This window comes from Hippoglossus hippoglossus, chromosome 21 (assembly GCF_009819705.1).
Source record: "Hippoglossus hippoglossus isolate fHipHip1 chromosome 21, fHipHip1.pri, whole genome shotgun sequence".
NCBI lineage: Eukaryota > Metazoa > Chordata > Actinopteri > Pleuronectiformes > Pleuronectidae > Hippoglossus > Hippoglossus hippoglossus.
In genome coordinates, this window is record NC_047171.1 from 6,690,517 (window position 1) to 6,762,605 (window position 72,089).

Genomic DNA, 72,089 nt, shown 5'->3' on the forward strand with positions numbered 1-72,089 from the left:
ATAAGTGAGTCAGGACACTCAGCCGGGTTTCTCTCTGCACGCAAGCAGCAACTGGTGACAGAGGGATGTGAGCGGCGCTGGTCTGGGTATGTGTTCAGCTTGCCCGAAGAAAGTTATTACTATAATAACTTAAAGTATTTCAACGATGGTTCTTTTTTTGAAGGGTTTTCCAATCCAATCCAATCTTGAATACATCCTTCACAGGATTTATGTTCTTTAGATATATTAGCTGAGGTTTTAAAGACCTTTATATTTTTGATATTTGCAACAATTGACATGTGCGACCCAGTATTTACCTGTATCATATTATATATTACTTTTAAATATTTTAGCTCATAACCACATACATATGGAAAACAATTTAATTTCAAATTTGCAAAGCATAGGATTTTTGGAGTTTATACACATATACAGTAGCCTATGAAATGTATCTAATATACTATACACTGTATATGTGTATAAAGTAACGTAAGTAATGCCATCTTTCTCTTGGTCTGAGCTTGGAGGATACACATTTGGAACAGAAAGCATCCATTAATCAGAGTTTATTAGTCAGCGAAGGCCAAAATGAACTGTGGCGTTGCATTGTCTCAGAGATTTTCAAAGTGTGAGGTGTTCCTTCCCAGTGGGTTATGGGGAAGGCAAGGAGGGAGACTGGTGAGGCACAGATGAGGTGTGAGGCCATTTGCGCAACTTGCTTTGGAATCAATTACTTTGTCTCAGTCACAACTTACTCATGACACAAACATTTTTATAGACACTGGATTTAATTTTCCCTGGAAACTATCATGAATCAACGTGTAAAAACTTGATTTAGTCATAGACATAACGGTATCGTTCTGACTAAACAACTTACCTGAGAATCAGCACATTGTCAAGTCATTGTTCGCCAGTGAATGAATTCCAGATGAATTCAAAGGAAGCCAATTCACCACAAAACAAACAGGAAGCGGTTCTCTTACCAAATCCACTGGTTTCATGTATTTTATTATTCATCACATTAAAGCCCCTTTTTCAATATTATGGTCTTTCTTTAATTGTCTTACAAATATTAAGTTATCCACAAAAATAAAATAACTTAGATAATAACCATATTAAAACATAAAAAAATACGAACATACATTACATTTAAGACATGAAAAAAGAAAATGCATATAATAGATATTTTTCCCAGAGTTTTTCCTGGACACAGTTCTGTATGTGCAAACTACTTATCAGAATCAAAATAATCTGTTGCACTGGAAGCATCATCACCCCCCCCCCCCCCTCTGCTTATAACACTTAAAACATATCTGCTTGAAATAAATTACACCGTCTGATAAGGAGCCTCACTCAAAAATAAAAAATATGATCTTCAACATGTGCACAGGCAGAAATCCTTATCAACCTAATCTTAATTATATACCTTTAAAGTTGATGACAAAACATCTCCGTCGTGCACGTTGAAGAAATGTGAAGGAGGTGAGTGTAGATATAATACAGGGAGCTTTCAGTGTCACACACACACAGCACATTGCACAGTGCGAGGAGCTGAACGCCTGTTCACGTGCACTCAGTTTCCCGAGGCACTTTTAATGTATTGTACATATTTTTGTGCAGCATCAATATGTTTTTTTATTTACAATGCCGTTCAGATCGTGCTCAAGATGAAAGCTGTATGTGTTGAATTAATTGTCTTCTGTGCACTCGGTGTACTCTTGACAGGCCTCTTACGTTAGATACCACACACAGACACACACACACTACACATGGTGCATTTTGGATACATGTCAATGCAGGACAATGTGTTTTAAGGAGGTCTGGAAAACAAATGTATGAGCTTGGGTCACAAAAGGTTGATTGTTAGATGGATTCTCATAGTGTAGAGGAATATAGTGCTTGTTTTTACTCTGTTGAAAGTGAATTTTATGCAAACATCTTCCATATATAGAAAAGGAAATTCTTTCAGATGTCATGGTCTGACATGAGGAGTCCCAGGGGGCGAGTTTCACATCAGTTTTTCATCATTGCTGTAATGCCCTCCTTTCCAGAGTGGCCATCAATTATTATTAAAGTTTTGCTCTTTCAATGCAATCTTCTAATTTATGAATACTGACATTCACACTAAACAGTCCAGTTTTCCCTGGGAATTGAATTTCTCATTTCTCCCTTTTTTCTACCAAACTGCGTGGATGTATTTATTGGAGGTTTATGACTGATACACACCTGAGCCAGACAAACCCCCTGATGTCATCTATATAACATGATATCTGCTATAAAACACAGAAAAAGTAACTGCCCCTTGAACAAGGCACTAAATCCTTAAGTGCTCCAATTGTGTTGTGCTGTGTGACAAATCCCGTGCATTGTGAATCCTTGTGTGTGTAAAGCTCTATGTTTGTCCCTGTATGTTGTTGATGGAGACAGCAAATGCTAAATGTTAATGCTGTAAGTTATTATATAGACAATGGAGGGACTACTGTTTGAGTTGTGATGTGGTTGAAAACCCTTTTAGATGCCCTCCCCCATTTTTAAACTTTCACGTGCTGCAGACATCAGCCGTTCCACCTTAAATATCTCTGGCGCTATGAAGCAATATTATTTTCTTTCTGCATGCAATCTACCGCTTACGCTCGACTTCCTCTCTGCCCACCTGGATCGCACGCAGCTGAATGTCAGTCAACATTAAGAGTTTGTTGTTTTTCAGGGCTCAGATCTCATGTCCCGGACTTTTCAGATACTCATCTGATATAATTGTGTCCCTTTGTCTCAAGAGGAAGGCAGTAAACGTCCAAGCTCTCTGAGATGTGGCAGCTTTACACATACCCTGCATGTGCACAACCCACACGCACGTCTATCTTTCTGCTGGCTCAACTGCTTCACATGCACTGTCCTCGCTCTTCTGGAAAACAGCAGTCCACCGCGAAAAAGGAACGGGGGTACAAATATTACAGTCATATTCCCCTTTCAAATGAAAAGTCTCGGTTTTAAAATGTCTCTTTGTCCTTGTTTTCTTTATGTAGTCTTTTTTGACGTGTATTTCTTCATTTGCAGACACTGACCCACTCTGTTATCCTGCACTCTTCGCAGACCACGTAGCAGCACCAGTGAAACTTGCAGTTGCAGCGTTCGCTCCGCGTCTGCTGCAGGATATTGTGTCCTCTGCCGCAGCACAGACTCTCGCAGTTGTCCATGCCGGGACTGGTCTTGTTGCAGATCCGGCCCTGCGTGCCGGTCGAGTCCGACCCCAGGTCCCGCTCGCAGAAGTCCGGCGACTTCTCAAAGTAGACCAGCTCGTTGACGCTCGGCCGCCGCCGATGTGTGTGGTGGTGGTGATGGTGGTTGTTCTGATGATGGTGGTGGTTGTGGTGGTTGTGGTGGCTGTGATGGTTATGGTGGTTGTTGTGGTTGTTGTGGTGGGAGTGGTCGAGCTGCCCCGTGTTCCGGTTGTGCGCTTTGATAAGTGTGGCGACGTGGAAGCGCTCTTTGAGGATTGAGCCCACCACACGGAACTCCGGGGTGACTTGCCAGCAGGTCTTTAGCTGGCAGCTGCCCGACGTGCCGTGGCACTTGCATTTCCTTCTCATGTGGTCAAGCACCACCTGCGAAAATCAGAGACGGATACAGACAAAAAAGAAAGAGTGGGATGAAGCGAGGGAAGGAGCAGAGGCGAGGGAGTCAAAGGAGGAAGGGGGGGGGGAAGAAAATGAGAAGGATTAATAACTTTCTTGATCACTGGTTGCATTTGAAGTTTAATATATACAAGTGCCGTGTGTTGCAGAGTGCATCTCATATTTCATACAGTGAATACTGGCTTTACTTTTAACTTTTTTTTTTTCATTTGCTTGTTCTTATAAGCAAGCGACTGCTCCACTGTGAACTGAGAGACACACAATGCCCTGAAGAAATTGGTCCCACATTTCAAAAGCCAGGTGGTCCGACTCAGAGCCAGTTTGTCAAACACACTGATATCAAATAACACAGATGGATGCAGGTATTACCCAAACAGAAGTGATTGTCATTATTCATATTTTGGCAGCAGGGAACGACCCCCGAGCTTGACCCACATGTAATGGCACATTAGGCATCGGAGCATTGCAGTATTTACATACTTTAAATATTATGGTTTAATGCTGGATGGAACGATATGGAAAATCCACATTGTATTGTTTTAGTTTATATTCAAGGACATGAAAGAATGAATGAAAGACATTTCTACACACAAGTTGGGCTTGTACTTCTAAATGTTCACTGTCGACACTGATATAAGAAAAAACTACACCACGCACACTAAAATTCTTATAGAGGGCATTTTAAACGTTTTTTTTTTTACAGTACATTTGGATGCATAAACAAGCACAGACACAAAGTATCCTGCTAGAGCACGACCAACACTGCAGGACCTCCCCACCCTCCGTCTGTGGCACACACACACACACACACACACACACACACACACACACACACACACACATAAACACTGGTACATCCCACATCGCATAAATCCTGTCCTGTAATGTTCCTCAAGGCTCTGCATGTGTGTACACATGTACATGTGTTTGTGCCTGTTTATCAGTCATCACCCGTTCTAAACTTTAGGATTCAATTACCTACAGGAACCTAAGGCCACCCAGATCACTGACAGATGCTGATGCCACTGCTGCAGCCCCTATCAACACGTACACACACACAAACCCTCTGACATACAGGCACATACACATGCAGCACTCATACACAGTTAAACACATGACAATGATGCTTATATCCATGGACACACACAAAATATGACCCACGCACTTATTCTAATTCAAAACTAGTTCAGTGCCCGCTCTAAACCTGCCTGTTCAGAATGGGCTGTTGGCTTGGCCTGTGGTAAGGCTGCAGCTTCCTCTCTGAAACCGTAAAAGTGACCTGCGGTAATAAAGCCGTGACAAATAAAGGCCGACAGCAAGAGTCGTTCCTCAGAACTGTAAAGCTGCACCCTGTTCACCTGTTTATTCAGAGTTAATTAGTATTGAATGTATCCCGTGTCCAGATTGCACCAAATTTGTCACGGCACTTCCTTGGGCCCTAAAGAATACACATGCCTAGCGTGGAGCCGATAAGATGAGCAGCTCTTGAGATATGCCAGCCACATACAGACAGACAGGGATTTAAGAATTTTCTCGAGGAGGGTTTTTTTTTTTAGGGTATGTGGCTGTATAGATTTGTAAAGATGAAAAACAACCAGAGACTAAATAGATCTGTCATGAAACTGCAGCACTTTCAATTTGGATTAATGTAAAAATGGTATTCTTCACTTCCAGTATCCTTGTACCGACTCCACCTGTCAAACAGGGGAACTGTATCGTTTCCTTTAACTAGTGGAATGAATGAGCGTAAAGGTGGATGAGTCAACGAAGGTGTGATAAATTGACTCATCTGTTTGGAATGAACAAGTGAAGAGCACAGCAGAAGAAGAAGAAAAACCCTCCTGTTTGCCACGGAGCCAAAGATAACAAGGATCAGGGATAGTTTACAAGAAATAAAACATTAAAGTTTAATACAAAAATCCAGTTACTGTTGCATCCATCTAGAGCTGTAAAACGAAATACTGTGTAGTGATTAGTGTAAATATTGTTCTCTTACATATTTAGACACGTATTTGTACGTATATACATTTATGTTTGGACATATGTTTATGTGCACTTATGACAATTTAATGTTAGAAACTGTTGCTGCAGATTTAAATCAACATTTTTTCAGTCATCACTGCATGTTTTGTTCATAATGTGTGTACAGGGAACAGAAAGTGAATAAAAAGTATGCATTTTGTAAAAAAACAAACATGGTTCCTGTGTAATTGCGTTGAAAAAGAAAGTTTAAAGAAACTGTGACCGGTGGTGAGGAGATAGCTACTACAGAGGCAGTAAGACTTTATAGTAAACAACACGATAATAGCTCAAACAGCACTTGCACTGGGTTCAGATTGCAGCGTTCGGCTCAGTTTTACATAAAGGCAGAGGCAACCCCAGAATCACAAACGCACTGGCCTTAAACACACAGCGGAGTCTGTAATCATAAAATGCTCTAACCTAAACCTTAAGGAGACAAACTGACCTAAGAGTCATAATTGCATCCACATTGCTACTGTGTGACGGTACTTTCACAACAGGATCAAGGTTTCAAACGGGAGTAAAACAACAGAAAACAGCTAAAAAGCGGTATTTCTAATGACAGATGTGTCATTGTAGGGTACGAATAATAAAATTAAAAGAGAGGCAGCGTGTCTCAAACTGTTTTAACAATGTTCTTTGCAAACTCCCTCAAAACGATTGCTTTCCAGTCGTACAGCACATCTGGCTTCCATACCTAATGTTCAGAAAGCACCATAATTTAATTCAACATTTGCTAAATCCCTCCTCAAAACATCAGTTGTCCAGTCTCAGTTTGGCAACCACAGATAGGCATAGGTTTGGATTTCTCCATCCACGTGCCAGCAATGTGTAGAGGGCTGGAGTGCCATCAAAGCTCGACCTTTAAAGAGTTTGGGGGGGATGGAGTCTTAGTTTTTGCATAAATAAAACTACAGAAAAAGTACAAAATCTGTCAAATCTTACATTAGCTTACGTAGCTATGACGTAGCAATGATTTCAGGAAGGTAGAATTAATAGTTGCTGGACAGGAATGAAAATACAGCCATTGTTTCTACTAATTGAGTTTGAGTCTATGTAAGAATATGTGTCACTTTATGTGTTAAGTGCAAACTAGCTGTACAAGTCCAGGATGCTTTAGGGGGCTTGGCTAAACGAAACCTTTCCCACAAGTTTATGTGTCGCTATAAAATGAAAATGCTGCATCCTAGACGTTTGATTTCTTCTGTCAGACCCAGACAATTGGGTTTACAGCTTGTTGTTGCTCAACATTAGTCAAACCGGTTAACCGCTGACAAGGCACAGCAGTTAACATTAGAATGAACGTTTGACACATCTGCCAAAATTCACCATCACGGAAATACTGGGCACAGCTCGGTGGCCAGGTTCTAAAACTTCGACAAAAGTACTCAACTCCAAGTGAAGTGTAGTTCTCGTGTGTGTGTGTGTGTGTGTGTGTTTGTGTCAAATCTTCGTCTGATGTGCAGTTGAAAATCAAACAGGTATAATCCAGACCCTTAACTGGTAATAGGAAATAGGGAAGCTGTCTGCTCTTGCTATATTAGAAGTGGTCTGTCAGTATGATATGTGAAGGGCTGATCCACCTGACAAAGGAGCCAGTTAAGAACATTTTGTGCATGTTCGAGCCTGACCGATATGGACTTTTGGGGCTGATGCCGATATGAGGTAGTTTAAAAAAAATTCCATTCCACCAAATCTCATTGATTTGCAGCTCAGTGGCTGCCTCGGTCAGGGGCCCCAATGCCGCTGATGCAGGCCTCATTTTAGCTCCTTTTGCTCAGCCTTTCACACTCGGGGCCACAGTGTAATAATATCTGTCTGAATTGCCATTGGCACCACTGTAGCTCTGAATTGGTTCATCACATATCTTGTGCAGCAGATCCTTCTCTGTTATGCTTGACAATCCTCTTCCTCCAGTGCTCCTCTCTTTTGTGGGGTCCCACAGACATAATACTGATTTCAATCGTTATGTGAACTGGAGTAGACTGTATGTACGGTAACAATACCCTCGTACCACTGATTCGTTATCTTATCATGTCTATTATGTCTTGCCTTAATTAAACGTGCTGTCCAGTTATTCCCTGCAGTTGAAATAATTCAAATCAGAAACAGCTCTAATAACAGCACTGACTCGTTTAGTCTGGATGTCATCTGTTACTTTTATCCGTCTCTGTTTTCCTTTCTTTTCACAATTACTTTTAACTGTTATTTCAGGTATTGTTTTATTTGTTGTCTTTGAATTTTCTTTATTCGTCTCTAAGGATATAAGACTTCCAGACGACCTTTCAATGGTATTTCCCCGAACTCAGGCTGGATAAATAATCACATGAAAGGATTGTGATTTTCCGCTTTCTTCCTGCTCCTTCACATCAGTACCTAAGGCTATGGGGCGTGTAATAAAGACAAGAGAGAGAGAGAGAAAAGACAGAAAAATACCGTGTGTCTGTCTCTTAGTTTTTTTACGATTACTGACTTGACGACTGTGGAGAAAAGGAAGCAAACTGACGCATTGTGATTTATTGCTGCCCTCTTGTAGATGTTGAGATTTAGCCTTAAGGACGTGGGGGGGGGGGGGGGGGGGGGGGGGGGGTGTATTGTGAAAAAAAGGTGTGGAGGGGGGGAGAGGAAAGGAAAGGAGAGAGGAAACACGGATGACAGGAGGAGGAGATGATCTTTGGATTATCTCTTTGCGGCCTCTCCAACACTTGATACTACAAAAGCTGTGTGTGTGTGTGTGTGTGTGTGTGTGTTATCACAAATCACATGTACGTCTAGCCTGTTCTCCTTCAGTCATCATGTCCTGCTGCTATGAATCTGGATGTGATCGCAATCAGCATGTAACCTGCCATCGTCTGAGATTTCTGTGACAATGAATATACAGACGGGTCCTGGTTTTACACAACATGAGCCACCAGCTATAAAAAGCTTGCGTGAAAAGAACACCTTGTGCAACACACTTTCTTTGAGCTGCGCTGTTATTATGTGGAGAATCAATTGGGGCCTGGAGTCCCCCCTTTGAGAAGAGTAAAATAGGTCACTGTGTTAAACAGTAAGTATTTGTTTTAAAAACATGCGTAACTGGATATAAAGATGGAAACCTGCTAATAGTGGCAATTCCGTTGACTTATGACGCCATGGCGCACGCCGCATGTACACAACAGTGATCTAAATGCTTCAAAGTCAACGGTGGACCACAGCTAGGGACCAACATCTGGCGAGTTTTAATGAGTGAGACAGAGGCGTCCATAAAACAACCCCAGACAGAGATCAAATAGGACATGTTGGTGGCAGATTAGGTCTGCAGGCTACATAATACAGTAGACTGGGGGGGGGGAGGGAAATACAACATGTCGAGTGGAGCAGAGCAGACTACCGTGCAGTGGAGAGGAGGTTTGAAGTAAACTAAAGTTTAGATAAAGGTACTAGAGTTGTTCCACCAGCCAGTAGAACCAGAAAAGTTGCAGTTGTGTGTATTTGACAACAGGAACAACTGTATCCTCACTTATGGTCCTAATCTTTACGACCTCTGCCAAGGAGGTTATGTTTTTGTCTGCATCTGTCTGTCAGTTTGCAGCTATACACAAAAACTACTGGATGGATTACCAGAAAACTTGGTGGAAGGAGGCAGCACGGGTCAGGGAAGAACCCATTAAAGCTGGTGCCGATTCAAATCAGGGGAGATCCAGGCATTTTCTATACCTTTTTATAAAAATGCGATATAGGTAGAATTTCTTTATCATTTTCGTAGATTTCTCGGGAGAATAATTCCTGGATATCGATGAGAAAAATGATGCTTGCAGTTGGTGCAGGTCCCAATACAAATCTGGATCCAGCGAATTTCAATGTGGTTTCATAAGAGGAATGTTGGGCCTCGGTGGAGGTTGTTGTTTGTTTTTTTTACATCTCATTGTGAAGCCACTGCTTGACAGGTTGTTATTTTTGTGATTAAAACAAATGTTTCTTTTCCTCTTTTAAATGTTCACTACGTCTGTTGGGGTTCTTGCACACGTTTAATCCGTTTAGCAATACTCGGTTACAACAGTCATTTGTTCTTAAACATACAAACTCAACGAGGTGGTTTTTTCATTTGTTGCATGCAAGTGGTGGGTTCAGCTCCGTCATAATGAACGCTGTGACGCAGGACTACAGTTACCAGTTAGACCTGATGGGGCGCTTTATTCTGTCATCCTGACCAAATATTGAAATTTGGCTGAGTCACTACTGAGTCTGTGGTAATGAAGGAGTCAATGATGACTTACAGCATTTTCTTTTTTTGGAGAGGGAAAGTCCTGTGGCACGACATAAACAACGGAGAGAAGAAACAGCCAGCGAGGGATTGATGTGCCTGCGAGACGTTTTATGAGGAATCCAACAGCACATAAAAAAAGGGTATTTCATTGTTCTCCCTGCTGTGAAATGTATGATCCCACCCTCGGTTGATCACATGCAAGATGCGGAGGCTGTAATAGTTTGTTAGTTAATGTAAAATACTTTCCTATTGGTCTCAGTGTAATCCACATTAATGTTTTGCAGTATGCGACGTAAGTAAACACGTTTACACGCTCTCCAGAGGCACAGGAGTCGAGCAACTTGACTTCCAGCCTCGTTGCACCACAACTTGTGCCGTATTGTCGGATTTGTTTGGTTAATTGAATTTAATCGCGGGCCAATCCCTGTGTCATCACCTCTTTTGGGAAAATCCTAATCTGGTGTCTGTGTGTCCCGCAGTCGACCCTTTCCCGCTGAAGAGCGGCCCGCTCGACTGCGTGCTGCCTCGTGTTCGCCAGTTCAAAGACAATCTGCTAAAGGGCCTTTAAAGCCGAGCAGAAAGCCAGGGCGATATCAAAGCACACAAACAAATCCCACAGCCGCACATTAAGCCCAGACATCACTTTAAACAAATCAAACGCCTCGCTTCAAAGGAACAATTACGCGTACACAGACAAATACACACACGCGCACATGCAAACACAATGACATGTAATTACTGAGTAAATGCATAACTGGGGTATACAGGGAGACGCATTAGAATGTGAGTGTGCATGTGTGCAGTATTTACTCACTGTTAATGTCCACAGCTCTCATTTAGAGACTGTAATAAAATGTTATTACCAGCATAAGCACTTCCACCTGCTGCTTTTACTGTGAAACATTTGCCTCCGTGTACGTTTGCGAGAGTGTGTGTGAGTAAAAGAGAAAGAGTTGTAGAGATAGAGAGAGTGTGTGTGTGTGTGCACATGTTGGTGCGCGTGCTGTGTGTGGTGGGTCACATCAAATGCTCGGCCTCTGTACTGTCAGGACTCAGGAATGCCGCGCACACCACTGATGATATAAACTGGCCTCTGAGGAACGCTGCACTAACCCTGCACTAATATGTTGCTATTTTTTGATCAAACACACTTTGCTTTTTCGTGTGGGTTATGAGTCAATGAACGAACGTGAATGGGATCTCCAGAGCAGTTTATCACCGCTTAAGGGTTAAATTAGACATAAAAGGATCTGCAGGGGTCCCACTATTGCCAGTTTGGATCAAGCTTAGAGGGGGGGGTGGCACTCAAATCCAGTATGGTTTGACTAAAAACTTGTAAAGTATGTTCAGTGGTCTGGTGGAGCCATATTGTGCCTTAAAACGCAGAGTATAAGTTGCCTCAACTGTCTGGAAACATCAGGTGGGAGTGGCAGAGGTGCTTTATCAGCTGCTGCAGTCTAGAGGCTTATACATCAGAGATTAGGAACAACTAGCTACCATCATATCAAACCGCACTGGATCATCAGCTCATTGTTGGAGTAGGAGCAGTAAGAGGTTTGTACCTGGATGTCAGTCGCCGAAAGCAGTATTTCCATTTCCATGTTGTGTTGTCCGCCACCTGATTTAACAATGCAGGTCCACTGCAGCCCACTATACTGCAGCACCTTCACTTAATCCCATATTTGTGGTAATCCAATCATATCTGAAGGATTCACTTTGAGTCCATTTTCTGTTGCACTGTAAAACACATCATGTTTTGAATGACAGACGCTCTCATTGCGGTTTCATTGTATCTTTGAAGTGTCGGATCACCTCACATTTCCTGCTGTACAACTTCCCCATTGTGATGATAATCAAGAGTCAAGTGCCATCACGAACAAATCCCTTGGAAGTGATTTGGATAGACTCGAGGCAAACGTCTCCAATGTGCAGATGATTACCCGTAGGTCTATTAAACAGTTGAGTTGAACCGTATGTTTCCTTCCTGATGCGTGCCACACCGTCTCTTTTTACTCCCCTGAAGTTAGACCCTGATGGTAAATTGAAATTACGCTTGCCAGCCAGCACTGTCGCCACTTGCCTAATAAACAGACAGGATTGAACAGAACCTCAGCGTGGCTTGCATGGCTCGGAGCTGCGCAACTAGAACACAAGCAGCCGTGCCAAAGCATTTGCTTTGAGGTGTGCTCTCTAAACGATTGAGAAAAACGCTCAGAAGAAAAAAATAAGAAAAAAAAAACTTGGCTGAGAAGTTTACTGCCTCGGTGGAGTGTCTCCATGTGATGAGCTCGACACTTTAAACATGAAGTCAAGCCTTTAAAACTCTGCTTTATGAACTGCTGCACAGCAGTGCGTTTGGGTTCACTGCAACAACACGTTGGAAAGTGGCATTTTGCATCCTCTCGGAAAAACCAGTGCAGATATTGGATTACTTGATTTATGGACATCATCAAGTCATATCAAAATAAATGTATTTTTCCTGTTCACTCAAATTAATCTTATTTTGCGTGTAAACAAGCAGCCTGAGCTTTACATATGCTGATGATGCCGCTGACACTATGTGTAAATAAACCTCCCCTCATCATAAAGGTCTTGTGGCTCCTCAGAATACAGTATTATTTCTGTAATCAGCCCCGCTGGAGAGAGGAGTCGGTGGAGGCCTGAGCAGGCGAGGGGGAGCGAGGGAAGGAAGGGCGAATCTCTTTCTACTTTCCGCCGCGGCGTTTGAAGTCTAAAATCTTTTGCAGGGTTTTAAACATCTGTTTCCAAACTGCCAGCAGCCACTAATTAGGGCTAAAAACAAGACGGGACGTCGTGAGAACCCTGGGGTGGGCATGAGGCGACATGCACGCCCCGCGAAAGAAAAAAAAAAGCCCCACCACATTCCTCTAGCCTAAAGACTACTTCGCTGAAAAAAAAAGGGGGGTGGGGGGCGTAGGGGGCTGGAGGGGAGGAGCAGGGTGGTGGGAGGTTTGGGGGAGAAGAGACACGGGAAGGGCCGGCATTATTTTTTAGGCCGCCACCTGTCAGTGTGTTTTCTGTTTGATTGTGTGGGCCGTGTGTGTGTGTGTGTAGGTGTGTGTGTGTGTGTGTGTGTGTGTGTGTGTGTGTGTGTGTGTGTGTGTGTGTGTTGCGTGGTCTTAAAGGAGCTTTGTTGTGGCTGTCTCTACTATTTGAAGTCCTCAAGGTGCCTGGTATTTTACAGCAACTCCACAATGACTCATAGTGAGTTTTCTTTCTTTCTCTTCCTCCTTTTCCTCGGTCCTTCCTTGCCACTCTCTCTCTCTCTTCTCTTCCTCTCTCCATCTATATCTCGTCTCTATCGCTCTGTACATTACACTCGTTGGTGGTGATGATCTCCAACCTTTGGTGAGATGTAACAAGTCCCTAAGACCCCTCATGCAGGTCCAAACGCTCTCACAGCCCCTGATTTCATGGCCTTAAACCCCATGAAACACGTCCATTAAGCTCATTTTGTCATTTAAAAATAGCACAGGGGGTTGGACCTTTCTCACCATTACAGCTGAGTGTTTGAAGAGCCCCCCCCCCCCCCCCGTGTAACAGAGACATAGAACCAGATGTATCAGATAAGCGAGCAGGTCAAACACTGTAGCTTTGAACCCTACCGGGGTCATCCGGGGTCGTCAGGCTTGTGTCAGAATGCGAGAGGTAAAGGATCACTGGGTGTCGTTTCGCCTCTGCTGGTTAGAACCAGCAACTCTGCCAAGAACAAGGTATCGGCTCTTTGATGTTGATGACTCGGAGTCAAAGTTTCTTTCTGTTGTTTGATGGATGCCTCTGCTCGCTTGGCTGGAAACAGGCCGTCTGGCACAGTGAAGGCAAAATTTATTGTGAGGAACCTGAGAGCCAATATTTAGCCCTTCTAAATATCATTCTGCAAAAGATCAAACTGTAAATTAAAATGAAGCTGAGTGGTGCCAGTTATAGTTTGTTTTCTTAGAGCGACTGCTGTACTTCTTAAAGTCTGAACGGCCTGATTACATGTTCGGATTTTTGAACGATTTTCTCTGGGGCACTTCACCTGCCAAAAGACTGTCGCTGGCTTGGTTTCATAAGCTTGTTTATGATATATAAACTTAATTAATATCAATATTGATTAATTAGATTTGTGTCTGAAAGTTAACCTCCTCTAGCTATCTATCGGATTTTTTTTAGTTCCTATAGTCACGTTGCCAACTGACTTCTGAAACTGTAATTATTGAATAAGATGTCTGCATCACATCATATCATTTAATGACTGGTGTATGTTGCTAGTAAAATGAGTCACTTAAAATCGGGCTAAATGACAAATTGGTATCTGTGTCATTGTTCCATTCAACAAACAGTGATTGATCTATGACCATCATTTTAACAGCTATTTATAGTCCCTTCCAGTTTCTTTATATGTGAAACCCAGGAATTAGCCTCAGACTTTCCAGCCCACACCTACTCACAGGACGAGCGATTTCTGCATCCCATCCAATGGCCTTGCAACTGTATATACTTCTGCAAATAGGCACGCTGACAGGGAAAAGAAAAAGCAGGATCACATTTGGGATGTTATGAATGTACGAGTGTATTTGTGATTATTGGGGCGCATGCGGCCTCAGGATTTTGACAGAGTAAAGACAACATACACGAGGCCTCACTGTGATCCTGCATGTGATCGAGTTTCATAATCATACCGACCCCAGCCACACTAAAAGAGACAAATTAGTCACTTTCCTTGGCTCGTGAACTAATCACTGCTGATGTCATATCGGCTCCGAACCAAAGTTTACTCCCCACGTCCACATCAGTGATTGGGATTTATGTGAGCGGCTCTACCAGCGCAGCTCCTGCAGGGAGGCCGGCGGCTCTTGAGCTCATCTGACGCACCCCGCATTTGTGTTGTGTCTCCATAATCAAGGAAACCAGAAGTAAACTGATCGAGAGATACAGGCCCAAATTACTCCGAAGGAAACGGGGAACAATGAGCAAGTTACGGTCGCTTCTCCTCCGCTCCACCACGAAGCTGGACATCGTCAAGGACTATCACCGTCATGGACATCTTTCTGTTGCGTTGCTCGAGGCAAAAGACGTTTGGAACTATTTAGTGAAAAGAGGTTTAGACTACACAGAGACAAATATCGAATGTTTATAAAAAAATATAGGAGCCTTTAAGTATTTTAGCCTGGCATTAATAACATAAGCAGCCTTGATGTAAAATACAATTCTCTGTATGTTTTATTATCATAGGGGTGAGAGTGAAATCACCCTGTTTGACATCCTGGCTCATCTGACACTGATTGACACAACACAGCCAGCGCATCTTAACAAAACAATGTTAGTCTAAAGTGACAACTTCCTGTCAGAGGACGACTTATTTGACAGTGTCCTTCTGAGGGATGGAGACTTTACAGGAGTTTCCCTGAAGACACAACCAATCGAGAAATTCATATGTAACGTGCTAAAGAATACAACACAACATATACAACATAACTATCGTGCTAAACTTAATTCCTCTCAAATTCAGCTTAGATCCTATTAATTGTTTCCCCTGTCATTGTTAATGAAGACGCAGATAGTGGGAGGGGATAGTTCTTAGGGCTTCTGAAAGATGACATGCCAGCACCGACTGAATAAATCTGATAATAATTAAAAACATTTGTTGTAGTAGTAAAAAACATTTAAGCCCCCCCCATCCACCGAGCCAAAGCTTCCTTTCAGATTCCAAAATGAATGTTTTCAAAATATCACTCAAACACTCACCCATAACATTTTCACATCACACTGTGAAATATCAAGTGGAGTGGAAAGTATAAAGTTACTCCAGACATAATGTGTGTATTAAAGTAATCCCCGAGGCAAGACTAACACATACGAGAAGAATCAGACTGGAAATTCCCCCAGTGGCCACCTTCACCGATACACTATCTGTGTTCTGCACTGGGAGACTGTAAACTGAACTGTACAGTAACCTCAACTCCCTCTGTGTGTGTGTGTGTGTGTGTGTGTGTGTGTGTGTGTGTGTGTGTGTGTGTGTGTGTGTGTGTGTGTGTGTGTGTGTGTATTCATGGTCTCTCTGTTCTCTCTCTCCCATTTATTTCCTCTCAACGCAACCGGTCAAGGCCCCTATGAGTCCAGCTCTTTCAGAGGCAGTGTCTGAGGTTACATCCATACGACAAAGTTTTTGTTTGAAAACGCATCAACTCTGCTGGCGTCTTTTAGAGCTGCTAAAACAGAGACGTGTGCACTGCTGGGTCTTCTCGATCACAACGTAGCCATAGCAGATTCGTCAGGCTCCTATCACATGCCCCCCCTTTCCAGAGGAAAACAACCAGAATCAGCCTCGGCTACCAATGTAGAGCGCAACATGGATAATCAACTGCAAGTGTTGCTGACCCTGTTGTCTCTAAAGTCTGCATTTTACAATGATGCAAGTGTAGAAGATGAGCTGTTATCCGAGCAGTCTGCGACAATTCCCATGTCCACCGGCACACGCATGACCAGTGTACATGAGTGGTCATGTGATAAGTGTTTTCAGGCGTGTTTGTCTTGACATTCTGTATGTGATGAACGAAAAACTGAAAATTGTCACTCTTTTTGATAGTTTTCAATTTAAAAAAGTCAAAACTGAAGCAACAGAAACCTGGAGCCCAAACACCAGCTGTTCAGAAGTTATAACACAACCCATCCTTGGTGTCACAGGATTTTGCTAATGGTTCTCAGAGTGGTTTGACTCTCTCACTCACTGGTTATGCCAATAAACGACTAAATGACAAGTAATCATTTAAGTTAGACGATTACAGGATCCGTCCCTCTCACTATAAACTGTACTACTTTCTCTGAAACACGTCATCTCAACCCAAGCACCATGTTTTTGCATGACATGGGGTTCCATCGTTTGAGTAAAATGCACTGGATGTGTAATATTAAGTATAATATTAAATATTAACCAAGCATGTATCCGCGCAGCAGTTAGATAACCTGCATGCCGAACATTCCAGTATAGACACTGGTCCCTGAGGTAAAGAAATCCCAGGGAAAGCATTAAAATGCAGGATCTCAACATGTAGAAACAGTCATACTAACAAACAGACTCACCTGTCTCCCAACTCTATTATTGTGCAGCCTCATCCGGGCATGGATGTCTTTGTTGGTCTCCCGAGCATCCAGGAAGTCACGCGAGAACTTCTCCCCGAATTCCACATCGGGGCTGCAGCCGCCCCACTCCCAGGAGTCCTGGGGTCCCGGCAGGTCGGCGGGGAAGTGCTCCATGACGCCGTGCACCATACCCTTCCCACGGTGGATGGCCTCCAGCTGCAAGCGGTGCAGTTTGATACGAAAGGCTTCCTCGTCGCCGCGGCGCTTCTCATCGCAGCCGCATGCCTTCAGCTTGCCCATGGAGCAGGCGTTGGCCACAGCGTGCACCACACCCGCTGCTGCGATTGCGTACGCAAAGGCGCTCTCTCTAAAGCCTGTAGGCGAGGGTGGAGACGATAGTGGTGTTAATATAGAGCTGGACGCTGAGGTTGAAGTGTCACAATCAGGAAAGTTTAAGAAAAGAAACGGTCATAACACGGCTTTGATGACTGAAGTTACTGTCTCTGAACTGACACAGGGCTTCACAGCTATGCCAAAAATGACATATGAGGACTGACTGATTGGCTTGAGGACCGTGTCAGTATTTGGGAATGTGCCTCGCCGCTTTTAAGAAGCCGCCGTGGAAGCGTCCAGAGTGCTATGAGATGGAGCTTGTGCAAAATGTTAAAAACCTTTTCGATAACCTGCAGGCAGAACATACCAGTGCGTGTGTGTCATGAACCTGTCAGGTGAAATGAGAAGATTACCAGGTAAAAGCATGATGGAGGGAGACGTCTGCAGAGGACTCGGACTGTGGTGCTGTTTGCATGTTTTTCAGCTGTGGTCGATTCTTCTATTTTAAACCCAAATAGAATCCGAAGAGCAACAGAACTATTTAAATTTCCTCGTTAAAGTTGAGTTGTAAAATGTGCCGAATAACTTTAAGATGTGAAGTGACTTTCCCATCCATAAAAGTCGCTTTAACAGCAGCTAAGCGTGCGAGATGAAGGAATCTCTTCATTTTTCTGTTTGCAACTTTGCATGTTTAGTCGATACATGCTCAGTAAAGCTGTCGTAAAAGAGTTAAGGATGCACACAGGCATTTATTTGCACACCCTAAGTCCCCGGATAATTGTGTCAGTCTAATCCGATTTGACTGTTTTTATTTGTCAATTAGTTCATTCTTTTAAACAATGCTTTATTAAACTGCCAGACTTTTGAACGGGGTTTGGCGAGATGGTCAGGGTTACAGGGACATTCACGGAACAAGCACCACGTTAGCCCTGTAAGCTAACGTGTGCTAACAACAGATCTGCAATGTGCAACAAAAGCCAGATGTTATATGCCATATCATATTAGTTGCTGTGAGCTGCAGAAGGCAGAAGATAATGCATCGTCGTAAAATCCTTAATGCACGATGCTCCTGCGATGTAAAAATCTAAAAAGTACACAAATGTTAGTGGCCAATTACTTGCCAACACCCAGAAGTTCAGTGCACATTCTAATGTTGCGCAGGAAAAGCTGCAGCGTCAAGTGTCTAGACTGTCAACATGACGAAGGCGAAATTAGCGTGTGCCAGGTATCAGGTTTCCATCACTGCCAATTGGAGCCAGAACCAATTAAAACCTGTATCGTTGACACAGGTTTTAATCGACCTGGGAGTTAAAACGGATTCTCTCCATTCATCGCAGATAAAAGCTTGATGTCAGTGGGTGTTAGAGGGATTATTGACCAGTGGACAAGGGGCTTCAGACTCATCCTGAATCTAGGTCCACAGACGGCAGCCCTGATATCAACAGTGCATATGTCCAATCTCATAAAACCAAGTGAAACATCTGAGACAGTATGAGAGACTGAGACTGTATCTGTGGAGCAGCTGAAAATGAACAAATCCTCATCGCTCCCATCAGACGACTCACATTCTCTTACTAAACTCAACCCTGTCTCCTTCTGTCTGTGCCACTGCTTCTATACAAGACCTTTATGTGTGAAACTCTGCACTGCATTAACCATCATAGGCCTGGAACCACATTGAATGCATTTCGAGCCTCTGTCAAACTCCCCTAATCCATGGGTGGATTCAGGGATCCCTGGCAGAGACTTGGGATCAAATGAATGAGTTTTTTCCTTTTGTTTGTTTTTGTCATATCAATATCTTGCAATGACCCATGGACCTGTACTTTACTGTATTTTACATGCACGTGTTTAGCTCAGACAGACTGAATTACGCCGCACTGAAGCGTTTGCCTTCTAATCACTTCAGACTGGCTCAGCCTGCAAGAGGTGGTTAAATGACTGTGTGCGTGTAATAACTCTATATGATGTGGGACAGCTGTTGCCTTTACAGCGAAACACATCTTTTTCTTGCTTGAGAAAGTCGTACTTACATGCGGCACATGTAATGAGCAACTCCACCGCAACCCATCTGTAATTCAGAAGACCAATGTTGCAGATCTCCTCTCTTACACACACATAGTGTAAAAACACTGACACATGCACCCTATCCACATATTTCTATTATTAAATAAAATCAATGAATCTGAATATCGAAGGATGAACACCAGCATTTGCTCTCGTAGCCTCTGCCGTGTTTGTTGTTGGAGATATTAACTGCCTGCGGGCAAGGCACCCTCAGGTTCTATAAAAGAAGCCCCACTGGGCCGTCACTTACTGGTGTAGAAAACAGTGAAGATTATACTGGAAACTTGTAAAGAAGACATGAAAAGAAACCACTTAGGGTTTTATAGCACAAGGCTTGAAGGGGAAATGATTCAGGCTGGCTGCTGGAGTCAAATAAAAAGCCAATAACTGGAACTGCCCCATTTTTTTTAGCAATGTTTGATGTCACTTCATTATTTATATATTCAAGTAAACGTGATGCTAGTTTGTTTCTCTGTGAGATATGATGTAACATTTCACGCATTTGCATTCGTGTTGGAATTGTTTGCTTTTGTGACACTGGAAAAAACTTTCAGAGGCTGAAGAATCACTATGTGAAACAGACAATTATCCACAGACCAACTGTCTGTAGTTCCCCAAAGCAACTCATATTCATCAGAAGTTGTACGTGTCACTTTGACTATAAAGCTTGTGTCACTCCATTATCCTACAGTATGAGGGTCAGAAGACAAAGTTTAGAATTTACCAAACGTATTGTCACTTTCTTAGTGATCACTGCCATGCTCGGCTTGACCTTTCTCAAAAGAAAGCTGCATTCCTGGTGCAGAACTTGTGCCCTTTGAAGCAAAACTACAGCAAGTCCACATTCAAACTGACTTTTGTCCAGGAGTGAAAGGAAAACTTAAAGGAGGAAGGAATCTGTCTACGAATGACTTTCTTGTCTTAAGTTGTACATGTATAATCTGTGCAGGATGAAAAAGTAAGAAGTAAGCAGATCAGATGAAGGCTGACATTATACTGTGAGTCACGTTTCAACAACCTGCCTTCAAAAAGTCATAAGCCAATTATAATCATTGACATGCTTTCAACGTTTAAAGGACCGGTGTGCATAATGTTTAGTGGCCCCTAGTGGTGAGACTGCAGATTGCAATCAACTGAATACCCCCTCCTCGCACCCCTCCCTTCAAAGCGTGTTGGAGAATCTGCAGCAAACACCACTTTTTGGTTTGTCCATTCGGGGCTTCTGTAGAAAGATGGAAGAGGACCTGCTTCTAGTGTAGATTTAAAGGACTTAGTTGGAAATAGCAAAAAACACACGTCAGCTATTAATTTAAGTTGATTATATGCCAATAAAAGCATAATTGAAACATTACATTCAATTTCTACCAATACATCCTTTAAATCCAGGAGCAACATTTATATTGAGTCCTGTTTCTACCAACCTGACAAATATGAAATCATCAAAATAGCTTCATGCTGCATTTAAAAAGCAGGGAGACAGCGAGGCTACCTTAAAATACCGGAGTCGAGGTAAACTGTAAAGTCCTGAGATAAATCTGCTAACTCTATAACACAGAAGTAACAATTTGATACGGTGTCATTATATAAAAAAAGAGTTATTATTGCAGCTTGAATGTTCAACTTCTGATTATATGTTTGGTTTGATACAAGAAAAAAAAATGCACATACACAATCTCTGAGATTGCACCGACTACATATATAATTTGACTCACTCACGCCCACTCTGCCCCTCTCTCCCCCCCCCCCCTACCAACTTGACTTACACAAGGAGGGGGAAGAGAGAGGGATGGCACTTAGGCACATCCTCATACTTAGAAAGCCTGTTTTAGCTCCAGCCCCGCTCCGAGCCGGGCTCCCCGACTCAGGCCCCCGGAAGACTGGGAACAAATCAATCTAACAAATAATTCACCGGCTGCGCCACGCCCGGCTGAACTGATGGCAGAGGAAGTGGCAAAATGAATTAAAGATTCAAAGGAAACTGTCACTTTGTGTTACGGAAACCGACTAAACAGGTTTCTGCTTTTGCCTCGAGAGTTGGGAAAGTGCTGAGAGCAAATTCACAAGCACTTGCACTGGCAAGGGAAGTAAAAGCATTAGGAGCAGCCCGGCGAGGGAGGAAACAGACACAGACACAGAAGGAGAGGGAGATTCTCCTATTTCTGTCTATCCATGTCTCGCCTGACGTCCTCTTTAGCCCAGTTTTTTATGCAAGCTAAACGCGAACGAACAGAGGCCCATAAATTTTATTACAGACCATCAGCTGAGAGATCCGTGGCAGCGCCAGAGAGGATCCAAGCAGCTTCTGATGTAGAAACATTTGACACCAAAACAAACACTGAAACGTGAAGCACTTGATAGCCCCCTCAGTTTCCCAAGGATTATTCAGGTGTAGACACGGCTCCGCTGGCTTTTTAAAAAACAGCAGATACATATTTCTGATAGCAGATGATCCGTCCAGCAGAAACAGAAGCTTTGCTATTCATACTCCGTGTGAGACAGGATTGTTTATTTTCTCTATGGGCAGTTGCACCAGAAAACTTGCACTGATCACCACAATTCCGCCTAATCCACAACTGTAAATACGTCTCAATTAAAGCGCTGCCAGTAGCTGCACGCCGTAATGGCTGCAGCATGTTTACTCGCATCCATTTTTCAGCTTCTGTGGAGCGGAATGTATCAACATGTAACAGATGAATCATCCGATTTAAAGAGGTTGTTTATGTCAGTGGTTTGGAGTTTCTGCACCCGGGGCAAACCAGGGATGCCAGACAACCAGCAACTGCCTCTGCTAATAATGACAAACAGCCTCTCAATGAGTCAGTGAGGAGTGAAAGTTACGGAGGTGTGTAAGCTCATTGCGTTGTTAAGAGTTTTTTTCTTTCGTTCTTTGATAACCTTCTGTGGTGGTAAAGATTGAGGGAGATAAAACTAGAGTTTAATGATTACACCGCACGCAGATTAAGGAGAAGATACATTAATGGAAACACCCCTCGAGGACAAAGCCGATCAATTTAATGAGTTTGTGTTTTTTAGGATTGAGGGATCTATAAACATTTCATTAAGAGTTTAACTTTTTGAAAGTTGTTAGTACACATTTTATAACAAATATTGAAAACCTGTACTGACAGTTTGCTATTATAAATTATCAAAGCAATGGCCGAGCTAAATTAAATGTAGCTGAGTGATAATCTCAATAATTTCTCAGAAAATATTTAAAAGTTTTGCTTTAGAAGTCTTATAATAATAAATTTTTAATATTTTCTCCCTCCTCATTGTGCAACTCAACTCAAGATTCAAACTACAACCTCCTCAGTGTGTCGTTCGTCTACCCAGGTGCTCAGGCCACTAAGAAATTGATGCCCTTTTCCAGTCAATAACCTGGGACGAGTCCGTCCGAAAGGCTTCCCATCTTTAAAGATCCTCTTTCATCCTTTGTGGCTGACTTGCAAAGCTCCGATCACTACAAAGCCTCAGAGGAAACCGATCTGTGGGAGGGTTTGGTAATCTGTAGGTGACTAACTGCTTTTGAAGTTACCTGCTCCTTTGTACGGGTTTGTTGAGGAGACACAGCGCGGTGGTTAGACTGTACACACCGGCCTGCTGGTCACTACACATAACCTGACCACGTGGAGGAGCTTATTGTTGTGAGACAGCATTGAAGAGTTGTCAGTTCAGGGTAAAATTATCTCTTTTTAAAGCCATGTTTAAAGAATAACGGTATAATATCAATATCCTTTTGTTTAGGACGTGTATCTTTGTGGTGGCTTATCTTTCTAAGCCTTTCCTTTCAGGGTGTTCTATTAAAGTATGTTTTAGAATAACAACCACAGCCTATTTGAAGACCAAACTTTTGATCTTAATAGTTTTTTTCAGCAGGTAGCCTGTGGTGACAGCTCCCTTCACGACCTCTAAGACAAATATACATTTTCTGTATTTATTTATTTGTAACTTTTAGAACTTGGAAAGTTTCGTTACCGCAACTTTTCATGACCGGGATGTAAAATGCCCACAAAACAAAATACACGAATTGAACTGAAATGACACATGAGTGTATTCTGTGCTGTGTTTTGTATGGTGACCATGTAGCTGACCTCTTTTAAAGACTATGCTGTCGTAGGGTATTTTGTTCCGAGTTTCCAGACTGGAGCAGTTCCAGCGGTGCCCTCTGAACTGGTGCTGGCACTCGTGGATGGCGATCTGGATTCCCTGGATCGCTGAGGCCGTCACGTCTGGGTTGCGCATGCACACGTCCAGTTGGCGCCGCGTCAGACCCGGGAGTGTCAGACACACCGTGTTGGCGTTCAGGATTGGGTCAATGTTGGGGAGCTTCAGGCCCAGGATTTCATTGGAGTCTACCCTGCATGGAGCACACAGGTCTGGTTATTGACAAGACAAAGATACAACTTCCTTTTATCACTGTTCAGTCCCCTTTTGCTGCTAACACGAGTCCAGTTAGAACTGGTAAAATTTCCGTTCACGCTCCATGGGCGTCACAGCGACACTCAGTTCCCACAGTACCAGACAGGCGCCCGGACTTGATGATCCCCAAGTGCAGTTGATTGCTGTAAAAACCTCAACAATACACGTGATGTGGGTTAACACTTGTAAAACCATCTCCAGATGCTGACGGAAGGGGAAATGCACTATTTGTTGTTCTTTGCTTTTGAGACGGATTCACTTTTACGATCGTGTAAAACTGTTGCCAAAATAACAGTGGATGAAAAAAAAAACAATGGCTCTTACATCCTGAGGCTGAGTTTACAGGAGAGTTGTCTTATTTGAGGGTTTCTGACGTTGTAAAGGCACAATTAAATGTGAATTTAAACATATAAGATGAACCATGAATGTTTGCTTTTAGTAGTAATTCCAGGGCCAATAACGGTCATAGTGTACAAGCGTTCATCACAGATCTTTTTCTAGTGTTTATATTATATACTGTTCCTATTTTTATATTTTTATTTTGTTATATTTATGCTTAGGCACAAACAGCAAATTCCTTGTAAGTGTAAACCTACTTGGCAATAAATAAAAGAAATTCAGATTTTGATTCTAATTCAGTTTTGTCTCCTGGCCATGACTTTGATATTAGCTTGACTGAGCATGATAAGAGTTACAAAGCAGAATAAGAGAGTTGTGATTGGGAACGATCTAAAGTTACTCTAAGTTCTTGTAACAGTTTTACCTGCAGCAAATTATCCGCCTCACAAAATCTTCTGAGTAACTTTTACAGCTGTTAGATGTGTGTGTGTGTGTGTGTGTGTCTTTCCTCAGCTGTCTCCTGCCCCTGCTGCAGATCAATCATGTGAAACACAGTAATTCAGCAGGCAGCAGTCAAAGCCCCTTTTCTTCTTCACAGAGAAACAGTAAGAGCAGTAACAAGGAAAACACAGGCTGCTCTGATGATGGCTTCAGAGCTGAGAGGTGCACAGCTTTTCTTTTTCATTGTCATTACACAGTAAAACACAGGTTGCGTGTCCCAGTGGTTGTGTGACTGGGAAACACACAGGCTCACATGCAGGCGTGGAGCGTGCATGCACGCGGCTGCGGGCAAACACACATCTGTATGCACACCCTGCACACCCACACGCAAATACCCAGGTGTGAGGAGGCGTGTGCAGTAACACAAACACAAAATACACACACAGCTGCAGCACATTTGCATGACAACTTCTACCCGGTTTTGTCAAAGTGTATATATTTTCTGCACATTTCTATTCTGCAAGTGTCCACATCAGAGAAACCAAACTCAAACTCTCACTAATCACCTCCTGCAAAAAGCACCCAGCCTTGGACATGAGTCAGAAAATCAAAGATACAACTTGCTGTGGCATCAAATGCTCAGTTGCACGGTTGCTGCCCTACTTGTCAGCAAAGCGTTTTGAACCGTGTGATTCCAGTTCGGTTTCTGTCACTACCTGTTGTGTTTCCTGATTTGAGATAAGACCTGTTTCAACAACTCTTTCCAAATATAGATTATTAACTGGCAACATTGTTCGGGGAGTGAAAGAGCAGATGATTGGGAATGAATAATAAAACTAAAGATAAAGGCTGATGATTCATTTGTTTTAATTACTTTTTAAATGTTGTAAAGGTAAATACCACGTGAGGAACAAGTGTGACTCATTTGACATTTACTCACATGAAAGAAAATTGACTTTCACGAAGTTTAATTTGTTTATCCAATTTCTTAAATCAAAATCAAAAGAATAAGAAGAACACAGAGTGAGAACATGTGGAGTTACATATATTCTTTAAATGTATCACCGATTTTTAGCTTTGATTCAAACATCCAGTATTTATTCCAACTCACCTTTTATCCAGGAGACAGATAACTAGCAGGACGCACGTTATTCGGAGGACTGGCTGTTCCATTCTGTGCCTTTCAATTATTAAAAAACAAACAGGAAAAAAATAAAAAGTTAAAAAAATAAAAAATAAAAAAAAGCAATAGCTTAAAAGTCCAATATTCCGCTTCGGAGTTTAGAAGAGGACACAGTGGGAGAGGAGGGGGGCTCGGGTCTGGTCCGGCTTAAAGTTGGCGCTGGACTTGACAGCTCCGTGTGCCGTGCGTCCAGATGTGCCAGCCAGAGGCGGGATACTCATTCAAGAAAAAGTTTCATCCAGCACCTCTCGGCTACACTGAATGGAGGAGGCTGCTGCTGTGAAGTGTCTGGGGGGGGGGGGGGGGGAAGTGCAGTCTCGTCTTTCTCTCACACACACACATCCGTACACATCCCGGTATCTCCGCCACACGAGGACTTTGCATTGGTTTTTACATCCGAGGGAAAGAGAGAGAGAGAGAGAGAGAGCCGGCGGATCCAGGATGGGCGCTCCTACATGAAGTCTGCCTGACTAGTGATTGTTCGGTAGTCTCTCCTCCAAACTTGCTGCACTTAGCGCTGCGCCAGCCCACTTTTTGGTTTTGCGTCACTCCGGCAGTAGGAGCGCGCACCGAGGGAGGTCAAGTGGCTCGTTAGCGCAGGATAGAGATCCTCTCGGATAAGAAACACTTTGCGTGCGCCCTCTGTGAGGGAAGGAAGTTTTATATCCACTGCAGGAGCGATGCTGAGGAGGAGGAGGAGGCTGGTGGTGGTGATGAGCAAGAGGAGGAGGAAAGGGTTTGAACTGAGGATTGTAGATTTGGTGGAAGTTAAGATGACGATGATGAAGAGGAGGACATGATGCATGCAATAAAAGGTGATTTATGAGGATGAGATGGATTGCACAAAGAAGATTGTAGGTTTAACCGTGATCATCTTTACTTCAGCCTTTAATGAATTAAACCTCACCCTTATACGTTTTACAAGTATAGAAACCTTTTAACATATCAAGGCTTATTTCACCCACTGCTTTGACTTGAAAAGGCAGCTCTTCTAACTTTAGGGGAGTCAAAAAAAGAGACATTTATTTATAGATTCATTTTCTTTAAGCTCATAGACCAGACGGACGCCATGTCTCCACTTCCTCAGACTGTCCAGAAATGAAGCCAAATTGTCATCATGATGTTTTTATAGCATCAAATAAAGCACTTGAACAAACATCAGCGTGGTAAGAACAACCTAAAATGACAGAAACCATCTTTTGAGAAAGAATTATTTGACGTGTCCTCTAGACTTTTTAGTTTGGTCCAAGACCCATCCACCAACATGGAGGAGGCGGCACGTATGGTCTATACCAGCAGGTGACGAACGAGACACTTCATCCTCACTTTTGGGGACAAGTCATGTCGATCTATGAGCATCATATAGGTTATTTCTTCAGACCCAACAAAGCTCTTCCAGTGGCTTTGGACACTCTAACACTTTTTACAGATTTTTTTATTATCTATATTACAGCAGAATGTGTATCAGAGGAGGATTTGCAGGGTTTTCTGTCAACACGAAGACCTTATTGTCCTCTGTAAGAAAAGGGTTGTAAAGAAATCGGCGCTGGTTAAAATTGTCAGCCGAAGTTCTCGTTACTCTCTAACCTTCCCTGTGTGTCACGGCCTTTAATCTTCCGATATAAACGGCTACAGAGTCAAACAAAAAAGTCTCCATTGTTGATGGAGACCACATGATATCACTCATCTCAGTGCTTTATGAGTAGCTTAGAATAAAGATTTCAGAAACCACAAATAAAAAGGTTTCTTCCCCCCCCCGCCACCAGTGGAGGGACGCGAGCATTCTGCCAGCATGGAGTCACCAGAGTAGTAAAACACTACACGAGTTCAGCATTCAGACGCAATTAAGTTGCCGTACACAAATTTAGAAGATCAGGGAAACAATACCACATCAAGTTCTCCTCGAGGGATTTATCGCAGCACCCTGATCTGGAAGATTTGGCTGGGACGACAACTTTGTGCTTAATTATTTCAAGGCCTGTGAGGAGATTTATTGGCTTTTCTGACTTTGTGTTGAGTTCTGCAGTTGGGACGCGTCGCACTCTGTCATTCCCGTCTTTCTGCGTCTCTTGCTGTCATCGCGACTAATAAAAACGTGACCGACCGAATCACAGTCCCTTGGAAATGTGACTCATGTGTCGCTCCCCTCGCTCCACTCGGAGGATCAAACACGGAGGAGATCACGAGTGGCCCTGTGAAGTGATCCTGCAAACCAAACTATGAAAATATGATAAAAGTGGGTTTCTAAATTAAATGTTAAAAGCAGAAAATGTTAATGGTAAGTCCATAGACATAATTATTGCATATGAATACAAATAAATTAAATAGCTGGTGCGTTTAGGTCAAGGTGTTCTTTCTGCCTCTTTTCATTTCCACACGGACTGTTAACCTGCGTGAAACCTATAAGTGACACCAGGAGACTTCGGGCCCCAAAATCCTGTCCCTCGCCCACAGGTTCTGCAGATTCACATGCAGAATTGAGAGTTGAATCCATATCTAGTCCCACGCCTTGCTCTGTTGAGTACACCCAGAGGTGTTTTACTGCTACGGCTGACTGACATGTTTATCGACTTGATTCTTTTGTGCTATCTGTGAGCGAGCTGTTTATTGTGTGAAACTGGTTTACGCAACTTTTAATAAACAGCTGCCACTGCGCCCGTACGTGGCACTTAACACATGATTGTAATACAGGAGGGAAAAATGTATGAATGTGCAGTGTGTCTACTTTATTCTAACCTTTAATTTATTTTTGACAAATCAAAGTCATAATTATTTACTGTGCAGAGTAAGTAAAACCCTTGAGAAAGTAAATCCAAAATAATTTGGGGTGTTCTGAAATGGCGAGGGGAATTTGTAACTTTTACTTTTATCTTTATCATCGTTAAATCTTCATTTTGAAATAAAGACTAAAACATGATGATTAACCCTTTTTTGAGTAGTCATGGTGGTTAAAGCAAATATCTCGGGCCACATTAAACCACAGCAGTTTTCAATGGAGCGTTGAACTTGCAAAACATATCAGGGATAATGACCTTTGGGCCCCTGTCTTTTTTGTTTTTTTTAATTTGAATGACAAATGTAAGGCCCCAGCAGGCGACATATATAGTCATTACATATTCACGCTGTCGACCTATTGCACATTATTCATAGTGAAAAAGGATATCTTGCACAAACGTGTGCACAGGCTGACACATAATAACACACACAACCTCCATCGGGTCTGCAGGCCTCTGCCAAAGAGTTAGGTCTGCTGTCTTTGTGCTTCTCCTCTTCTCTCTCTCTCTCTCCCTCACACACACACACACACAGACACACACACACACACATTACCCTTTAATTGTTTTTCATTCTTCACCGGAGAGTGTGTTCCTGTTCAGTTACATTCGTTAAAAATGATGTGGGAAACATTTCCCCGCTGGTCTCAGACCAACTCGACTCCTGTGTCTAGAGACGTTCGGACTTTATTTTCGTTAAATGCTCATGCCAGGTTCATTTCATAGTCCCCTATTTTGAGCCTAAAGGTTTTTGTTTTAACACGATTTTCCTGCAGCCCTTGAAGCCTTTATTATTTTTATCTCGCACCGCTCACACCCACTCGCTCTGCAACACGAAATGTGAACCTGCTGAACGTTTAATTCAATAATAAACTAAAACATGGAGTTTTCCCAACAGTGCCGGTATTTTTGTGGAGTTGCACTGTCTGGTTCAATTGAAACTTTATTGTCCTGCAGGGAGAGACACGGCCGAGCAAAGTTTTCACAGTCGTGGCGAGTGCCATGTAAACACATTATGTCATACTGTATTTGTGAATATATAGTCTATGGTCTTGTGCCGTCACACCATTAACTTTTAGTGTGGTATCACGGAACAGCAGTGATTTACCACTACAGTGAAATACATAAATATATATGACTTTTTTCTGTGGTCTTTTCTGTTTGTCTTCTGTCAGCTCCAATTTTTTTTTTACAGGTTTTTAAGCTCACATGAGGCTTAAGGCCTTAACACAGTAAGTGTTAAAACTGGATTTGTCATGTAGCCTTTGCCTGAGGCTCAACATAAAGTCTTCTACACCAAAACCCGCAGTCAGACATGCACTGAACTCCAGACAGTTTCCTGAGGTCTTCCAGAGGGGCTGTGTGTGAGTATGCAAATGTCTGAATGAGCCCATGTGAGGATACTGCAGAGAATACAGAAAATGTCTAGAAAATTCACAGAATGAGTGAAAAAAGTTAAAATAATACAGATATATCGGTATACGAAGACAACGAGATTCGAGAGCTTTTATTGATGAGGGCAGATGACATTGTTAATGTGCTGTAAACAAAAACACATGATTTCTGCAGCAGAATTCATACATTATGCTTTACACATGTTCTGACATTTTCCTGATGCTGTGAGCATCTGACCAGGACCAAGGCCCCAAAATGTCCGAGCCCACCTTTAATTATCATGTGACCTTCCTCTGCAATAAATACTAAATGTTTTCCCATCCCTCTTGTACCATGCAAATTAAAGAGCAATAAAAATCTTCTATATTAATTGAAAATTAAACTAAATTAAATTGATCAGCTGGTGCTTCATACTTAACATATCGACATAAGGGTAGAACTGATGTTTTCATCCTCAACAAGAATGTGAATAAATGTTGGATAAGTTAGATGAAATTGGTTTCCAAGGCTTTGTCAAGGCCTCTTGGTTCTATTCAACCGCCAGATTATTTCCTTCCTGTTAACTCCGAAGTTCAGCTGCATTGCCGCTTTCATGCTTGGGCGACAACCATGGTAACCCCTTGGTCTGATTACGTCGGTCATATACTTGTAAAGTTAAAATTGGAGAAGTTCGTCCATTACTGCCCTTAACACTGCAGAGGGCTCCCATTGTGCCATGACCTTGTGCTTTTTTATATAGTGCATGCGCTTCCATTAGTTTCGGTCCGACCTCCCTATATTGCCGTGGACTTCTGACGATTGACCTCACTGTTGCAGAAATAGCAGAGCGGGTGTCATGGTTACGTTCACCATTTAATGCACGCGCGGGGACCATCGTGAACCCAAAACCACTGTTGCTCTCGACCTGGGATCTCATACGTCCCAAATTAAGTAGAAGGTACGGTGATAGGATTTACGATTGGAGGTCAGAAATAATTACAGCATGCAGTCATTTAAAGATAGCTTGTGGCCATTTTGCAAAAATCCCTCATCTTCTCTCTCTCTCTCTCTCTGTGTTTCCCCCCCCCCTTACCTTGGCCTTTCTTTACCTCGCTCTCTCTCTCTCAGCACACGGGCCGACAACACTGGGACACTACACTGTGCCGTATATATTAACTGACAGGAGTTATGTTTGTCACACTCTCTCTCCCCGCGTCTCCCGGTGAAGGGAGTTCACGCGAAGTTCACGTTTCTTGGAGAGTTTTGGCCCGGGCCGACGAAAATAAGCAAAGCGGAGGAGAGCGCGGCGGAGCAGAGGTTAGTCAATTACAAGGCTCGACACTAGTAACTAACTTCTAACAAGCAAATTCTTGGCTCCGTCTGTGTGTGTTTGCCCGTGTGTGTGTGTTTGTGCGAGCGTGTGTGTTTGTGCGAGCGTGCGGGACGGGGAGAGGAGAAAAGTGGCGCGGGTGCACAGGGGCTGTCAATGAGAACGGGTGTTTGTGTGTTTTTGCATGCAGGGACACATGTTTTTTTGTGAGGGATCTTGTGTGAAATGTGGGGAGCAGGACAAACAGTGCAAAAGGAAGGGACAGATGTGCAATTACACCACAGCGAGCCTGGGACAAATGACAGGGCTGCCTGTTAAACAATCAGCATGGAAGATCGATTGGCCTCAGTGATGGAAGTGCTGGTCTGGAAAGGAGAAAGTTAAGAAGAGAATGTGTATGAAAGCATTTTTGGTCGTCTCCCCCCCCCCCCCCCCCCCCCCCGAAACTTGGTTTCCTTCCCTCCTTCCTCCGAGTCTTTTAGACTGAAGCAACAATACGACACTGTGTGGCTCCATATCTTACAGCACAAGCGGGACATCGCTCACTATGACTACCACTTTGTTATTCTCTCACGCACTGTGTCACCAATCACTTCATCTCATTTTATCTCAGAAATCTGAAAAACACACACACCCACACATGCTCGGCTGTGCCACGGATCAAATGCTCGCCGTACCTTCCTGTGCCAGTAACACATGGATGTTATTAGAACTGTCACAAAGTTGTTTATCGGTGTAATGCGCTGTCTCTGTGTTGCAATCCCCGAGTCGAGACTGCGGCGTGGTTCTAATCAATTAACCCATCTTTGCAGGAGACTTGAAACATCCCGGGGCTGTGAGAACTGGCTTTATTTTGGATGATCCCGAGATGATGCACAGAGGACACACGCCAGAGGAGGGGAAACTTCACTGAGGATCCTTTTAAACAAAACAGTGGGGATGCTAAACTTCCTTGTGTTTTTTTGTCCTCTGGTGATTGGAAAAGAAAATAGTTCCCAGGTTGTATTTTTTGGGAAAGGGACAAGGTGAAAGTCGTTTTTTATGAGCTCAGTTCAACTAAAGTTTTGAGCAGTAATTGTGGATTTCAAAAACAGCTCAGATTGGGATTTTTAAAAGGGGCACAATAATGAATTATAATAATAATTTCTTAGAATTTGCTGTATTTTCTCATTCTGCTCATTTTATTCTTCAATGTAGCCACTTATGCAGTCAGGTGTTTATTTCACCAAACACCATTTTTGGCTCATGAAAGCGGTTTGGGGCTCAGTGTCACACCATGTGGTGATGTGTGGTATGACGTCCTGGATTTGAGCCCAGTCCGTGACCTTTGCCGAACCTCGTCCCTCACATGGTTTGAACTGACCACTGTCTCTTCAGCTCAAAGGAAAACATTCAAATCGTGCTTTCAACTTTCAACTCCACCTGCCGCCTCTTGGTATTGTATCAAAAATCTAAATCACATGAAATCAAAAATGTTAAAACGTGAGGAATGTGTCTCGGGGAGAGTCTGGGAAAAGTAGGAGCATTGGGGCAGAAAATCAAGCTGCTCTTACAAATACCATACGGAATGCATATATGTATGAATTTACAAACACACACACACACACACACACACACACACACACACACACACACACACACACACACACACACACACACACACACACACTCACCAAGTCTGTTTGTTTACAGGGATTGAAAGTGCTTGTTTTCCTCATCGCTGCACTTACCTCTGAGTATCTCTTATTAGGGATGATTAGGCTACAACATGTCTGCATGACATTGTTTACTCAAAACGTTTGTAAGTCTAAGTGTGTGTGTGTGTGTGTGTGTGTGTGTGTGTGTGTGTGTGTGTGTGTGTGTGTGTGTGTGTGTGTGTGTGTGTGGAAGTACACACTGGAAGTATGCAAGGTAGCGGGCCCAGCCAATCCAAGAATGTGTTTACAAAGCCTTATCGCAGAACAGTCGGATAAAACTATATGTGTAACTTAGCTCAAAATGTCAATAGAAAATCTCTCCTCCTCTGTCTGACACTTGTGAAAGTGGACATACACACACTCACTGTAACATAAGCAAACATGGTGTAAATACTGTACACTTGGCTGCTTTGGCAGAAGAGTTGAGGGGATTGAAGCCAGTTCTGGGTTTTCTGCCATGTTTCGTTTTAATCCATTATGTCATGATTTCATTTATGCTATGTTTAAATTCTTGGTTTATTTCTGTTAAGTTCAATTCTCTTTCTTTTATATTTAATATTCTTTTTTTGGTTGTCATTGTTATGATTAGTCCTCTCAGTGCAGTGTGCCATGCCTGGTGGGGTGTAGCGTGACAGTTTATCAACTTTCTGCTACAAGGACGCCATCTTGTGTTGACACACAGAAGTGAAAGGCCACTGTCATTGACACTGAGAATGAATACCACCACTTATGCGCAATATTACTCTGTTTTATATACTATCGTGTATTTTTCCCAACATATTCATGTTCATTTGCAATACTCCACATTTATTTACTTTATTACTACTATCATTAGTTTTTACTGCCACTTTTGTTTCGTATTACGCTAACTATTTATATTATTTTCATTTCTATTGTTATTTCTATTTTGCAAAGGTTCTGCATTTACTACATATACAGTTTATATTTTAATTTTCATTCATAATACAGTTTATTTTATTTATCTTTATTTTCACAGATATTTTGAGGACTTAATATTCAGGAGCGAGCTGTTACAAGAATTTCTTATCTTATCTTATCTTATCTTATCTTATCTTATCAAATCATATCTTATCTTATCTTTTTTTATCTTATCTTATCTTATTCGAAAGTCTGTGTCATGAAGTATTGTCCAAACAGATATACCTGGCAAACCTTGAATGAAAGCAGCTTGTAAAACTGTGTTAGTGCCATTAAATGACCACTTTATTGGTGTAGTACTGTGTTCAAACACTGTAGCAGCCACTTGCAGCTGAAGTTGGCACCTGTGTCGAGTGCCGCTCGCTCAGCCTCCTCTTAGAGAAGCAGGCAAATAGCAAAGATGCTTCACAAACTGCAGCACAAGTTGCCGGTGCACATGTGCATGCACTTTAGCGAGCACGTCGTCTGCTTCCCATCAAGGCATCCCACGACTCTTGTTGCACAAACAGCCCCTGTTTATTGTCTCTGTCCCAAAGAGAAAGAAACCTGCCCCGTCTTCACACAGGAACAGATACGGAGCCAAAGCAGCCACAGTAGACAGCAGGCCCCCTCCGTCTCCCACCAACACCTCTCGCAGCCATGTTTTCACAACCCGAGATAACAGAGAAGAAGAGGATGGGGGGTGCAGGGACAAACGGTTACGGTCTGGAGTTTGATGAATTACAAAATCGCTATATGTGTGTGTGTGTGTGTGTGTGTTTGAATGTGTGTGTGTGTGTGGGGTCAGCTTGACGTGTATCCACCCATCCACCCGTTTCTCCCGATTGATGCGAAGACGACAGGTTCCCAGAGCAAAAGAAAGTTTTTTCTAATACATTATTTTTCTCAAGGAGTGGGATAACTTTGCCAAAAATACATTTTATGATGAATCTTCTCTCACTGGGCCTTTATGTGCACTGCAATTTATCAGGCTCAGCCCTCGCCTCGTGTTCAGGGCGACTCCAGTAACTCCTGATGTGTTTTGTCGTACTGTACATGAAGGGTCCCGAGGCAACGCCGCACCTAAAAGCCACGAGATGCATTGATGTGCACAAAATGGACTTTTAAATCCCCGAGCACCAGCAGCACCTAGTTGGGTGGGCTGTGGAAGCAAGGCAGCAGCTGAGCCATCACCTCCAGGGCCTGCATTAGCTCATAAAGATCCCTGTCTTTCCCAAACACCCTGAGCCCGGGCCCAGGTTGGGCCTGCGTGTGTGTTTGCGAGGAGGCCCACTAATGTGAGAGTGTGTGCGTGGCTCTGGGAAGCTTGATGGATGATACTTTTAGTGCATAATTCACCCTGTAAAAAAGAAGTGAGATTGCTTCATTTCACGGTTTGTATTAAACAAGTTTCTCTCTGTCTGTCTCCCCCGCTTCTGTAATTACAGTCATTGGTATCAGATGAAACCCCACACAGAGCTGATCTCTGGATGTGCCCTTTGTGTAAGCAACATCTCACTGCGAGATGGATCGAGGATCGGAGGAGAGTTCACACAAATGGAAAGGCATTATAGTGTCGGGTTACATCTAAGTTTTCTCTCTCTGTCCCCTCAGCCTCTGCCTCCTTTCCTTTTTCTCTATTTGTTAATATTCCCTCCCTTTACTCTTATTTCTGTAAAAAAAACGGCGCCTCTTATTTCTCCTGTTTTGCATCTCCTGTTGTTTTTAACATAGAAGCAGAGGACCACCAACACTCCACTGCAGGAGATAAGACATGGAGGCACTCTATTTATCTGACTGATCTACGGAAATGACTGTCTGCAGCGTAACACTATCGAGCCTTTTACAGTGGCAACCCTTCATTAATGCTTTGTGGGAGGCTGCGTGTGTGTGTGTGTGTGTGTGTGTGTGTGTGTGTGTGTGTGTGAGAGAATGCAACAGTCAGCGTAGGTGGAGACACAACTCATCTCTGGTGGGGACGACGCTGCATTCCTCAGGCACTATTTCTCTCTCGGAGGGACACATGGAAAAACACACCCGTTCTAACCTGGCCGTGCACTCCAACAGACACACACACACACACACATGCACTGACTGACAAAGACAGACACATGCTGCCACATGCACACAGATGTCGACAGGCAGATCTATTTATACCGGTGCTACAGTAAATCTATCCGCTCACTTGTCTATTTTCTCTGGCTTTGCCCATGCAGCACTGAATACCTGCTCAGCCTAAAGACGAGTAGGAGAGGAGAGGAGAGGAGAGGAGAGGAGAGGAGAGAAGAGGAGAGGAGAGGAGAGGAGAGGAGAGGAGAGGAGAGGAGAGGAGAGGAGAGGAGAGGCTGGGGGAGACAGGAGGAGACGAGGGGTCCGAGGCATTTCCCTCGTCCTCCTTGGCCTTTACCTCTCCATGTCTTCCACACAACTGCCGGCCTGACTGCTGAGAACCACTGTGCAACAAATTCCAGGAAAATAAGAACTTGTGTCAACTTGTGCAGCTCAAACTAATACAGGCCACCCCCCCCCACCCCCCCTTTCTACAGCATAAATACCTCAAAACAACACCACTCTTTTTTTTTTTTAAGCGACAAAAGGAATTGAAAGAATCTAATCAAGGCAGAGGCGCATAAAGAATCCAGTCTGGTGAAAATTATCCCCGAGGTGAAAACCTTACACTTCAGACAGTGTGTGAAATACTCCTCTGGAACTTCTGGAGGAAAGCCAGAAAGGAAAAGTGACATAAGATGTGATTAAAATGATTCTGTTAATGTTTAAATTTAAATGTTGTAATTCGTTTTAACAGGTTGAAAACTCTGTGTCATATTTAGTTTTGGTTTGAACAATAGGTTTTGTCAGGATTGGGCCACATTCAAAGTACAAAGTAACAAATACACTCACTGTTACACAAAAACACGTATGAAAGGGGAAATATGTACATATGTCTAGGTCTTGTATGAGGATCTTTATTTTATAAAATCTATATTTTTTTGGTTCGAATAGTGAATTTGTTCAAATATATTGGCTTCAAAGTGCAGTGTCTCATCACTTCATGTCTCATACGGGTCAGGCACTGCAAACAGAAACAGAAAGTTAAACAAAAACATGAATTTGTAACAGTGTAACTTCCAGATATGAAATGATTTTTGCAGAATACAGAGAGAGCAAGAAAATCTGTAGGATGAAATATATGACAACGGATGAATTCTGTGACATTTGCTCCACAAAATGTGTTGAATTGTGTATCTGTCATTGATTTGTGTCCTTATTACCACATTTGTTATAGGAATGTATTTATGACCGTCTCCCATTGGCTACATTAGGTGTCTTTTTCCACTAAATCTAGTCAATCTGACACAGGCATCACCTCACAGACAATAAGCACAGAGTGACTTGAGTGTAATTTTATTCAAGGAGAAGGACAAAGGTCACAGCAACACAACTGCATGAGATCATGAGGTGTAAGGTCGCCTCGGGCCGTGTGTCATTATGATAAAAGCTGCAGTGATGATAATAAACTGAAACCCAAGTCATCAAGATTGGAAAAAGATTTATTGTTCTGCCAGAATAAAAAAAAAAAATGATATTGCTCAATCCACATCGCTAATGATAAAATGTACATTACTCATCTGTGTGTTACTGGTATATTTACTTTATAGGACTTCTGTGCTGTCTAACTGCAAAATATGAAAATTGGGGCATTTTTCATACAAACGTTCATCTCTGCTGAAAAGTGGGTGAAGATAAAATCACAATAGTCTATAAATGTGCAGAACCTTAAGAGGACAAAGTGACTGCTGACACAAACAGTCGGATAACAAAGTGGACACATCAGAATAACGGTCCACGATAAAGGTGGTGATTTCATTTTGGCCCGAATAAGGATACTGTGGGAAGATCAGGCAAATCCGCAACATGACACATAACCAACGAGATGATTCTGAATCCTCAAGGGTAAAATATAATCCTGTCCCTGAACGCTCACCCGAAACACAAACAGCCAAGATGAATGCAAGCGATGCAGTATTATAGTTCAGTATATGTCGCTGTACATCGTCTGGTAATAAAACTCTCGTGTAAATGAGATGACATGATAGGTTTATGGGGGAAAAAACACTCCCCCCTGGAAATCAACCACAGATAAAAAAAGATCTTGTCTGCCTCGCCCAGAGACAGAGAGTCACGGAGCCGTGTGCTTTTAATAACCAACACAATGCAGTTTAACGTCAGACAGCAACTTACAGATATATATATATATATATAAAAGGAACTGTCCACTGAAGGGTACGGTGATAACTGGCCTACCTGCACAGACGCATGGTCAATGGACTGCATTTGTATAGCACTTCTCTAGACTGTGAACCACTCAAAGTGCTTTACAATGTGCGTCTCACTCACCCACTCACACACACACTCATTCAAGGACATTTCAACACGCTCAACACAATCAAACCGGGAACCTTCCGATTGCCATAGATGACCACACGTGGACACACAACACACACACACACACACACACACACACACACACACACACACACACACACACCTATCGAATGAGAGCCAACATCCAAAGTGCATTATTACATCAGCCCTGTATGTCATAACAGATAAACAAAAAACACATCATATACATTTTTCTCGATTACCGAACATCTTGTCAACACAGGTTTTTCTCCTTTGGTGAACAAGGAACAGCCGACTCCCAAAAAAAAAGGTTTTATTGCCAAACAATTACTGAGGAAGTCCATGGCAGCCGTCACATGCAAAGTGCTTCTGAGAGAGAGATGGAGGTGAGTAGTCTTGTCATCATATCTATATATAAATAACAGTCTTTGCTGACAGGCCGAGTCCACACCTGCAAAAACCAAAAGTGTTGACACTATTCTTCAAATTGGATAATGTGATACCGTTTCCCTTTGTTTGGTGCATTTTTTTTTTTTGTATGTAGTAGTAGAAAGAAAGTCAAGACCAGCATCTTTCCTTTTTTGGGGTTTGGTGTTGCTATAGTTACATTGACTGTAACTGAGACACTGCTTCTGTACTATCAACAGTTTGCAAGATTTTTTGGAATGATAAAATACGGAGTTGCAGCTACACTGGAGGTGAACAGGCAGAAATCAATGATCCATTACTTTTCTGGGATGCTACAGCATAGACTAATAGATACCAGTACGTGCACGACTTTTTAAAACCATGGTACTAACTGTTTTCATAGGGAAATGCCCAATTAAATGAGGCGGATCAATGACACGCTGGTTGAACTTGTGGAAGGAGGAGAAGGCAGCTGATCATGTCTAGTTCCTCCTTTCATCGACCTTCCTCTTTCATTTAGATGGAAAACACATATTTTCACATTCTTTGGTCCTTTTTCATAAACAAGAAAAATAAAAAATAGGTAGTTCTGAAAAGAAATGTTTCTTTATTTGACTTCTTTTTGTCCATCTCTCCATTGGTGCCGTGTGGTTGTGTTGACCTTCTGCACCTTCCAGCATCTCATGTCTTTCTGGAAGTCAAACACTATCTGAAAGTAAATTTTCGGGGGCATTTTCTGATTGAAACTGGTGCAAAAAACCCAAATCCTTCTTTCACACTGTAGCCAAACTAAAGCACGCACCTCAAAAAGTAACAGAAGTCACTATAATTAACTACGTCTGACAACTCTCAAACCTCAGTTCATCAGTGGCAGAGACTGAGCTCTTTCCGGACCAGGCACTTCTTGCACTGGACCACGCAACACCAGTGGAAACGACACAGGCAGTTCTCCTCAAACACCACCGTCTCCTCCCGGTAGCCGCGCTCGCAGCACAGCAGGTCACAGCCGCTGATGTCCATGGCCGTGCTGTTGCACATGCGGCCTCGTGTCCCCAGCGAGCCTGTTTTCCGATTCGCCAGGCAGAAATCGGGCGACTCGTCCGAGTAGATCAGGTCCTGCTTGTCCGGCGGCTTTATGTTCTGGCCCACGGGAATCAGGGTCTTGCCGTCGTTGCCTCCCATCACCTTGGAGGCCCCGTTGAAGCGCTCCAGCAGACGGTCGCCTACTTCGCGGAAATGAGGCATCTTTTTCCAGCACGTGCGCAAGGTGCAGGAGCCCGACAGTCCGTGGCATTTGCACTCTGTCCGCATGTAGAGCTTCACCGCCTGGGAAGGAAAAGGGTGGAGGGGGAGCACGGGTGAGGGGATTTGCGTGGGGGAGAGGTGACGGAGGGGGGGGCAAACAGGTGGAAAGAAAGAATGGAGAGAGAGAGAGAGAGAGAGAGGGTTGATCAAACTGAAAAAAACAGGGGCAAAGACCCTTTTAACCTCGTACCCTCAAGTGCAGAAGAACTGCTCTTGACAAATGGGTCCTAAAGAAGTAATTTATTAGTATGTTTTTATGATACATCACAGACAAAGCCACCGGATCACGCACACACACACACACACACACACACACACACACACACACACACACACACACACACACACACACACACACACACACACATGCACACACTCAAACACACACTGATAGATAGGTAAGATAAAAGCAGACGCTATTCAGAAGGAATTTAACTCCACAACCCCCCCTCTCCCTCCACGTTGCCTCTGGCCTTCCTACATCTAACAAGCCTTGACAACAGATCATTCACTTATACTGCACATAATTAACCCATCACACACGCTCACACGCACACACGCACACACATACACACATACACACACACCTGCCCATGCACCCACACACAGACACACACATATTTGCAAAGTGTGCGTACAAGTAGACGTGCATGCATGGACGATCTCCCAAATCCTCCTCTCTCTCTCTCTCTCTCTTCCTCTCTACCTGCCTTTGACCCCGACTCAAGTGAACTTTATAACTCGGTGTTTCGCTCGTACATGTGTCAACATTTCTGCAGGTGGCTGCAGCGAGCTTGACATCAACAAAACACTCACAGCCAAAACCAAATGGGATCTTGGAGCAAAAACTATAAATTTTCGGTGCAAACACGATAATTAACTTAATCTGAGTTGCTACTTTATCCCCCCCATTCTTTCGGTAGCTTGTCGTGCCTATAACTCATCCAGGGTTCGAACGAGCTACAAAGAGGAACTTTAAACTTGAACAGGGGCTTTGGAAACATTAGAAGCTACCTGCCTCGGAGGCTTGAAAACAAAATGTGTGGCACGCTCTTGTTTTTGTGTTTCAGAAACCTGATTCTTGTCAGAATATCGGCTTACGGCGCTACACAGATCTGGCCGGGAGCGATGTCTTTCTCTTTCTTGCATGTTTGTGGAATGAAAAGTATTCCAGAGGGCAAGCCGCAGCTCTGGTGCTAATATGAAGGGAAACATCAGCCCTGGGTTGAGCACAGTTGTAGTGGAATGAATAGTTTTAATGCTGTTACATTAATGTTTATGATGAATTTATTCTTAACTCGACCAATTCAAAATATTAATGCAAAAGAAAAACAGACACACTCTGGAATTCCTTTCTCTTACCAGCCGCCCGGCCTCATTGTTGTGCAGGTCAATGAGCGTCCGGATGTCGCTCTTGCCTCTCCTCCTCTTGGCGTCCATAAACTGTTTTGACTTTTCATAACCAAACTCCACATCATCTCCGCAGCCCCCCCATTCCCACTTGACTCCATCACCAGGGGCGGAGGAGGAGGAGGAGGAGGAGGACGAGGGCGAGAGCGGCCTCGGCGGGGCCCTGTTCCTGGTGGCCTCACAGCCGCACTGCAGGAGGTCGCCCATGCTGCAGGCCTGGGTCACGGCGTGGGTCACCCCGGCCGCCGTTATGGCATAAACAAAGGCTGTCTCCCGGATATCTGCAGTGAGAGAGACATATAAGAGAAGGGTTTAATCTTTAAGAGATATAATTACTTAAGTGATACACCTGTATTTGAAGGAATTATTCATAATCTAAGTTAAAACAGGCCGGAGCCAAAATTCAAAAACTGAGGATTGGAACCAGCTTTCACTCATTTAATAACTTCATCATTTCAGTTAATGCACTTCATTAAAATTGCAGGTCAAAAACTTGAAAACATTTAACATCCTCATTATGACACAGTGACAGTACATCTCCATGATACATACGCACACATTTCACCACATCACACCCAGACATCTGTTGACTTTTTTCACTGACACATGGGGGGGTGTTTGTATTTGATCATCCCGCGTGTCCTCCACAATCAATCGAGGGATAACAACTAGGAAAGAGAGAGAGCGGCCCCGAGTGCAAGAAGCTTGTTTCCATCCATCTATTCATCCAGGCATGTGTCCCACCATCCAGCCCGTCAATATCTCAGCTACATGGAACAGGATAAAAGCACCTTTGTCTCACTCCTGGTCCATTACTGCAATCTCAAGCGTCACTGGATTTGTAGTGCTGAGAGGATGGCTAATTCTCTCTCTCTCATGCACAAACACACACACACACACATGCAGTCTCACACTCGTACACTCATATACACACCACAGCTGCTGGTTTATTTTGGGCACCGAGCTTAACCCTCCTGGCAAAAGGCACGTCCTGCCACAACTGCAAATTGATCATCTGTCCTCGCCGGTGGCTTCAGCACGGCTCTCAGCCTCAGCTCAACACATCTTTGTTCTCAGTTATAGCTGCTATTGTCATTCGCTCGACGGAGGGAAAGAGAGAAATAATCTAAAAGAGACCTGCTGGGCTGAAACAAGAGAACGCCCTCCATCATTCTCTTTTTAACAAGGATGCGCTCAGGAGTGGCATTCTAATGAATTCACTTTGCTGTTGTTACTGTTTGTGTTACTGTCACCACAAACTTTCTTGATGAAAAATCTTTAAGACAGTAGATCTATGAGAAATCTAAAAACTTCCAGAGTCTTAAAATCTTTTTAAACCTCTGTGTTTAGTCACTTGAATTAAATTTAACGTTGCTCTAACAACTAAAGATGATTTCCCCCTTTGACTCAACACTGTCCTGCTGCCATGAAAGAGCCGGCCTGTACAACAAGTGGCCTGCAGTCTGGAAACGGCCCTTTTGAAATTTTCTATCGCCCAGAATACTATGGTCCTCAAATCAGGCTGATATGTGTGTAGAATAATAAAACTACAACACCTCTGAGCAGCCTCGTTTTATCTGCTCCCGTTCCTTGTTCGCCTGCGGACCCCCTTAGCTGCTTGGTTTTCCCCACTGGCTGGTTACCCATATCTTTCTGGATGGAAAGCTCTGTCTGAGCTACTTCAATTCAATGAATCCTTTTTCACTATAATCATCTTGTTTTATATATTTGTGGGTGTGGCGCTGTCACAAAAAACATTTGAGTATTTTGGGGTGGAATGTCCTTCAGTCCTTCATCATAGCTTTCCTACTTTTTGTACAGACTGATGGCTGCTGGAATTGATTATAATAATGCATGTCACTAGTTTATACCATGTAGTAATATATCTACTGATATAAGAATTCTTTGTTGACAGTAGTTGACTAATATTCTGTGTGGCACCAGAACCCCCAGTGATTTTACTATTTGGCCCACTTGCTATTAAAGTTGAATAACCCTGCACTAGAACATTGAGTGCATGCTGCTGTAAATAGTCCCTCAAAATGCACCATTTTATTCCTGTTTGAATAACACTTGCTAAAAACTGGATATTACTGAGCCTTTTTAAAAGAGGAGACGTGCAATTGAGTGTGACATGTTTAAAGATTTGCGTCTTAAGCAGACAAAGACAAAAAGAAGACATAAAACAAATGTATTAGGGCGAGTGAAGAGTGAAGAACAGCCACTTGTTCAGCCAGTGTGTGTGTGTGTGTGTGTGTGTGTGTGTGTGTGTGTGGGGAGACTGAGCAGAGGACTTTTTTTTCTAAAGAGCTGGAAGGCGGTGAGCGTGCAGTCACCACCGTCAACACTGCCAACTCCATATCGCATGATTCAGAGAATGGGATTCATTAGGAATGGTAACACACACGCACGCACACACACACACACACACACACACACACACACACACACACACACACACACACAGAGGGGATGGCGTGCGACAAAACCTGCACACCCCAGCACGCCGCGATATCAATACCAGCTGTGCACCCCAACACCCAGAGATGTCTCTAATGCAGGCAAATTTGTGCAAGTTTGTGTGCGTGCATGTGAATTGGAATGTGCGTTTGAGAAGAACTGGTTTATGTAGATATCAAACATTTATGACATTTCACAAATACTCTGTTTGTTTAATGTTTTTTATCTTGTGGTTTACGTTTGTTTAGGTTTGGCTCTGACTGATGCCAGGCTAAACTGTGTAAGTGACTCTCTACAACCGTGTGTGTGTGTGTGTGTGTGTGTGTGTGTGTGTGTGTGTGTGTGTGTGTGTGTGTGTGTGTGTGTGTGTGTGTGTGTGTGTGTGTGTCTGTACTTATTCTCATATCACGGTGGGGACTTTGAAGTGACACTAATCATGGTGTTACTTTGGAGACACAATTTGGGTCTCCATGGGTTGTGCTCTTTTAGGGACTTAAGTCAATGATGTGTGTGTGTGTTTGTGTGTGTGTGTGTGTGTGTGTGTGTGTGTGTGTGTGTGTGTGTGTGTGTGTGTGTGTGTGTGTGTGTGTGTGTGTGTGTGTGTGTGTGTGTGTGTGTACGCGCAACAGGCCCAAAAAGACCACACCTCTCTGCTGCTGCCGCTGCTCAGCAGAAAAGATTTTCAGTAGGAGCGACCCACTGGAACCGAGATGTGTCACCTTTAAAACATCCCTGGAGTTATTCAGAGACACGTGTGTAAAACATCAGCACACAAGTCATTATTAGAACAATGTGGTGATAATAACATAAGCTGTGTCCAAACAAGCCGGGAGCCTCTCCAGATGTCCTCAGATGAACTGGTGCGACACAGCCTTTCATAAAGGAGACCTGCATGAGGGAAGTGTCACTTGACATATATTAAATTTTTTTTTTCCCCTGCTGACTTGGAGCAAAAATAAGATCCTATGAGAAGTGAACAGAGAAAGACGACAGAACCAAACCAACAGAGCAGGGGGTTAAAAAAGAGAGACAGAGAAAATCGAAAGTATTGTTATGTGTAAAAGAAGCAAGATCAAAAATCTGATGATTTAAATGCCCTGTTTCATATTTTCCTCGGAGACATGAATTCCAAGTAAATTCTCTGCCACGGCCGGTGTCTGGGCCTGTCTATGTCTGCTTCTAATTCCAGAAGGCCCTTCTGCAAGAATTAGCACATACTCTTTTAATGGTTTGACTTTTAGGCCAAGATACGAGGGAGGTCTGGTTCATCTGCCGACACCCGCAGCGACCGATGATCACATCAGGTGCTGTCTAGTCAAATTCCCAAGTATCAGAGTTGGAGGACAAGGGGGGGGGGGGGGGGGTGGGGGGGGGGGGGGGGTGCAGCTACCAATATAATCTCAGGTGTAGAAATCCACAAACTGCAATAATAATAGATTGATTTGAATGAATATGATCGGTCTTTTTGTGCATTAGAAACATAAATCTATTTGCATTCACATGTATTAAGTCACCTGTTACCTGCATGGGGAAGAGGTTGTGGCGATCTGGGATTGGTTCCAGCCCCCCTGACCCTCAAAGGATAAAAGTTATGAAAGCAACTGCTCACAAATGGGACTAAAACAAACAGAGTTCTACAGAAAGTGATGCACAGGTGTTGAAACCAGCCCACGGTAGCTCCCTTATCTCACCGCTACCAAAACACAACATCCTGTCATTTATTGTTTTATGTATTTAGACTCGATCAGCACTTTATGTGCAACACCCCCGGTGTGCTTGCCAGGTTTGGCATGCTTCCATTATCAGGTATGGGAGACTCACCTATTCACACTGTCAATCACACAGTGGGCTATAGTAGTTCCTCTCCATTTCTTATAATTGCCAGTTACATATAGAACAGGAAAACACAATGTGTGTGAAGCTGTAAACATGTGTATACATGTCTATATACATGTGTGTCTACCTTTGAACAACATTACAGAGAAATCTCTGAGGTTTATGATTAATAACTGGTTTAATTAATGTGCAACCATTGTACGGCCCAGAGCGAAAGTTCTTGTTAATTCAACAGCAGTGCGGTGTTACACACACACACACGAGCAGACACACACACAGACACACACACACACATTCATACACACAATCTCACTTTCAAAAGAAAAGCCGCAGCATCCCTTATGTGATTACCAGCATTGCTGTATGCTGGCTGGCTCGCACTGCCAGGCATGACTGCTCCAGGCTGTGTGTGTTATTTAAACAGAGCAGAGATCAAGCAGAAGATGATAATAGCTACCACTTAATGACAAGAAACCACAAATTCAACTGTGTTTCGGAGCCAACTGTGCCTGAAAGGTTCATGTCCAGAGGAGGGAACATTTTGATTCTGAGGCATAATAAGTTGTCTTCCTTGTGTCGACATGTTCATTCATTCACACATGTGAGTTTCAGAATGTTGTGAAATCCTCTAAAACCCCTATTATACCAACACACACACGCAGACACACACGTGCATCTACGTGTGTGTCTGCGTGTGTCTGCGTGTGTGTGTGTTTGTGTGTGTGTGTGTGTGTTTATTTGCCATGCAGGTGGATAGAAATATATATATAATGTATCCATTATCATGTTCGTCATCCAAAACAAAAAAATTAAATACTCGGACACACACAATCACACACACTTATACACACACTTATGCACACACAGATATGGTGAGAGTGAAGACATATGAGGTGGGAAATGTGTGTGTGTGTGTGTGTGTGTGTGTGTGTGTGTGTGTGTGTGTGTGTGTGTGTGTGTGTGTGTGTGTTGTTTGTTTTGCATGTGGCTAGATAAACAATATATCATTATCATGTTAATCATCCAAAAGAAGGAATGTGATACAGGCACATGCATAAACACACACACATATGTGCACACAAAGTCACATACACATGATAGTCTTCACACACACACAAACACACACACACACACACACACACACACGCACACACACGCACACGCACGCACACACACACACACACACACACACACACACACACACACACACACACACACACATGCTTGTTAGCTGTACAGTCATAAAAAACGGAATCACTTGTACTTATCTTCTTCCTCAACTGACAAGCTACAGTACACAGTCTGTTCCTCAGTCAGACACACACGTTGACACACAGCAGTGCACCCACGCCACACAGCGAGTCCCATCTTCTGGGGGAACACGCAGCACAACACAAGTGCAGCCAGGTTTATGTTTGAATAATGGCTGAAAATTGCCTGATAGCCTGGAGATATTTCTCCAGAGTGGAGACAGAAAAAAAGGTGGTGCAGCCAGTGTTGGTTGTTCTCCAGACCCAAACACCCTGTGGCTTTGTTTTCACCGCGGAGTTCGGAGGCGTGTGTCACTGAATAACCCCGTCCCCAGTGCACAATGAAACATCCTGTGTCTGCCCGCCACCCGCATGGACACACAGATGGATAATCAGACAGCGGACTGCATCTGTTCTCATCAGGATTGTCTCATTGCTCCACAAAGAAAAGCTTTTGTCGTCAGAATAATTGTCTATAATCACATAAAACCCCAAACAGAGGTCAATGAGGTTAAGTAAAGCACTTAAAGAGAGAGTCCATTAAACACAAAGGCACTTTAATTTGTGACGTTTACTGGTAGTTCATGATAAACAGGCATTAAGAGCAGATCCAGGTAATTGAGGACAAAGACTTCAAAACAGAGAGGCACTTTGGCCTCCCGTGTAGACAGGCTGGAATTTATGATTAATTGCTAGTCTGTCTCCTACTGGTAGATTCTTGCCCTCCTTCCCTCTGTCTCACTCTTCCCCTCTTTCTCAATCTATCTTTCTGTCTTCATTCTTTTTTCTCTCCTTTGTTTCTCTGCCCGAGACACTGGCAACACTGGTACAGTCATGAATTCAGATGAGATAAGAGACAAAACAACATGCATTTAAAACATGTCAGCTTCAGCTACATGAGTTACCGACAAACGTAGACCTACTGTCGAAATCCCCAAAAGATGCTCAGGTCTCAGGGTTTGATTGCAGGGACCCGATTTTTGTCTTTGTCCCAACGAAAAGCAATAATATCACCACCTCGCTAATATTAAACGTCATCGGTGCAATGCACTGATATATTTGAAAAAGTAATATATTGCTAAGTTGACCACCACCTGATATATCATTTTTCTCCTTTTCATGGATCTGAACGTGTCATGTTAAAAGGCTGCGGCTGGTCAATCCGAGGGGAAGCAGCATGTTTTGGATGATCACCCATTAAAGATAATTCAGGGATCTTGGATTCAGGGGCTAGCTCCAAGTTATAGACATGTGCGGATGCGTGTGGAAACTCCACCTTCTTCCGCCTCAATCAGTTCAATCAGTTTCCTCTCTCCTCTTGTTACAGTTATTTTACTATTGTTAAGTTAAGCTTTCAGGGATGGTGCTGCAGTAACAAGGTCCCACCAATACACGTCTCAGCAGTCAATGCTGTTTCATTAAATTTTGATAGCATCAAATGACTGAAACCATCCTTGAAAAAAAAACGTATACTTTGACTTTTTAGTTTGGCTTATGTCCCATCCACTAGCATGGAGGAGGCAGGGTTGATAACCTACACTGCGGCCAGCCACCAGGGGGCCTTTGAGACACTTTGGCTTCACTAATCAGAAATGTATCCATTCGGTTTAGTAACAATTGTTTGAAGTACACACACATCGGCATAGAAACCACACTGCCAACTAGTGTCTAGGCGGGGTAATTGCAGAACGATCCAATTGTATAAATGCTCACGATAGTGGAGGCTACTCGCGTAAGCTCTAAATACCCAGTTTTAGAACTTAGCAGTATGTGATCTGTGAACTAGAAGTTCTACAACACCCAAGTTCCTGTGTTGTGCCAACTTTGGCCCGAGGGCAGAACACCAAGTCTCCCCTGTGCTTCCTGACTATGGTCCGGCCGATTAGCCTGGGTAGGTCGACAACAGGGAGATTGGAAAATACAAGGTTCTGCATTGTCACTGGAGTGTGTCACCATCACTTATAAAGGGATTTTTAGAGTTGTATGGTTGTTGCTCTGCTTGTCTGAGTGTTTTACTTCCATATGGAAACTTGGAATCTTGTTTGCCTGCGTTGAAGTCGAGAATCCATCACAAATCTTCAAAAATGTTTTTTTCAATACTTTATTGTGGCCTTATTAAGACTTATTGAGTTATAATATTAGTTATTGCCTGTTTGTTGACTAAACACACAGATGAAAGTCCTCTGTATTACCACTCCAACAGGACACAGGCAGTTCTCTATGAATCTAATCATATGAGAGAAAATCCAACACAGTAATTGCAAAAGACCCAGCGCTGACCCAGCATCAGTTATATTACAGACTTCAAAGAGCGGCAGGAAGATGTCAGGAGATCTTAGGAGAGATGTTAAGATGTTAGTTGATCATTTCAAGCGTGCCCGATCTGATGAAGACGAGAGTCAGTCAAGTGTGAATACGTCTGGTCTGAAATACAACAGCTGCCCTTGTCTGTTGAGCTGCCATTAGACAGGGATCTGACCTCAAGTTGACGTAAGGCCGCCGGCTGCGGTCATGAGGTCATGGGTTCAGATCCTTCGGCAGTCGCAGTTGGAAAAATGAGGACATGACAATTTTTATTTGAATGCGTTTTTTATGCATGGGCTCAAAATCATGTGAAATAGTTTTGGTCGAACTGGTGGAGAGAGCAATGATGGTTATGGGAATTAATTTCTCTTCCATCAGATCAGATCGGATCGTCTAGATCGGCGGTCAGAAATCTGAGAGTCACATGCTGTGGTTTTCACTTTTTCACCGAATCCAAAAATCCAATGTGACTTGTTGAAAGGAATATTTTGGGATATGCTAGTTTTTCCACCTCCATTAATTGTAACTCTTTTTAATTTCTTTTTAAATTATTGTCTTTTTGAATGCCCTGTATATTTTATGTAATGCACTTTTGCACAATTGCCTTGTTGTTGAAATGTGGTATACACATAAACTTGTACACATATATATTAATATGCTGCAAGACCACAGATCAGCATATTTCTTGAGATATAATATGTTAATTAGTGAGTTTTATAGGTGCTAGTATGTGTTTCCTTTCGTACAGAACCACGAGCTGCTTCCACGTTTGCACTCTTTCCTCTAAACAAGCGAACAAGTTGGTGGCTGCAGCTTTATACTGAACGGATGGACGAGCAAGAAACACAAGGAGCAAAGCGCAGATAGGAAAGGGAACGACACAAAGCTGTCATAGCATCAAGACTGCATTCGTCATTTACTCACCTTGCTGCAGTATTTTGCCGAAGTATTTGTTGTGGCTCGTGCAGTTCCACCGGCGGTACCTGAACTGGTACTGGCACTCCCGCACACCGAGCCTGGCCCCTTTGGCCACCTCGCTGACGATCTCCGGCTGAGTCTGGCACAGCTCGGCCTGCTTTCCCGCCAGACGCTTCGCCTTCCTGCAGATACTGTTGGGGTCCATCACCAGCGGACTGCCCACCGCCCTACCAAAGCATAAACAATGTAAAACGAAGGGAAGAGAACAATTGCAGAGTGAAAAACGATAACTCGAGCAACACCTGTTCAAACCAAAATCGCACAGTAAACAATGTGGCCGCGCTCATCAGCAGCCGCAAACCAACATTTTTCTGTTTTTTCCCCCTGTGGCTGCTGTGCCTGCCAACTCTTCCCACCACATCTCAGCGACAATGTGCTCCTGGAACAGGAACATGGGAGACAAGGGAGCAGAGTTTCCCAGAGGCATCTCCTCATGTCACATTCACAGACTTGGAAGAAGTGTGTGGTCCTCACAGAGTTGGAAGGCACACAGTTGGAAGCCTCTTAGCCGACAGGCCGTTTACAGTCGATCTTGACGTTAAGTTGATTTTGGTAAACCAGAGGGCCGACTTTCTAGATTCCACATGATACAGCTCCTCTGGAGATTTTTGCCGAAGTTAAGAACCTCACTGCTGAAACCACACAACCGGGCCTCCTTATGGACTTCCCAGATTAAACCCATCGCAATGAAAAGTATACATATTATATTACAGTAAATCAGCATTTAATTGCGTAGCAAGATAAATCAAGCCTGCCTCGTGTACTTCAAATATTTAAAACATAAAAAAATACATGTACACATATCTTGCATTTGATCGATACAGACTGCGGACCTCCTCAGCAGCTTTGACAGATGAGTGTATATAATAAAGATAAATAGTTTATTCAAACTCTTAACGGGAAAGAGAGGCTTGGCTTGACCACTTTGAAGCGACGCCACTGTGGCCCGTTTAGTGTCATAATATGAGAGGTTTACAATATGCCTTCATTTCCATTCTTTCCGTAACAAACAGCCATTTGTCAAGTCTGTAATTAGGTAGTTATGCGCGTTCAACTTTCCTCACACCCTTTTTTTTTTTATTTGCTCCGTCACATCTGCTGAGAATCAGCGACTTTTAGGCCATAACTGATCCACAACTTTAAGTGGAATTGGAGTCTGAGGGGAACGCAGAGCGAGAGAAAGCCAGAGCGAGAGAAAGCCAGAGCCTCATAGGTTCTCATTCAGCCTTGTGTCTGTTAATCCCACTCGCTGGTGTCTTTCAACTGCTTCGAGAGCTTGTTTTAAGAAGCAGAACAAACACTCCTGTGCGTCCCCTCTCCTGCACGGGGCTCCGACACCGAGCACACACATGCACGTTCATCCTCGCACACTCCATCCCTGTGTTTTGGAAGTTTCGAAACAATCTATTTTTATTGTAATTAGCCTATTTATATGGAAGACTCACATGCCAGCACATGATTGAATGGAAACATAATTCATAGGGAATCTTGCGTCAGTCTCTTCGCCAGTAACAGCACGGAAAGTATTACCCAGAAGCAAACAAACACTGTTGCCCACCAGAGTTTACATAAATGACAATGGAAGAGAGCGTAGATTACAGTTATGGTTTCCTTGTAATCCGTTTTGATAATTCCACTTGTCTGAAGGAGTGGAGCTTCCTAATTCCACATAATCAGCCTTGATAGCTGGTGTTTAGTGTGTATAATCTTCAAATTATCTTAAAAATATTAAACGTACTTGGTCATTGTGCTTTATCCACACTCCAAGGAAACCCACTGTTTCCAGGATTATTGACAGTGTATTGACAACATTGCTATGGAAACAATGTTGTATTCTCAATACAGGTGTTCTCTCTCTCTCACTCTCTCTCTCTTTCTTTCACTCTCTGTGTGTGTGTGTGTGTGTGTGTGTGTGTGTTGTGTGTGTGTGTGTGTGGTCCAGGTCTTACTCATGTTGTGGGGACCTAAATTAGTTTACATGGGGACTTGTCTTCAAAAAATATAGGCAGATAGGAGGAAATTAATATAAGTAAGTGTGTAACCATGGAGACATGACTGTATGTGTGGGGTGTGTGTGTGTGTGTGAAGGGGGGGGGGAGGGGGGGGGGGGGGTAGTCACACAGATAATTAGATCATACAGTCTGTACCTGTTGATTAGCAGGTACACGCACAATACTTAGCAAAACACACTCCCTCTCAACAACCACTTATTATCTACCCATTTCCATCAGGAAGTGTCTGGGTATACATACGCATGTGTGTGCGTAAGTGTGTGGGTGTGTGTGTTAGAGAGAGAGAGATCGAGGGAAAGTAAAACTGATGTCAACGCATGCAAGTGTCATTTCTATGTAGTCTTCAAATTTTATGGACGTGTGAAAGAGAATCGCCTTGTATCTGCGGTTCTGTGTGTGTGTGTGTGTGTGTGTGTGTGTGTGTGTGTGTGTGTGTGTGTGTGTCTGTGCGTGTGTATCTGCCAGCGGCATCTCTGGGAAGCCAGCTCTGTCAGCAGCTCACAAAAGCCAGCCAGGCTGTTTTATAATGGGAGGTGTAGAGTTGTAAAACTAGTGAACGTACAGGATGGAGTTTTTGTTCGGAGACCCGTGTTGCTGTCTGAAAGTGAGAGGCGGAGACAATTATCACAAAAGAAAAATACTCCTCAGTGAACTGGTGACGGAGACCCAGTGAGACTGCAGCTGGTGGAAAAGCAGATGTACCAGTAACTGTACAAGTTTAGAAATGAGGCACAGTGAGGATGGGAATGGGAATGTGGGCGTGAAGCTGAAAGCAAAGTGAACTCGGGTGGAAAAGCATATCGCTGGATATATACCCAAAAATGGGGGGCATCCATTGGATGATGGGATGAGTGAAGGTGCCGCTGCATTCTTGCCCTTGTTTGGAGAGAGAGACATGTGAGGTACACTGATAGAGCAGAATCATTTGTCATGGATTCAAAACTGTGTGTTGTAGTGTTTCCAATATGCTGCATATTCTCCAACTCAGGACCATCTAAGTATTTTTGTACCATTCTTTAACTTATTTGTTCTGTTTTTTGTTGTTATTGTTGTTGTTGTTTATGCATATTTCTATGTAAGTACACTGAGAGAAATGTAAAATCAGATTAAATATACCTGTAAATAAAGATAATAAAGGCGATTCTAATTCTGATCCTGAAAAACTGCTGCTGGGAGAAGTTGTAAACTGTGTGCAACTTCTTCTTCTTCTGCAGTCCCCGTGAAAGTGAAACTACCTTAATGTGCACTGACCCTATTGTATCATATACAGATCAATGTGACAGTCTTATAGCTCAAATAATTAGATATAGATGCTTCACGTTCAAACTACTTGCACACGCACACACAATCTTGCATGCATACACTTCTCCGAGCAGGTGCATTAGCTACAGCGCAGGCCTGCACACAGATAAAGGCTCACATCCACTTGTGTGAGAAGGAACTTCAAAGTCAGACAGTAATCAGATCCTTCCCATGTGAGGTGGCACTGTTCCTCAGCCCGTCATGTATGGTACAGATAACAGATAATGCACCAACGAGGATGTGCAGGCAGTGATTTTATCAGGAGGTTTAAGGAAACATTTCTCTCGGCTGAAAAGTTTTTGGTACTGATAAAGTGCGAACGTAGAGATAGAGGTTCGTGCAGTCAGAGATAAAAGACGACTGATATCAGCTGTTATCACCCGCAACAACTTAACAGCTTCTCCAATCGAGAACTACTTTACCTTGTGGTTCCTCTTAATTGCTTTAAAAAAGTAAACACGATCTTATCGGTGTAGTTTCACAATTGTTTAAAGAGGTCGTTCATAACGCACTGGAGCTGGAAAATGGAGAAAACAAGCAGTTTCAAATTAAGATGTTATAAATAGACGCCTTATTCTGTGTTTTCTGGGCCCAGAGGTGGGTCAGAAAGAGATTAAACACTGGTGCGCGACCTCAGGTTTCATAAAGGATCTCACGGCACCATAGATAAAGTGCTGTACTGTACGGGACCCTTCTTTTTTTTCACTCCGCCCACGAATGAGTGAATTTCATCCCTCCTTAATCCCTCAAGTATGCCGGAGATGAAGACAGTCACGACAAGCGCGAGTCTGAGACGCCAGCGTGCGAGAGAGAAAAAGAAAAAGGATCAAATGGAGACAGCTCGGGAGAGATGGAGAAAAAATGAGTGGGTGGGGGGAGGTTTGAATGTGCGATAGGGAGAAATAATGAGATACAAAGAGATAAGCAAGGTGATGATGAAATGGGGAAGAAAATAAAAACATATGTAAAATGTGTCTCCACTGCCAAACTCATTTCGGAGATGGATGGGAACAAATTTAGGATCCTTGCCACGCGGCGTCCCTGTGCGGAGAGCGTGGGGGGGTCAGAGTGTCATCAACAACAGCTCCTCTGTTTCCCTGACCCCGCAGCCCGGGACACGTTGATCACTTTCAAACATGTCCTGTTGTGTTTCGTCGTGTAGAACAAGGGGGTTTAAGTGCAATGGAATTCTGTTGCAATAAAACATTTCACAACTCATAATTCGCAGCGCACCCAATTTAAACAGTGGCAATAAAGTGTGACCAGCAGGAAACCGACGCTAAACCAATTTCACATAAGAAAACCATCCAGAGTTTGTTCCGTTGTAATAACAGCGACACACCCAACGGCACTGGCGGCCAAAAGATGAAAACTGTTTTATATCAACAGACGTGTGCATGAGACAAGGAGGGGTTTGAAAGGTGCAGGGATGAGCTCAGCACTCGATATGTAATGTGGAGAAAACGAGTTGTTACGAAGGCTGGTGTGAGGGAAAACAGTAGCCTGCATCGTACATGGAACTGAATACTTAGTAACTTAGTTACTGAAGCAAAGGGGGAGTTGCAACCTGTCGTTTTTATCTAAAGTTTTTGATTTTATTTTAAATGTACAATATTTAACGTTGGCCGCGAGGGGTCCCTCAATTGGAATAGACCCGGTGTGATGATGTCATGAAGGAGTGTGGGATCATGGGAGTTGTTGTCTTTAACACCATTGCCAATGAAAATCTAAAGGGGGTTCACACAGATTAGCTAATATATATTTAAGTTTTATTCACGTTACGAACCATTGCAAGTGACCAGTACAAACAGTGGAGGGAGAAAACAGCCGACTGACTAAATAGCTAGCAATGTTAAGCAGAGACAATCAAAGCCAACGGTAAAGAGGATATGATGCAAATAAAAGGCAAACCAAAAAGAAACTTCCTGTTACCTTGAATAAAATTGTGGATAATGTAAGTATGCAAGTCATTAAAATATATACACTTAGGCATTTTAATCTATTTTATCTTTAAGATGAACTTAAAAACACTATTTAAAAGTTTAGAAAGTTGTGGTACATAAGCTACTGAAAGAGATTTCAGATTTACCCCTGATCTGATCTGATTGACCTCACCACCTCCGGAGAGAGTCACAACGGAAGTAGCAGAAACCAGTGAACACTTGCAACAGTCCGCTCCAGGCTCTTCAGGCTCAGAGATGCTTGCTACTGCCTTTAGAGCTGATGTCTGTCAGTAAGTTTGTCAGTAAGTTTGTAAAAGTTGAAAGATGTAGATTAGATTAAGGTTGTCGTGCCAATGACAGGAAATTGAAGGGTCATTTTCGCTGTTGGGTATTTTTTATATCAATACAACAAAAATATATGTGGCCGTACATTTTTAAATGTTTTGTGTACCATGGACAAAAAAAACTATTTCAGCTGGAACTAAATCAAGCATGAGCCTTTGGAATGAATCATTTGTCCTGTTGTTTGATGGGAATCTTTGCTTACTCACTGTTGAAGGCCGCATGACAAATGAGAACAGCTAAAACAAAACTGAACGTTTCTGATTTCTTTTGAATTACATGAGCCATAAGAAAAACAGGAAAAGACTCAAAACTCCAGACAGCAGCAGCAATACTTTACGTAGAAATCCTCCAGGACCATAATATTGAAAGTTATCATAAAGCCATGTTACTTTGCCAGTTCTTCCTTTATATGAGATATTTCTTTGATTATTTCTTGCTCTCTGCCCTTTATATATTTGGCACAGTAATTATTTGTAGCGTCAATGTCTACAAAGTTGCACGATTGCACAAAATACACACATACACACACAAACACATTTAATTTAGTTCCCTACCTGGTGCCAAACCCACATCGTTGCCATTTAATCTTTATCTGTGCCCATCTCCCTGGACCTGATTAAACATCTAGCTTTTCAGACTCGGAGTGGAGCGGACAAGATAAGATCTGTTACAGCGAAACCCTCCTCTGGTGATGATGGCAGTGAGCGTGTGCATGTGTACATATACGTTTCCCTCCGTGTGCGACTGAACGTGTGCTTCTTTTTTTTAAAACATCTCTGAGTGCATGTTGAACAGATTAACCAGCATCCATGGATCAAGATGTATTTGTACTGACATACACATAAACACACAAAGGAGCGAACTTCAGCACAGAGACACACTCTGGGTTTGTGTGCGTGTGTGTGTGTGTGTGTGTGTGTGTGTGTGTGTGTGTGTGTGTGTGTGTGTGTGTGTGTGTGTGTGTGTGTGCACCTGTGGGCCTGTGACACGCTCCAGACAGGCTGTGCGCCAAACTGGGGCTCTGTGACACACACACACACACACACACATACACAAAGTGCGGTTGGCCCTGCTAAGCACTGCAGTCAAAACCAGTATAAGAGAGCAAAGGCATTCCTCACTCCTCGGAGTCTGTGCTCTCTGCTCTCAGGCCAAATGATTAGAGCGCTCTAATCAGCAGAGGCTCTGAAAGGACAGCTATCTCCCCGCATTTCATCTCTTCCACTTTCTGCCCCTCTCTCTCTCTCTTCCTTCAGCGACAACCTATCTGCAATGATAGGTATTTTCCCTCAAAAGACAAGTAGGACTAAAGACAGGCAGAGATAGAGACATTCAAGAGGAGCGAGCATGAGACTGAGGAGGAGAGATGTACGCTGGTATGTCCAGCAGCTTTCAACAGAGAGCATCATTGTCCTGGCAGACATGGGAGCAACCCGCAGGTGTGGTTGCTGTTGTGTGTGCGTGAGAGAGCGCGCGCATGGATGTGTGCGCTTGGGTGTCTGGGCGAGCGAGCGGGTATAAGCCAGCAAGTGAGTGAGTGAAAGAAGATGAGCACGTATGCCAATGGGGATAAAAAAGAAAAGTCGATGATTTCTGAATCTCTTCATGCATCGTAAAAATAAAAGTCCTGTAGTGTGTGCTGCCAAAGCAATAGTGATATTACAGAATGGGAATTGTTCTCTCAAATAAGCTCATATACAAGTTAAGCTCCATAAACTATGAAAAAGTAAAGTTTTCTTTACCCTCTTTTCTGATTGTTCTTATTCTATATGAATATAAAAAGCTAATCAAGGTATAAGGTTCATACAAATTCAGTGCTTTACATTTATTGTATTTATTTTGAACATTTGTTATTAAAGATCCCTTTTTTTTTCACTTACATGCTTTTATGGAAATGTTTTCAAATGAAAAACCGAACCTGTTGTTTTTTTTTATCATAAATTATAATTTCAGTTGGTTTAAACTCTATCAGCACAACACGACAGGGTTTTTAACAGATTTAGTCAAATTGAATGAGTGTTTGACGGCAGGGTAATAAAACAGTGATCCCTCTGGGGAAAGAGTTTTTCTCTCTCTCCCTCCGCAGCCGGGTGGAAGCACAACTCAGCAACAGATCATCGCCCTCTGGTTAATTTGATTTAGTTCGTCCATTTGAAAATGCTTCTTCTTCTCCCCGTTGGCTCATCGTCCACACTGCTCCTAGTGTTTTTCACAACACATACGGGATCCTCGTATAAAAAAAAATGCTCTCCGGTGCGGATACATCTGAAAACAACTGCCTTGCATTTTTTGGGTGGACGGGAAAAACAAGTTTTTGGACAGTGATGACATAACAGACACAGACAGGCAGTAACGTTAACTGACCCATCAGTAATTTCTCGTTTTAAAGGTCAATATGCATAATCTCACAGTACAATCATTGTCTGGTATCCATGAGAATTTATTCAACGACTTTGCAATAACCAAATTGGGATGTGATCAGTGTTGGAGTTTGTAGCGTTTTTAAGCCGAGATCACACAAAGAGAGAGGATCAACCAGCGGAGACTCAGCAGAGTAACCAGGCTGTGTGTCCCTCTCTCAAACAGATGTGGAGAGACATCATCTGAAGCTGCCAGTTCATCTCCCAGTCATACAAGGACGCACTGTAGAGTCGACTGTGACACTGCATCCCACATTGACCTTGACTGGGCTGCGAATGAACAGTGGGAGGATTCGCCGGGGGAAAAAAAACAAAGCTTCACATTCAAACACTGCCACTTTGCAGAAAAAGTGTGTGTGCGCGTGCGTGTGTGCGTGTGTGCGTGTGTGTGTGTGTGTGTGTGTGTGTGTGTGTGTGTGTGTGTAAGGGAGAGAGAGAGAGAAAGAGAGAGAGAAAGATGAGGACAGAAACACTGGATGTTGTCTAATGAAACACTGCACATGAGACAACGAAAGCACTTCACAGACAGACAGACAGACAGAGACCCACATGTTATCAGCAGATCTGCATGGTCTGTCTGTCTGTCTGTCTGTCTGTCTGTCTGTCCGACTGTCACACACACCTTGCAGAGCTGAGCCTATATGGATTGTTTTATGATGACATATCCACTGCGCCTAGAGGGCCACCTGACATTCCTCACTCTGAACTCCCCCCACCCCCCACCACACACACACACACACACACACACACACACACACACACACACACACACACACACACACACACACACCATCAACACCATCTCCCTCTCCTCTCCGTATTACTGCAGGCGATGAGCAGCAGACACCTCTCTCTCTCTCTCTCTCCTTCTCTCCTCTGTATTTCTCTGTCTCCTTCTCCTCTGTCCTATTTCAGGCTGTTCTTCCAACACCTTACCCCTCATAATGATGCAGCATAATAATGAACTGCTTCACACTGCAATTACACCCACATCATCCAATCCAACTGTGACCTGTGGGGGAATATTTCAATGGCATCCATGGGTCCAGGCCTCTTGCATTTTGTTATCAATTATGAGTTAATTATAGGTTAAAGGAATATTTACAATTTGTTTAACTATTTAATTCAATATTAGGGGGGAAATATTAATAGTATTAGTATTTAGGTGAAAACCCGGTGCTGTGAATAGAAAACATCATTACGCACCATGTTTACGCGCAGGAATGAAATAAAACTAAGTGGTCTGAGATCATTTAAAAATCCAAGTTTGACAGGAGAGCCTCAACACACGTGGTGAACATGCGGGACACTTACCACCACAGTCCGATGATGTTGACCGGACAGAGCAGGATGAAGAACAGGGCCAGCTGGATCCGCGATAGGCGAATAACAGTCATGTTGAGCGCTGCAAATCCTCAATGAGATTCCCCAGCAAAAAGTTTGAAGTGACTCAGCTCAGCCAACAGAGAGTTGGGTCACATCTGAATTACATAGGAGGCTCTTGTTTTGCGGCGGTACGACTCAGCAAAATGTCACTGGAAGCGCAAACAAGGTTCATCATCCAACTTCTCGTCTGTCCGGCGCATCTTAACGCGCAGCAAAGTCGGCGAGGAGGCTGCAGAAGAGACGTCCACTTTCAAAAGGTGTGGTTAACCTCCTCATTGTCGTTGTGCTGTAATCTGTCGCGGTATTTTACATGTTTCCACCGGCGGTCAGAGGAGGAGAGAGAGAAGTGCCAAAGCAGGAAAGTTCTTTGAGGGCGAAAAAAGCGCACGGAACGACTCTGGCTGTGAGGACACCCGGACCCTCTTCTCTGTTTTTAAACAATGAAATGACATAAAAGACTAAGAAGAAGAGCACCGATGCTTCCCAAATACATAAAGGAAACCGTGGTGTGTGTGTGTGGTGCTGTTGGATTTTGCTCCTTCTCTGCGCACTCCGAAGTGACGCACGGATGAACTTTGCTGGAGAGGCGGTCTGCGGTGCGCGCCGGCTGCAGGTAGGTGTCTGCAGTGTGCCACCAGTCTGTGGGCCGATGTGTTTTCTTTGGATGATAATGGGAGGGAAAAAATGCGCTCCTCTTCCTCTTCCACCTTGGTGTGACGTCGCTCCGGGCGCAGCGAAATCCTCGCTGTCACTCATGAGGGGAGAGAGAGAAAGAAACCGCAATTAGCTGCAGGAGGACCCGGCGCAGAGCTGAGAGCAGAGAGAGGGTAAACACCCACACCCCCACACACACCCCCCCACACACACACACACACACACACACACACACACACACACACACACACAGAGAGAGAGAGAGAGAGAGAGAGAGAGAGAGAGAGAGAGAGAGAGAGAGAGAGAGAGAGAGAGAGACTGTGCCATACAGTGTGTTTATGGTGGACCCGAAATAAGAGCTTATGGAATGAGGTGATGTCAGTACAGGTGTGGTAGCAGCTCTCTGATACCGTGTTTGTGCCAAGAGACTGGCACGATCTGACGACTCCATCTGGATGGGAGGTTTCATCATGTCACATTGTTTTCTAACGCACCGTTTATACGCATTGCTACAAAGTGAAAACTGTTGTTCCTTTACGCACAACAAAATTGCAAAAGTTTACCAGCTGCACCCCAGAGAATTAACTTAAAAGGTGTGTGTGTTTGTGTGTTTGTGTGTGTGCGTGTGGACTTTTATCACCTGCCTGGCCAAGGGCATGTATCCACTGAAATCCAACACCATTGTACTGTCGTGGGCCATAAAAGCCCTGACACCCAACTTTGTTTCACTGCAGTGATGCAATCAATCACAAGTGTAACACAAGGCGAACTCACCCAGTCAACTACCACTGTCTTTCACTAAGACCCTAACAGTTCCATTTACTAACGCACAAATACACGTAATTGCGGATTTAACTGTCACCAATGACACTCCTTCCCTCAAGCTAATACCGACCGTGAGCCCTGACGTCAGGCTGGCGGAGAAAAGTCCTGACTTCTCGAGTTTGACACAAAGCTTTGATGAGAACAAAGTCATATTTTATGTCATAGAAGTGGAACATCTGAAGAGTAAGTTCTGCCCAAAGTATGGCCCGGAGTGGCAGGATTCATTTATTCGTCCAAACTTTTCATCCGATGAAATATTTGTGTGTCAGTGCCTTATGAAAAGTTTCAAAACCACTTGAGGCAAATTCATTAAAAACCACGCAGCCCACATAGCAAAATAGTTTTGGCCCAGATTTGGCCCACATCCCACATACGGCCCACATACCACAGGGAATGATGATACTCGAGTGGTCCGCTCCTTTTTGCCAGATCTGGGCCACAAGTAAACCATAGCAACGCGTCATATCAACCAAAGGTGGCTAAAGGTGGCCTGAATTAGTTTTGTGCTATTTGGTCCATATTCACCATTTACCACATGGGCCACTTTAGGTTCAGATCCAGATTACACCTCGCCGAGAGCACCGCATGTTAGCCAATAATGGCCCCTATTTGTTTTTTGGATATTTGGGCAACTTCAGGCTCACATCCATTTCATTCAGGGGCCACAAGAAGTGTTGCATCATTGCCTGAAGTGGCCCACATCTCTATGCTATCTCGAGTCCATATAACTCATCTATATCCTTCTTGACATTGCAGCAGTTTAATGAACACTAATGTCGGTGTTAAATCATTGTGTTTAAGAGCTGATAACCCATTTTCCCCCAACTTTCTATCAAACATGATCTCCATTGATTTATGTTCGGCATGAACAACAACTTGTACAGACTGGAAGCTCACTCGAGGTGATCCGTCACATTTACTTTCATGCTTTTGTTTGGTCAGAGTGTAATGGGGTGGTAATGTGTTCTGACACGAGGAGAAGATGCATTCATGGGCTGTTCAAATATACATGTCTCCCTGTAAATTACAGACATACAATTTCTGTGTCTCTTTATGATGCAAGAAGGGAACATATTTTCACAGTCTTGTTCTGACATCCATGTTTTTTGTCTTGTTTGATTTCCCGACAACCTGGCTTGCCAATGTGACGCTGTTGTTGAGCCAAATGTCAAGTCTCAAGCGCATGAATCAACCGATGCTATTTAAACAGTAGCTGCACTGATGCAGATTCATGCAGGTATAGTTTTGGCCTCATATCCCATCACACACCTCCCCCCGAAAACCTGACGTTTTTAACAGTGAGCAAGGATTGACAGCTTGTCAAGCTTTGCAAACATTGTGTGTCTGCTTAGTATCAATGTCGACTCTCAGAGATCTTCAGCTACAGGGGTTGACACTGACATTATATCTGCGCCTTTCTGTTGAATTAGATCTGTACCTGCCAGATTGAGGGTGTTTCTGGAAGTCAGAATCTCTAAAACGTATGCATTTGAAGGATTAATAAAAATAAAATCTAAAACACGATCACTTAAGGAGTCTGGGCTCCTGGAACAAGCGGAGGAAGTGCTCACGTATAAAAATCTAATAGTTTCCTGTTGTAATTTTTGACATTTCAGTTAGGATGACTGGTTATAGAAGATGCAGGTATAAATGTAAAGCTTTCACACATCACTTCATCCACACTGGTGTGACTAGGAGCCACCATGACCAGTTCCTGACCCTCTATAGTTTTCAGTAAAGGGTGATTCCTCTTTTAAACTAGAGAAAGGATAAGACACATGCCCCTTTATGACCACATTGGATTTGAAGGATTTCTGCATTAATAAAATGATTATAATTTGATTGACCATATTCGTACTACGTTATCCAGCTTTCTGACAGAGGCTTTGCTCCTCTGTGCTTCCATTGAGCCACTCAAGCTTCACCAAGTTCAATTCTATTTCATCTTTGCAGCACTGATCTCAGATGAAGAGACATTTCTGTTCTGTTCTTCTTAACCCATCCAGGTCAGCTTGGGTCCAACACAGAAAGTCTGGTTGTCTTGTGATTGGTTCTTTCTGAATCCACCATATTGTGTAGTTTTCACATCTAGTGGTGAAACTAATAGATGTACCTCAGAAGTGATGTTGGCAGTATCTGCTCTTCCTCCAGATGTGTCCAGGGTCCCTAAGTTCACTGTTGCTACACAGACATAACGCACTGTTGAATACATTTTTACTTGATTGAAAAATGATCCTTAAAAGTAATAAATAACAGTAATATTCAAATTCATGCTCCTATTTGTAAATTTGTAATCTTGAATTTTCTTTCTCTTTCTCTTTCTCTCCACAACTATTGACCCATTTCTTTCTGTTGCACACGTCATGTGCTCGAAACAAAACAAGGTGAATAATTAACACTCTGCGCCTGAGACAGAACACACAGCGATGTTCTAACAAAGAAAGCTGAACTCTGTGGAGTTTGGCTGCATTTGTTCCCGCGTTGATATGTGAACCGGCACCAGCTGCAACAAACGTAGAACATTATGAGAATTGAGTTATCTCGATATACTATAAATAACCGCAGCATAGTTGAGAGCAAAAACACGACACTTGAAATAGGCCTTGTGCCGGCTGTTCTCTCTCCCCACATCTATCTTTCAGCCACCTTACGCTCTCTTTTCCTCCCCTATACGTCTCACTATTCCCCAGTTTCTCCCTCGTCCTGTCCCTCTCTCCGCTGGATGAGTGTGTTTTGTTAGGGAGGGCTGATTCTTCATACTTGGCTGAGGCTTTACGGACAATAAAGATCTGATTTCAAAGTCCGGCAGGGTGTTGGGCCTGGGGTCTTGGCTCACAGCTTTAGTTGCCTGCTGGGAGGAGACGCTGCACAGCCCCTAACCAGATGGCCATCAGCCCACTTACATTAGATTCATATTGTACATTATGTGCATTGTTCGGATTCTTGCCTGCGAGCAGCCCCGTACTTCACCACCTTGGTGTCAGTGAGCTGCAGCTCAGTCAAGCATGTATTGTCTGTTGTATTTGCTGTAAAAAAAGAAGGGAAAAACCACTACAAGCTTCTTCTATCAAAGATAAACAACGTGCATATAGAGTTTGCAGAGAAAACATTGATATTCTGCAGCCGACTCTCAAAGCTCCTCGAATGCACTTGAAACAGACAACACTTTAATTTCTGGAAGCTTGGCAAAGATAAGCTTAGTGTGGTGACCAACTTTATGCCATTTAATTTAAGTTCTAATACTAAAATGAGTTGAAACCAGGTGACTGTCAGAAACAGTACAAACATGCACTGTGTTCTTTGGCAAAAAGGAGTAAGTGATTTGAGCGAAATGGGCTAAAACCATCACTGTGCTCCTCCACAAGGTTTACGCTCTCCTCTCCGGCCGACATTGCTAGAAGCAAAAGATTCAGTGCCTTGCTCAAAGACACTTCAGCAGGACAGATGTTCGCCAACACAGGAGCTGGAACCAGGGTTTTGCTGGTTTGAGCGTGGTCTCTCCATCCTCCCTCTCCCCGGTTCCCATGATGACGATGATCCAACGTTGACCTTAAAAGCCTCTGTGATCCACCGGAGTTCCCTTACTTGTTTATTCCATGACTGTTACATTTTAATCATCACATGGCTCAGAGTGGAGATGTGTGACGTGTCCCTCCAGCTTTTCTAATACATCTGCAGGGACTCGGTTCAGAGTTGTAAAAAGAGAACGCCCTGATAAATACAGGAGCTTCACTCAGCGCAGCCAACAGTGCATTTTTCAGTCATTAAACATATAATATTGGTTTTGCTCTTCATGACATTTTGCAGCTGAGGAAATTCGACAAACGACAAAGGCCCCGTGCGTCAGACTTTTAAAAATATAATTCCTTTGGCGTCCTTAAACTGCAGCACTCTGTGAAAGGGCAAGTTGAGTCAAACGCAGCTAATTTCACGCTGCTTCACACTGGTACAATTATACACAATCTCACCTGCAGAGTAAAGTGTACATGCTGTTGCGGTACAGTTTAGGTCTGTTAGTGTTAAAGCCAACATTTGATAAAATGGTGAATATTTAGTTTCAAGAATTTTCTCATTATTAGATTTAATAACAACAATGGGAATATTTGTATAGCTGTAATGCCATGTCGGTTGTTTCACTTTGGCCCATGATGGACATTTCTGGGGCATTCATGGTCCACAGAGGATGAATCATACCGACTTTGCTACTAGTGAGGATACGTTAGTGCAAAAATCAATGTAGTGGTTAGCCCTGTTGCAAGAAGGTTGCCGGTGTGAATCAGCTTCCCTCACGACACTCAAGAGGATAAGCAATACAGATAAAAGCTGTGTCTTAACTCAGGGGCTGAATCCTTCTTTGGATGCGGTCAACCCGACCCAAGAAGACGACCTCCTTCGTGGGCGGCATAGGCCGCCAAGGCCAAACCGAAATGAGAGGATCTGGTCTACAGAGGATTCCCATTATCGGCCTCACCAGCTTCACGCCCTTTTTGCCGTTGCCTTGCAATAGAGCTGAAGTTGGACATGATGAGACATTTTTAAGACCAATTTTCCTTTTAACGCGCACTGTTAGAGTTGGAGTGAGTTGAAGCGTGATACTCAAGAATTAGATGACTTGTCACTTGTCACCACTAGCTCTTTAAAAAAAGATTTGTCACTGAAGTGCAATGAATCCTTGGATAGGTCGGGCCGGGAGGGATCCACCCATTGGAGCCGTCATTTCTCGGTTGTTGGAAGGACGCATTTGTCAGCTGCATTTGAAGAAGCCTTAAAAATTGGATAGCCTATGGTCTTCAAATGCAGCTTCTGAAGGATGCAGACCCTGAATGTAGCCAAAGCTAATGGATGGATGGTACAGAAACCCATGATGCCCAGCGGTTTAATCATAGTAACATTTGTCAACCCCTACTGTTTTCCTCTAATGACACCAGGAGGTTAAAGTTTTCATGTATCCATCTCAACATCTACTAGATTAACATATAAATCCATGGTTCCTACATGAGGAATAATAATGTCCAATCCCCCATCTCTGTGTCACAGAGGAGACTGGTATGTGCTGGAATACCATATCATACTGTAGACTGTGTAATTATGTATTGGAAACTCTCATGTGAGAAGGCTTATCTATACAAACAAAAACACTAGTTAAACAATCACTTGCAATAACTTGTGGTTTCCCCTTGGGTCTGTCATTGATTGAACTGAAGGAGCATTGGTCTGGGTTATGAAGTGTTCTCTCTCCCTCCCTCCTCCAACCAGGAAAAGCTAACAGGCCTAACCCCTGTCCCGCCACACCTATCACACACACGCTGCACACACATTCCCCTTCTCACACTGCTTTCATCTGGGTGTGAAATGGATTCCTACTGTCTGCCAGAATGCACCACCTATCTCTGGATGTGATTCTCTTTCGCCCTCCTTATCCTCTGTTTTCCTTTCTTTGCCTGTACCACACGTGCGCCCCTTTTGTTTCCCTGCCTCGCCCACAATGCGCAACACACATTCCCAGGCGATTATTATCAAAAATTAGATTAGAAATCCCATTGGGGCTAATATTTTATATGACAACCTAAATTAGATCCAAATCAGAAACACATGAGGGCCCGAACCTTTTTAAAACAAACCACAGTCATCCCAGGAATCCCCAGGAGAAAGGCATGTTCATAAAATTCCTCCATAACTGGCACACACACACTTAAAGTGTGTGAGAGATTGTAGTATGAAATATTGATACCTCTCGCTGCCACATGATTTTACATGTCCAGAAGACGAAAGTCTGTTTTCAGAGAGGAAGGAACTGAAGTTATGCAAAATGATGGTCTTGTCACAGCAAGTAATGAAAGTAAACCCCGTTCCAGGAAACTGCCTCTCAACGAGAATGGCTGCAATCTGTCAACAAAAGCTACATAGCGCGGTGTGATTCAGATATATCCTGCTTTTTCTCCCGCGTAGGCCCGGCCCACTGTCAGCTCTGTGACCCGATCTTAATTGGACACATATTATTTGGACCGTAACAATCTGCAGACGCTTGAAACCGACCAGATGACCCGTTATCTGGGAGGATAAATGGTAACCCCGCAAAGAGCCGATGATAAGGAGTTAAACTCCAAGGTTCCAGTGAACCAGCTACAGATCGTTTCTCAGTGAGATCTGACTTACAGCACTGGAATTGCCAGAGGAATTTGAATTGTTCAAGAATCTCCTCCTGCGGTGCCATATTTGTACACAGGCAGAGAGGAGGGGAGAAAACACTTAAGTACGTTGTGTCTTTGCACAGTTGGCAAGTTTTGATGTGACTGCTCCGTGACCTCTGCTCACAGAATAACTTCATTGCTTTTTAAATTCAGAACCAAATTTAAAATAAAAAACCTGGAAAGACATTTACATTCTTAGTTCACAAGTTACATTGTGACAATGTAGAGAGCAGGTGGAGCCAAAATGCAGGAGCGAGGCAGGAGGCAGGTCCAATTAAAGACAAACTGAATTATTCAAAACACAGAACAGGGAGCAGGGAGCAGGAAACAAAAGGCAAACTTAAACTGTTCAGAAAAAACAAGGAAGAATGACGGAGACACAACGGACAACTCGACAAAGACAGAAGTGAGGACTTTATCACAAACTGAACTGATGACAAACTGGAGACAGGTGGCACAGGACAAACAGGTGAGACAAATCAAGGCCACAAAACTGGAGGGAAACACACAAAGGCAGGAAGTAAACACACGAGGGAGATCAGAACTTCAAAGTAAAACAGGAAACACAGAATGAACAACTCAAATCTAAACACAAGGAAACACAGGTGAAAGTCAAATAAACAAAATAGTCCATAATCAGAAAGTGTACAACAAAAAAAATCCTAAAAACTCTTTATCTAGGAGTTCAGAGCCTGGAGGCCTGACACACATTTACGAGATAAATCCTAAAGCTGCACAAAGTGCTTGAGCTTATGGTGAATAACAACAAGCTGCTTTTACTTAAGTTGTGTACAAGTTGTGATACTTCCATTTCATATTGCTGTATCATGTTACACCACAACATTTCAGTTGAACACCAACAGCTCTATGGAGAGATGCTCAAGAGAGGGACCCTCCTCTGTTTGTTAAGCCATGTGACGTCTTCCAAAAGATTTATGATATTCCAGAGGTTGCGGTAATGCACGGCAGAGATGCAGCAATGCACCAGCAAACCAATAAAACATGGATGTAAAACATGCAGGATTCAAAAGTGTGAGAGGATCCGCTCTGCAAATGTTTTACAAGGGAAAAAACATGTTGTGGCCATTTTTTGTAGATCATTAAATTAGATATCATGGGTACACATAGGATTCATCATATGATACCATTCCATACCCTACCCTACCCTACCACGACCGAGATCAATGGAAAGCCCAGTAACTAGGTGCCCATCAATGTGACAATAATAATATAATTACCACAATCCTCAGTGCAACCATCTTCCTAATCAACAATAAAACCATCATCATCATCATCATCATCATCATCATCATCACCATCATTGTATATTCCACCACTGCCCAGGCCGAGTTTTTTGGCAGTCTGACCTTTAATGTGTGTGATTAACAAAAGAAGCTGTTCTAGGTGGCACGTAGGCTGTGACCCATTCAGTGGGGTTTTTTTTACAGTGTATGACATCAACCCCTCTGAGGCTAATGAGCCTTTTTAAACTAAAGCAGACGTGACAGAGTTTATGAAAACATAATGAGTCTTTTATTGATCCAATATAAGTTTTGATCTTAACCCGGTGCTGAAGCAGTGGCGTGCTGCTGGATAACCACTTTAACATCTGTCACGTTTCAAACACTCAAGTGTCGACACAATGATCCGGCAGACTTTTCCTAATTTCTCAGTTAAGTCGCCCAGTTGGAATTAGTTATTTTTAATCCAAATCACTTGGGCCAGACTGGGACACACATGTTCTCCAAAAAGCGTCACATCTATTTGGGACTGATGATAACATCGCCGCTGAGCTTTTGATTATTAGATTAGATTAGGCCAAAGGAAGATGTGGTGTTGTTCTCACACACTGTGTTTGTGGGTACACAGCATAGATCAATGTATGTGTGTGTGTGTGTTTAGGACACACTTATTTTAATGCCCATTGTCTAAAGCAAATTCAAAAGGTGTATTTAACTCTAGAAAGGTATTTTTGAATTTGCGTTGCTTGAAACCATGAATATTTGGTTGAGGAAGTCATGGTGTTTATTTAAAGACTTACTACAGCAACAAAAATGTAAATATTTCCATTGGGTGCTTTATAAGAAATCAAATCAGATATCATTTTTTTCCTCATTCTTTCACTTCCCTCACACACGCAGACACACACACACGCACACAGTGACTATTCAGTGTGATTCATCAGCATTACCGACAGAACAGTAACTTTATTATAACAGATCTTATCTAAGTCTGCCCTGCTCACCATTTGAAAGCCCTGGGTATTTTTACTCTTTCTTCTCCGTCCAGCTCATGTCCAGAGGGCTGGTGGTGTTGTTTGCAAAGAGATAGAGGGGGACCAGATGGGTAACATACACACACACACACACACACACACACACACACACACACACACACACACACACACACACAGATGGTCTTGGAGATAGAAGGAGGTGACTTCTGGATCAACCCTCATACACTCTGTGTCTCACCAGCCACACACACTCAGAACAGATTTTTTTCTTTTTTATAGAAGCACATACTGATATTGACCTTTTTACTCTCTAATATCAGAATTTCTACTCGTAAAAAACTTGTTTATGTTTCAGGAACATTTTTTTTGCTCGTAGAACAACAGTTTTAAAACACTTTATAATGAGCTGTGACCTTGATTCCAACTTAACTTATATAATCAACTCAAGGGAAAAACATGTCAAAAACCCCTCAAACTTTATATTTTTTATTTTAGATAAAAGCTTCTTTATCAGTGAAACATAAAGTTGTAATTTTCAGTGATTTGAATGGGAGCGACTCATTACAGTATATTACCCTCATCGTGCTGCTCTACCTGTCTGTCTGTTTAGGATGCACATGGTTAATGCTGTTTCTCAGTCATTACTGAAGCATCCCCACACATAGCTTGTTTCCTCTGTTAAATGTGGATGAAATGAAGCTCAGCTGTGACTTCAGGCAATATGAGCTGTGAGGCGGCCCCGTTTCTTTGTAAATACCACCATCTTGTGGCCATTGTTCAAAACTAAGCACTGATTCTACAGCATTATATAAGTTAAACGTGGTAAAGTTCCAATTGCAATTCACACTTAAGGGGAAATAACATAAAGCCAAGAGACAACAAATGCTTTATCCTACATTTAATTATAAGTTTAGCTGCAATCAGCTGTGGAATTTAAGATTTTTTTAAATGTTAAATAATATTTATATGCACATATCAGCACAAAATCGAAATAAACTCCACAAGTCACTGATTAATATAATAAAACAAATATCACTGTATGTAATTTGTTCCAGTAAGTTTGTTTTGATCGATGATTTGATGCCACTGGACTTGTGGATAAATGACCATGATACCATGTTTTAGTTCTCACGCCATTACTCATGTTTTCTAGATGTGTAATAAGCTATTATTAGAATAACTGTTGGGTTGTCAGCCTGTGAAAAAAAAAAAAAACTCTGACTAACAGAAAATATATTCATTACCTTCTTATTAACATGTGCAGACTTAATGACTCATTGTGTGAAAACACAAGTTGATGTACAACAAACATTAAGACAGTTTTATGACTCAATCATTGGTGTAAAGAGATGAACACCAGCGCTGTAACTGTTCGACTGACAGATTTATATCCCTGCAGTATAAGTTTTTTGTCTTTTTTCATTTATATACAAGAGCATGAAAATATTGAAATTTCAACTCCAACAATATAATATAAAAATCTAATAAATTAAAACATTTTACAAACTTTTATATTTTATACCAACAAAGACCAACTCTTTGGTTTCACCTCCGTGGTATGGACACCAGTCTGGAATGGCACGGCTCGGCAAAATCAAGAAGCAGGTGAGATATTGTGTTATACAAATAAAAGTTGTTATGATATATATATTTATATATACACACACACACACACACACTCACACACATAGCGACCAGCCTGCAGTATGCACTTTGACCGCATGGCGGCAGCACATGTAAACACATGGGTCGCTTACACAACGCATCATGGATGTTACCAAACGCTGAGGGTGAGTTCGGTAACATGCTGCTGCTCCTCCACACAACCCCGCTGCCTCTCTGACGGTAAGTCCGGCACAGTTCACTGTATTCACGCGCTGAAGTCGCTTTACGCACAGGTTTACTTCAGATAAGATGATTTAAACCTGTGTTTTCATTGTCAAGTTGCTGTCATCCAGTTTTCACGTGCATCTGCTTCTTCTTCTGCGATGTGTTATAGTTTTCCTGCATCTTTGTTTTACTGCAGCTGATGTGTTGACGTTGCAAAGTGAACCACACGGTACGTAAAGGTCCCTGACGACGTCTGTCCTTGTCTCGTGCAGGAAGTCACTGTTACGTCACAGAAACAACAATGAAGTCAGTCTCCTGCCTCTCCTCGTCAGTGAGAGCTGCGTGTCATCACACCTCGGCGTGCTCCTTACTGAGTCCCTCTCTGGTTCGTCACAGTTCAGGGGGAAGATGCGCCCATGTGCCCGGCAGAAGTGTGGTGGTGCAACAACCTCGCGTAACGGCGGTGCGTCCTTATCACAGCATGTACGTGAACTTAGCGGTCGCGAGTGCAGCCCCTGTCCCCACCCCAGTGCCTCTGCCGGCGAGAGGAGACGACGTGCACCAGGTTGTAAGACGCACGCCCCCTGCAGCCGCACCTCACCTGTCTCCATACAGACCCCACATCAAACAACAGGGCAGTGCTGCAGCAGGAGTCAGCATCCAGTCTCTGTTTGAAGGGGATGTGATCCCCGAGCTGTGCTCCAGACTGGCAGACTCCCCCAGCAAGGACAGGGCAGAGGGACT

General features: G+C 43.1%; 3 protein-coding genes across 5 annotated transcripts in view; 1 reads left to right on the plus strand and 2 right to left on the minus strand.

The window, feature by feature from the left end:
* Positions 1-2,358: 2,358 nt before the first annotated feature.
* wnt10a (wingless-type MMTV integration site family, member 10a) lies at positions 2,359-26,406 on the minus strand. The gene is made up of 4 exons (XM_034574354.1): positions 25,679-26,406; positions 23,460-23,725; positions 16,969-17,342; positions 2,359-3,581 (listed from the first exon to the last, which is right to left on the minus strand). The coding sequence occupies exons 1-4, from the start codon at positions 25,738-25,740 to the stop codon at positions 3,024-3,026; spliced, it is 1,260 nt and encodes a 419-aa protein (XP_034430245.1). The 5' UTR covers positions 25,741-26,406; the 3' UTR covers positions 2,359-3,023.
* wnt6b (wingless-type MMTV integration site family, member 6b) lies at positions 22,015-60,403 on the minus strand. Of its 2 annotated transcripts, XR_004612516.1 has the most exons (6): positions 59,538-60,403; positions 50,148-50,368; positions 41,326-41,654; positions 39,419-39,984; positions 27,964-27,967; positions 22,015-22,027 (listed from the first exon to the last, which is right to left on the minus strand). XR_004612516.1 is itself a non-coding variant. In XM_034574355.1 (4 exons), the coding sequence occupies exons 1-4, from the start codon at positions 59,618-59,620 to the stop codon at positions 39,523-39,525; spliced, it is 1,095 nt and encodes a 364-aa protein (XP_034430246.1). In that variant the 5' UTR covers positions 59,621-60,403; the 3' UTR covers positions 38,919-39,522. The 2 variants fall into 2 exon arrangements, 1 of the variants encoding a protein (XP_034430246.1); XM_034574355.1 differs by lacking the exons at positions 22,015-22,027; positions 27,964-27,967 and having other exon boundaries at positions 38,919-39,984.
* Positions 60,404-71,011: 10,608 nt separating this feature from the next.
* Positions 71,012-72,089, plus strand: part of LOC117754977 (FAST kinase domain-containing protein 3, mitochondrial-like) — a 5,116-nt gene continuing 4,038 nt past the window's right edge. Inside the window, exons 1-2 of one of the 2 annotated variants that reach the window (XM_034574353.1) lie at positions 71,012-71,120; positions 71,618-72,089. The exon at positions 71,618-72,089 is cut by the window's right edge and continues 403 nt beyond it. In XM_034574353.1, coding sequence (XP_034430244.1) covers positions 71,647-72,089 — 443 coding nt within the window. In that variant the 5' untranslated portion in view covers positions 71,012-71,120; positions 71,618-71,646. Of the gene's footprint in view, positions 71,121-71,163; positions 71,361-71,617 lie in introns of those variants that run through there. The other variant, XM_034574352.1, reaches the window with a different exon arrangement.

Bases quoted from the DNA above. Each gene is read 5' to 3' on its own strand.
- wnt6b (XM_034574355.1), bottom strand. From the start codon at position 59,620: ATGACTGTTATTCGCCTATCGCGGATCCAGCTGGCCCTGTTCTTCATC. The intron at 50,369-59,537 runs GTAAGTGTCCCG...ATGCTTTGGTAG, and splicing joins AACATCATCGGACTGTGGTG to GGCGGTGGGCAGTCCGCTGG. The intron at 41,655-50,147 runs GTGAGTAAATGA...CTCTCACTGCAG, and splicing joins CGGCAAAATACTGCAGCAAG to ATATCCGGGAGACAGCCTTT.
- wnt10a (XM_034574354.1), bottom strand. From the start codon at position 25,740: ATGGAACAGCCAGTCCTCCGAATAACGTGCGTCCTGCTAGTTATCTGT. The intron at 17,343-23,459 runs GTCAGCTACATG...CCTCGCCTACAG, and splicing joins CAGCATAGTCTTTAAAAGAG to GCTTTAGAGAGAGCGCCTTT. The intron at 3,582-16,968 runs GTGAGTCTGTTT...TGATTTTCGCAG, and splicing joins ATAATAGAGTTGGGAGACAG to GTGGTGCTTGACCACATGAG.